At 41.8% G+C, this 72,089-nt stretch overlaps 1 protein-coding gene and 1 non-coding gene across 2 annotated transcripts; one reads left to right on the top strand and one right to left on the bottom strand.

Annotated features, from left to right (window-relative positions):
• The first annotated feature begins 18,072 nt into the window (after positions 1-18,072).
• LOC130477234 (small nucleolar RNA SNORA47) lies at positions 18,073-18,205 on the top strand. Its single transcript, XR_008933321.1, has one exon. It is a non-coding gene; the product is annotated as a small nucleolar RNA SNORA47 (small nucleolar RNA).
• Positions 18,206-22,375: 4,170 nt separating this feature from the next.
• Positions 22,376-49,822, bottom strand: AGGF1 (angiogenic factor with G-patch and FHA domains 1). Its single transcript, XM_056848144.1, has 14 exons — positions 49,667-49,822; positions 48,709-48,811; positions 45,748-45,944; positions 43,834-43,980; positions 41,996-42,184; positions 32,118-32,460; positions 30,714-30,825; positions 28,798-28,849; positions 28,562-28,663; positions 28,147-28,312; positions 25,888-25,970; positions 25,312-25,439; positions 23,570-23,669; positions 22,376-22,645 (listed from the first exon to the last, which is right to left on the bottom strand). Exons 1-14 carry the CDS (start codon positions 49,820-49,822, stop codon positions 22,445-22,447), a joined length of 2,079 nt encoding a protein of 692 aa, XP_056704122.1. The 3' UTR covers positions 22,376-22,444.
• Between the last annotated feature and the right edge of the window lie 22,267 nt (positions 49,823-72,089).

Here is a 72,089-nt window from a genome sequence, read left to right as displayed (position 1 = left end):
ATTTTAACTACTGAAATTCTTCCCCACAATGATAATGGCAGTTTTTCCCAGCTTATCAAATCCTTTTTTATCTGTTGCCATTGATTCACATAATTGTCTTGAAATAAATTAAGATTATTATTTGATATCCATATGCCTAAATATTTAACTTTATTTTCAATAATAAACATTATAGATATTTAATTTTGTAATGTCATAACACTCCATCGGAAGTCCAATGGTGAAGGGCACTGTGGTGGGGGGGTGGGATTTGACATATGCTTAGCGATACGGTTAGAAGACTGCATGTGTTCATTTTTACATGGTAAGGTTGCTCAGTCTGATGCTTATACTGATTGTGTGCACTTTTTGGCTGTTACCGAACTAGGTATTCCCAGAGATGTATTAAGAGTTTGAAAACATTATAAAAAACATCGCTTTAAAAGGGTTTTTGGATACCACAGCTTATAAATGGTTGGAAGACGTCTTCACAGCTAAAGGGGCCAAACAATGTGCGAACAGTATTTTTTATAACGTTTTCAAACTCTTAATACATCGGTGGGAATACATAGAAAGTGCGAACAGTATTTTTTATAACGTTTTCAAACTCTTAATACATCGCTGGGAATACAAGTGCGGTAACCCCCTTAGTTTGTTTATTAAATTTTAATATTATTGATGCAAGTTTTCATGATGGTCAGATAGATTTGGGGAAGGAAGGAAGGAAGCTCTTCTTGCTTTCCTTATACAGCTAGTGGTATCTGTAAGATTATAGATCATGTTTGCCATTTGGAGTTTGTCCTGTAGAAAGTTTGCACAATTACACCTGACAAATGGCTATTACCTCCTTTCCTCATGCCCAAGGAATGCTTATGCCAACACATGAAAAATTTCTAGAGTGATTCATATTACGCTATTAATCTACCTTTGTTAAATCATGGCAGTTGCATCCGTCTGCTGTAACTATGCATGAATAAGAAGTTGTACCTTGCTTGAAGAAAGGCAGGAACAATCAATGAAAGCTGTATGCATAAGTAATATTTGTAAACCTCATTGAGATCTCAGGATGGGAGAGAGGCATTCAACTGCTGTTAACAAAGCTAACAACTGAAACTTTGTGGTTAAGAAAACTCAGTATATCAAAACTGCACACATTAATGGATGATGCTTTAAGTCTTATGCAGAAAGACCAGTACACAATCCCATCTCTTAGGTTGGTCAGAGTATTTGAAAAGGCTTTCTAATCAAATGCATTACTATCTGACAAGACTATACACATTTCCCCCCAAAACCAACTCACACAGTTTAAGCCACATCTTCACAGTAAGTAAAATACATATCCAACAAACAGATCATCTGTACCCATACAGAAGATGTAAACAAAAATGAAACAACAGAAGGGTAACCACTAAAAAAAGCCAACAGCTATCAGAATTATTTAGCATATCATGACAGAAAAGTGACATCAAAACATTCAAATGTCAAGGCAAACGGGAAAAAATTAACTCCTCTTTATAGAAAATTGGGTTTACAAAAAGACAGTCCAGTAATTTAATACCAAACAGTCTTTTGAACTTAAAAAGGGAAAAATCATGCCTGTATCGAATGTTTGGGGCTAACAGTTCTTGGTGTTAAAGGTGTTTTTTTTTTTAGAATAGATTGAAATATTTTTCAAAGGATCCCCCCCAACTTATTTTATTCATTCTGGTTGCTACAGTAACAACCAGCTGCCATTTTTGTGTGTGTTCATAACTGGCCTTTTCCCTAGGGTAACCCTTTTAGTCGTAAAAGGGCCAGGTTAGTGGCCACAGGAGTGTGGATGCCCCATTCAAAACCTGAAGACATTTAAACAAGTTACGTTTATTGAAAGGGGAGGGAAACAATAAGGTCAGACTGGGAGCTTTAACAATATGAATAAAAATTAAAATGGCAGTCTCAAACTTAGGGCAAGAAAAGAGAAGAAAGACTTCTCGCCACTTTCCCTCACAGTCACTGAGAAGCCAGTTTTCGTCACAGTCAGTGAGAAGCCTTGCTCTCAACATTTGATGGCTCTCTCCAGATGATGACCACTCCTCTGCTAACTGCCTTTCTTCATCTCTATCTGTTTTCCCCAGGAGCTTCCTCTTTTTAAATTTTCCACATCATTGGTCTCCTATTTGCATTTCCCTGCAACATCTACATTCTGCAACAAAACTCTCCTGCCTGAAGTTCCTGATAATGCACTCTGCCATCATAGTAGTATTTATGCCTGTCAGTATTCTTTCTAGCAGCTGCTGTTGCAAAATAGTATGTTTCCTGCAGTCTTTCACGCAGCTTATTGGCATACTGATGGTAATTCTGAGAGTCCTCTCCCTCTGCTGAAACGCCAAAACATACATCTGTTGGTAGGCATGGCTCGTGTCCAAACATCAAAGAATATGGGGTGGCTCTAGTGGCGTCATTCCGGGTTATATTGTATGCATGCACCAGATATGCAACATGTTGACTCGAATTTGTTTTCTGCTCTGGCCAAAGTGTCCCCAGCATATTCAGGAGTAACATATTAAAACACTCAGGCTGAGGATAAGGAGTAGTTCTGGATTTCTTGATGCCAGCTACTGTAAATACCTCCTTTAAAAGGTTACTTCTAAAGTCCCTTTCTTGGTCAGTATGTATTCCTGCTGGCAACCCAAAAACAGAAAAGTATTTCTCCTATAAAACTCATGCAACTGTACTGGCCTTTTGGTCCTTAGTGGGATATGCCTAAACATATTGAGTAAAATCAGTCACAACAAGTACGTTTCCTAATTTTTTAAATCTACTTAAAGTAAAAGGAAGTCCATATACACCAGTTCTAAAGGTTTGCTGGTGAAAATTGTTTCCAAATATGCAGACCTAGTAGGTAAAGTCTTTCTCTAAACACACCATGCACATGTCTCACATTTCTTGCATACATCTTCTGTCACATGGGGCCAATCTGATGAGGTCCAAAGTACGTTCCAATCCCAGATGCCCAAAATCATCATGTAAGGCTGTCATGGCAAGAGTCCGATATTTCTGAGGCAAGATCAGCTGTTTTCTTTGCTCAGATAATGGCCCTATTGAGATCCGGTGCAACACCCCATTGATTAGTTTAAGTTTGACCCAGTCTGGCAATAATAGCTTGGCTTCAGGGGTTTGTAGTTGGAGGCTGGTTATTCCATTTTGCATCCAGAATATTACATATATCTTTATCCAGTAGTTGTGCTTCCCGCCACTCAGCAGCATCTAACCTAGGTACGGGGACTCTTCCAACAAAATATAGTTAACAGAAACAGGTGGAACAGACCCAGGAAGCAAACCCAGTATTTCAGCTATGCATCCTGAAGAAGAATTTTCATGCTGTTGTATGAGACTACTTGAACTGCAAATAACCCTTACTCCATCAACTGGAATCTCTGCAGTCCCTAGATCTTGAGAATGTCTAGAAAGGGCATCAGCATCTATGTTGCTCTTTCCAGGTTGACACTTAATGCTAAATTCGTAGTCTGCCAGAGCAACCACTCATTGTTGACCAGTTGCATCTAATTTAACACTAGTTAATATATAGGTTAAGGGGATATTATCTGTCCAAACCTGGAATTTAGCACCATAGAGATAATCCCGGAATTTTAAAGCTAGAAACTCTAATTTGTGAGCAGGGTAATGAGTTTCACTTTCAGAGAGTCCTCGACTGGCAAGAGCTGCTGTTCTCAGTTTATCTTCATGTTCTTGGTATAATACTGCAGCCAGGCCCTTCAGACAAGCATCCATATGCAGAACAAATGGCTTGCTAGAATCAGCAAAATCTAGAACTGGTGCATTAGTTATAGATCAGCCGTTGAAAGGCCTCAGTACACCTTGTATTCCATCTATCTCCAAAAGGCTCCAAAGAGTTGCAAAATTTTGCCTCAGAAAACCTGGTGGACTTCTTTCTATTTCTTTTTTTTACTTTTAAGTTTAATGTTACTGGCCTAGTAACCTTGTGTAAGGTCATTCAGCGGTTTGCTATTTTAGTGTATTCTTTTACAAATTGGCAATAACAGCCACTGAACCCTTAAAAAGTTTTTAACTCTTGATAGTTATATCAAAGCCTCTGTCTTATCTGGGTCTGTGGTGATGTCCTCTTGAGATACTATATGACTCATAAATTTGATGTTCTGCAAATCTATCCATCACTTTCAAAAGTCTCTTCATGTTCTTCTAAAGATTTTCTAAATACAATCAGGTCAACCAAATAAATTGGAACTTGGAACATATCTACTTTTTCCATGAGGTGTTGAAAAGTGACTGGGGTCCCAGTTATTCCTTGAGGCATGTGCTCAAACTGGTAAAATCCTAAAGGGCAGATAAATGCAGTTTTTTCTTTATCATCTTCTCCTAAATGAATCTAGTAGTATCCACCTCTAAGATCTGAAACAAAGAGCCACTTACTTCCTTGGAGACAGTCTAATGCATCTTCTATTTGTGGTGTAGTATATTGGTCTGGCATTGTACGTTTATTGTTTTAGGAACAACAATATTGTCAAACAGCCAGTCAGATCTGGCTCTGAAACGACTACAGATACTCTGGAAGTCTGGATTTGTAAGGTTCCAAATTAATCACATTTGGAAATTGCAAGGCCATTAACCCAAAATCCTTCAAAGTGCAGGCTCAGCCTGGTACCAGTCCTTGCCAACAGTCACCTTCTTCTCTTTCACATAAATATATGTCAGATGGCTCTGGCTGTCATGGGAAGACATTGGTGCAGGGTTTCCTTAGACCAGTGGATCTGGCTTGTGAAAAAATCCCTTCTCAATCACAATTCAGTCAGCCTCTGAGCATAACCTTACACCGGATCTTCCCAAAGGACATGTTACCAGTGACTCATAGCACCTTTAATTCTCTTGAAAACTATTGTCTGTCTCACATGAAGCTGTCTTAAACTGATGTTCTGACTTAGTATATCTAGCATAGTACTGGCCATTTTGACTGGCAGTAGCTCTCCTAGGATCCAAGCAGCAGAGGTATTTTTCAGTACATGCTACCCAAGATCCTTTGTAACTGCAGATGCTGGAGGGGGAAACTGAGCCCTTTGGCAGGCAAGTCATGTGCTCTACTACTGAACTACACCCCTTCAATGAAAAAAAGTAAACAAGCTTCAGAGGCCAGAAAAGCATGCAGAGGCTAACAAACAATACTTGGACATTGAAGTAACACACAAAAACTAACATGAGGTCATTTGAGAAGTGCCAGCTGGGGACAGAATGGTCTTGTTGCTGATGAAAATATTAACAAGCAACACAAGCAACAAGCGAGTAGTACAAATGGAAGCTCGGATCTAAAGAACCATACAATTAGTTACACATGGTCAAGTGGACCTTTGTATTTCTCCGTCTCTCTTTGCCAAATGGGAAACTGCTTTTAAAACTGAGTGGAGTTTCAAAAGCAGTTTGATGTGGCATTGGAATCTACTATTTCATGCAAACACTCAAAAATACAAATGGCTGTGTACAGCTCCTCAGACCCCACCTCATATAGGGCAGAGTTAAAAGAGAGGAAAATCTGCTTTTTCTTTACTTTTTATTTATTTACATTATTTATTATCTGCCGTTCTCACTGAGGGATTTTCTGCATGATCAGCCTGTTCTGGCTTTTCTTTGGAGTCACTCCACTGGCATCAGAATCATCTTGAGCATGGAGCTTCAATTTCCCTCCCTCAGCATTTTTGCAGGTGCCATATCAGTTTATTTTCTTACAGATGTTCTGTAAAACAAATACAATTTTCTGAGCACCCCTCTTCCCTCCTTTTTTCATTCATGTGCTATCTGCCCTCCTCATAATTTGCTGATAGGACATTTGTCTTCCTGCTATGTTGATTTTGAATTTACTGGCCAGGACATTGACTAGGACAGATTGTCAAAAACTGTAAAACTGCATTCTGATTCTTTGTATTGCAGAGTTCATTGGGTAGTCATTTGTGAGATGAAGTAGAAGGAAAAAATGTGATTTTCAGTGTCATGCTAAAGGTACTTCTTGTATGTTTAAAGTTATCATCCACAATGCAAAGTAATTTGGTTGGCTCTGACAATATCCACTTCCAAGTGATTGGCTAGACTGCCATGATGGCAGTTATCTGATCAGTTGTGTCATGGAAAAATGTGCTTGTGTGAGAATCACCATTTGACCCCACCAAAATCAAAAGTAATAACAAATCCTGAGAAGTCCATAATAATAAGAATAATTTTTTTAGTGGAGATATTCTTATGAAGAGGTACAGAGGCATAACACATATTGGCCTTTTCCGTACAAATGGTTTACAATGTTTTATGCTGCCAAAAGCTACGTTTAATTTTTTCATTTCTGCACATTTTTTCCTCTGTTTGGTGTTGGAAACATTTCCGCATCATTTCCCCTTCATTGTTTTCCCGAGCACTTATACTGCGATTTCCCCCCTCTGTTTCCAAGCCAGCTGTTGCCCAGTGTGCGAAGTTCTTGAAACAGTCTTTATTTTCTCCACCAAACCCCCTTCCCTTGTTCACGCCCACTGTTTTGCTTGTCTCCCCTCCCTTCTCCTTTCTCCACTCATTTCCCTCCTTACATTTTAAAAAATTGTTTGACAAGAAGTGTAACAATCTAATGCTGGATTGAACAGACACATGAAACAAGAATATCCCCTCCTTTTGCATTCCCCTGGGCTCTAAGTCTGCTACCCTGAGCTTCTCATTACATGCTGGAAAAGCCAGTAAGTTCAGAAAGTTGCTTGGAAAAATACTCCAAGCAAAACAGAAAATGAATTTCCCCCTCTAATTAATTTTTTTGTACAAGATTAGCAATCTAACGCTGGATTGAATGTTCGCATAAACGCGAGAATAACCCCCCTTTCTGCATTCCCCCTTTCTGGACTGCGTTGTTAAGTGGAGAGTTGTGCAGATTCCTGGACAGAGAGGGAAAGCCGCAAGTCGATTCTGGGTGAAATTGACAGAAATTCTTAGATTTCAGGCACCCTGGGTGTGGGAGATCTCTGATCAATTTCACCTCCAAAGAGTTCTGCTCTCCAGCTCCATTTGGGGCATCCATTTCGAGTAGTGCAGGCTTTTCCAAATTTATATAATGTGGATGAGACACATGTGTTTTCCTGTCTAATGGTAGTGCGCTTCAGTGCAAGAGCACATGCACAAAAACAAAAAAAATTAGGGGGAAGTGAGGGAAACTTCCAGCACGATCATCCACTATGTTATGAATAACATGATGCCCCCCCACCAAAAAACCTCGCTTTTGGGAAAAACCAGTGTGGACAGGACTTTGCAAAAGGAGGTGTGCAGACAAAAATCGTGGAATGCGATTGTGGATCGCCCACGTGGAAAATCTGGGGTAAGCGACGCATCCGGAAAAGGCCATTGACATGTGTGTATAAAAAACAATTCTTATGCCTAGCCAAAATATAAAATCCTTCTGTCTGTGGCAAGAGGGGAGGGGGTTGTGGCATATGGAGACAGACCTGGAAGAACAATGATCTTATAACAATATATCAATATAGCGATATATCTGTATAGGGTGAGTTTTAAAAAAAAGAAACTTGCAAGAAAATTAAACCAAAATTTCAGAGGGGGGATTTCCAGTGGGGGGGGGACACAGGGAGGGGTTGTCTCACAGTCACGACAGTCCAGTCAGCAAAAGTAGGCTGGAAGTGGGTAGAAAAGCAAACATTACACATGCTGTAGTGCAGGCAACATTACACGAGACCAAACACAGTCCAGCATTGGTTTCAGGAAAAATTTGGAGTAAAAGTGGTCCTGAAAGAACCAGCTCCCCCCCCCCCACGAAAAAATGAGAGGCAAAAATGAATGGCTGAAGAGGATAAACCTAAGCAGTTTGGGGCCAGAACCAACTCAATAACACTGTGTGGAAATGCCCGGAGACTCTGGATTTCACACAGTAAAACAAAACAATCCACAGGTTAGGGGGCTAAGTCTTCCGGGCTAAACTGAGCTGGAAGAAAGATTTTTTTTTTTTTGCAGCTGCACTAACTTGCTTCTCCAACAATAACGTTGGATCCAGTATAACCCCTGGGCTCTTAACCAAGTCAACAAGGGTCAGCTGAACTCTACTAAAGGTGGGAAGCACAGTGTACTTTGAAACCTCAGTATTCCCAACTAGCATAACTTGCCTCAGTTTTCTCTCTCGGCTATTTAACCACAGGAGACAGGCAATGATTCAGGACCTCTACTGAATTACCAGGAGATTTGGATAAGGAGATATAGAACTGGGTGTCATCAGCTTATTTTATTAGATGCCTTCGGTCCTCTGAAATTAAATATTCTATGTTGTTGCAGGGAATTCTGCCCACTATCCTCTTTCAATTCTTTAGCTCTCACCCAGCTTCAATGACTGAAAAGGAGGCATAATATGAAAAAGAAGCAAAGTAAAGAAGTACTGCTCAGAATGAGTGGCAATTTGTTCATATAACAAAACAAGGATTACTTTTGCACATAAATAACCATCATATGGCTCAAGCAATAGGATGCATGATACACAAAACAGAGAGATTCAAAGGAAGAGAAAGGAACAAGTAACCTGGTGCAATTCCATTTGTTACACCAGGTGAAGGATTCTTAACAGAATTCTGCTAGCATTGCTGCATTGGTCCCCTCTAGTGGTAAAGATGCAGCATTGGTCCCCTCTAGTGGTCAATTTTAAGACATTTTCGAAGCCATATATCTTAAACATCAGTCCCCTGGGAAAGCTTATATTTATACAAACAAGCAGATCCAAAGAGATATGTAGAAATTATGAGGATTAAAAGAGAAAGAAATTAGTAGAATTGTCACCTGGCCAACAATGTAATATTTTAAAACCCCACATTATATTTGTTCCTTGCTATACATTTTTTTTCTTGGTCTGTGTGCAGGAATGGAGAAAAAACCCAAAGAAAACACCAATCCCTTAGAGCTGTTAACAGCTGGTCTCTTAATGAAAATGAGAACACTAAATGAGAAACAATGGGAACAAAGGGGAAATGATGGATGTGCAGCTGTGCCTATTTTCCCCTAAGTATTTTGCAAATCAATGATATGTTGAGCAGGCACATCTAGCTCATGAAGACAATACATCCCATTTTGGAGAAGAGCCACTGACTGCTTGCTGGAATGCCTGGGGTACACACGAACTTTCATAAGTATCTCCAGACTCCTGGGTTAAGGGATCTTTGCTGGAAAGAGCACAAATGTGGGTAATAACTAAGGCAGGGATTTGGAATAGCAGACAGTGAAGGAGTCAGCACTTGAATTTTAATCTTTATTCGACATAAAAAATAACCACAGGAAAATCAGGTAGGTTGAAGGAGAATTCTAAAATATAAAATTATAAAAGTCCAGGATTGCTATGTGGAGGCAGGCAATGACAAACCACCTCTAAACATCTCTTGCCATAAATCGCTTGTGACTTGATGGCACTTTATATACACACACACAGCTAGAAGAAGAAGGTTGGTTTGTATATGCCGACTTTCTCTGTCACTTAAGGGAGAATCAAACCATCTTACCATCACCTTCCCTTTCCCTCCCCACAACAGACACCCTGTGAGGTAGGTGGGGCTGAGAGAGTGTGACTTGCCCAAGGTCACCCAGCTGGCTTCATGTGGACGAGCGGGGAAACCAACCCAGTTCACCAGATTAGCCTCCACCGCTCATGTGGAGGAGTCGGGAATCAAACCCGGTTCTCCAGATCAGACTCCAACACTCCAAACCACCACTCTTAACCACTACACCTTAACCACTACACTACATCCGCATAACCAAGCCTTAAGTACTGGATCCTGGGGAGAGCCAAGTTGGGGTGATTGAGAGCAATTCTGTCCTGTTTCCTATTCTTGTGCTGACAGAGAAACTTTATAAAATGGATGTGGGGGTTTTGTAGCCCCCAAAAGGAATGCATTTCTCCGCATAACCCTTTAACTTCCTGCTATGCTTTTGATGTACCATTTCAATTCTACATACCACCCACAAAAGTATTATCCAAAATAGCCACATTTCACACCAACCAACAGAGCAAATGAGTATGATGCTGAGATATATACAAGCATAAGATTCTGATACTGGTTCTATGTTAAAAAGGGCAAGAGTCCAGTAGCACCTTAAAGACTAACAAAAATATTTTCTGGTAGGGTATGAGCTTTCGTGAGCCACAGCTCACTTCTTCAGATACAGCTAGAATGTGAATCCATCGGTCTTTAAGTAGAGGAACAGTATGTAAATGTGAATAGCAGGCTTGATGGGATTAGGTGTGATATGCAGAAGAGTCTGTGATGTCCAGGGGAGAGATGGGTGTGGAGAAATCAGCATTGGTAATGGGCCATGAATGCAAGGTCTTTATTCAGCCCAGGTAAATGCATTGACTTTAGTTTGAACATAAACTGTAATTCAGCAGTTTCTCTTTCCAATCTCCCTTTAAAATTCCTTTGTAAGAGAACTGCTACTCTTAAATCTGCAACAGAATGTCCTGGAAGGTTGAAATGTTCACCCACTGGTTTTTGAATATTGTGGTTTCTGATGTCAGACTTATGTCCATTTAATCTTTGTCTAAGAGACTGACCTGTTTGTCCAATGTAGATTGTGGAAGGGCATTGCTGGCATGTGATGGCATAAATGACATTAGAAGATGAGCAGGAATATGAACCTGAGATAGATTGTTCTATGTTGTGATGGCATTAATACTGCTATAGTATAAGGCTCCAACTCTTGTGGGCTGCAGTCCAAGGCAAGTGCGCCCTCCGAAGTCCTTTCTTTAGCAGGCCCAAGGGTTGGGCCTCAGTACAGGAAGAGGCGTGTGTGTCATCACATCACAGCTGACTTATGGTGGCCCCATAGGGTTTTCAAGGCAAGAGGCTTTCAGAAGTGGTTTGCCATTGCCTGTCTCTGCATGGGCTAAGAGAGTTCTGAGAGAACTGTGACTGGCCCAAAGTCACTCAGCAGGCTTCATATGGAGGTGTGGGCAATCGAACCCGGTTCTCTAGATTACAGTCGACTGCTCTTAACTACTACACCACACTGTCTCTCTCAGGGAGAGAAGGGAGGTTCAACTGCAACCTGAGCCCTCTCCAGCCTTCTGCCAGTCCATTGGCTCCAAAGGCATAGCCTGAACCTTCCTCCTTAGCTTTCTGTGGGCTTGCCTAATAAAGGGCTTTCTGCAGGTGGGCTAACCCTAATGCCCTGTCCTGAGGGGTGGGTTCACAGTGATTCAAGGGAATCTGGGCCAATGGCCTCCCTGGCTGGGACCTCCCTTCTCCTGCTCTGCCCTCCCCTGAGGTTTTACGGGCCTGTGCAGGCCTCAGGAGGCCAAAACCACTGTTGGCTTCCTCCAGTTTGTTCCCAGGTGCAGGCTGCTGCCTGAGCGCTGGCTCCCTTCTGAGGCAAGGGCCCGATATGCCAGGCTCTGAGGCTGTTGCTGGCACATTTCCAGGCATGGCCTCACCCTTGTTCCTTTCTCCACAGCCCCTGGTTGGGCTGCTTGATTCAGTGGTGCCTGGGCAAGGCTGTCCTCCGCCAGAGTCCCCCCAAAGCAGCTGAGTATGGGTGCAGGGCCGCCCCCCACCCTGGACATATAGGAACCTGGTCCCTTCCCCTCTTTCTCTGCTTTGAAAGAAAATGTGGGTTTTGTTTGTAGGCAGCTATTTCCAGTCTCATGCTAACCTAAGCAATGGCAACTTCCACCAAATTCCATGAACTGCTCCACTGATAACTGCTTGTGATTACCTCCCCTCCACGAGTGAAAGGAATGTGGGAGATGCTGTTTTGGAAGATAAATAATTATGTTGAATTTTGCAGTGGCATACCCAGTTCCTTTGATGTTTGATGATTCTCTGAGGATGCTCAGAATTCCTTCTGGATCTCATTTAAGGGCCCACTATTGCTGAATGGCATGAGATCCACAGAGGAGAAAGTACATACATACAGTGCTGGTTTCATTGGAGGCAAAATATAAGCATAGATATGATCCTCGTAATGTATTTCCATGGTACATCTTAAGTTCACGATATCCTTTACAAACCTTAGAATCATAGAGATAGAAGGGACCACCAGGGTCATCTAGTCAAACCCCCTGCACAATGCAGGAAATTGACAACTACCTCCCCCCACACCCCAGTGACCCCCCTACTCTATGCCCAGAAGATGGGCCAAGATGCCCTCCCTATCATGATCTGCCTAAGGTAATAGCATCGGCATTGCTGACAGATGGCCATCTAGCCTCTGCTTAAAAAACTCCAGGGAAGGAGAGCTCACCACCTCCCGAGGAAGCCTGTTCCACTCAGGAACCGCTGTTAGAAAGTTCTTCTTACCCAATTCATCCTGACACAAACCTCATGAGAAAGATAATTTATATTTGTATTTTACAACTGAAGGAACTGAGGCTTAGGCAGAACAGCCAATGAATTTATGACTAAACCAAGACTGAAACACTTTATTGTTGCAAAAAGAGCTGCTTCGCTCTTTATGCAACAATTGTGTTTGTTGAAATCACATGGATGTTTCCAGCAGCAAGCATATAGGACAGGCCTGCATCCCTATACACTTGGAGACACACGTTGGGCAGTTCTACTTGGCTACAGCAATCCCATATGTATCTCCTACCTGTTTAAGGACATGCAGTTGCCCTTCACACCTAACATGTTCAATGCTGTAAATACCAGTATGACACTTGTATTACCATGACATTGGCATATACAATTGTCACGCGAAGTGTGAAATGTCTCTAAATCCAGTGTGTTAGTGATTTAGGTGCACTGACACTCATATGGTATTACTATTATCATCAAGATGTGAGTCAGGCTGCCCTCCATGAAAGGAATTGCCAGGCACCTTTCATTCCTGCTTAGTCTGCACAAAGCTTGTTTAATAATGTAGATCCAGGCAACAACAGAAACGTTTACTGCTCTTGCTGTTTTTCAGGGTGAAAGATACCAACATGCAGCAGTAAGGCAGCACTCAGTGGGGGAAGAAGGGAAAAAAATCAAGAGCATGGAGAGATGTGAAATTGGAAAGGAATTGAAAAACATGATCAGAAAAGCTAAATTAGGAAAAAAAATCACTTTAAAAAAAATTCAATTTCATAGCAAGTTGTCTTTAGTTTTGCGGAATGCATCAGAGTGTGGTAGAAAATAGGGAGCCTGAATCAATCTAGACACAAGTACTACACACTATGGAAGTCACTGAAGTTGGACTAATGTATTTAATTACAAAACGCTGTGGAAACTGCATGAGTTCTCAAAAGAGCAGAAGTTACATTCCAGAACAATAGCAACAATACAGGAAAATAGAATTCATTTATGCATCCTGTTTGAGACTACCCAGCCATATGCACCAAGAAGGGAATGATGGTGTGCAAAATGTTATGAATTAGCTTCAGAAAATAGAAACCTCTGCTCCTTGTTTACTACAGGGATGAAGTACCAACCCTCCATACAAAATGTGCTCATTTTATGCAGGATGTAATGATGCAAAACTTCTTTCTTCAGCATATGAAGAAAATGGAAATTGGCAATAGTCTTATTATTTGAAACCCGTGGTCCTATTTTTCACCCTGATATGAAGCTTTTTTGAGCTAGCAAATAAATACTTAGGATAAAACATACACAGCATCATGCCAAAAGCACCATCACAAATATATTACACCAGCGCTAAAAGTCCAGCAGTGTACGGAGGTCAGTCTGATAGCAGCAGCTGTTCTTACATTATTTTATTAATTATCCATTTTTGACTTCTTTATTAAAACTGAGTTACGGTGGAATAGCTATTATTTAAATGTCACAATGCAAATTCAAAAACGATACCCAAGGTCTGTTGTAGGGACAGACTGGTGCCTTAGAGAGTTGAATATCTGTTGCATCTCCCAGCTTTTTGGCCACACTGGTTACACAGTTTTCTGAACATGTGTGTATGGAAACATGAACTAGGCTTACATCCTCAGCATCCTTTATGCATCTGATTTGCAACATATGCATAAAGGATGATAAAGATGTTATTTATTTATAGGCCATCTTTCTCACTGTGACTCAAGGCAGATCACAAAATATAAAAAAAAAATTCAGACAAGCAGTAGAAGACATCTAGTAATGCAATAGGACTAGGATTACAGAACTAGAAAACAATGGTACCAGAAAACTCTCTAAGGTACGACACACCATAAACAATGCAGAAAGTGGATTACAAAGGTAGAAGATAGTACAATAAAGATGATGCATACATTAAACATTGTAATAGACTACAATCCTCTTCCCTTATAGAAGCACCGTCCTGAACTGTTCCAATCCCTTTATAATCCCTAAACCTTTATAAATCCCTTTATTAAAATCGCCTTACCCTAAATTGGCAGTTCACTCACGTGCATGTGGTTAGGGTAATCTCCAGGTAGTAGCTGGAGATCTCCTGCTATTACAACTGATCGCCAGCCGATAGAGATCAGTTCCCCCGGAGAAAAAGCCCGCTTTGGCAATTGGACTCTGCGGCATTGAAGTCCCTCCCCTCCCCAAACCCCACCCTCTTCAGGCTCCGCCCCAAAAACCTCCCGCTGATGGCAACTCTACATGTGGTTCAGAAAAAATGTCAACAGTAAGGCCAAAGAGCCATGTGTGACGTTTCTATTCAAAACTAAAATGCATCAACAGCAATTGGCAATTCACAATTTAACATCTGAAGGAGAGAAGAAATCTTGGTCACCATTGAGTCCTAAATTAATCAAATCTGGTGATTCCATTCATTTGATTCTGTTCATGTAGGACTCTGTTTGGACCAAGCTTTCCTTGCCAACAGCAAGTAATGTTAGTGCCAGTTACTGTTGTTATGAATGGTCACTGTACTAGTATAGTATGTATACATTTGAACTTTGCATAGCAATATCTCAATCAGTGTCTCCAGCATTTCATAGATGTTTGAGTTCACTGTTTAGAATTCTCTTCATCTGTTGAATGGGTTCTAGTCCACAAGACGATTTTAAAATAAATCTGCTAGTCCTCATAGTACCATAGGACTCTTTGCAAGCTATATTGACTCAGTGGAAATACTTTGCCATGTATCTAAACTACTGAAACATTTTGTGTATTTTAGGGCCATTTTATCTTCTAATTAAGAAACTGCACTGCATTTAAGAATCTATTTAACATAAATTAAAATGTATCATGCAGTTAGGGCTTTGCACTAGTTTATGTAACTGAGCAAGGCTGAAGCACTGAGAACACTGTGAGTACCAGTTTGGTAACCAAAATTATACGCTGGGGAGCTGGTGAAAAAAATTATAGAACTGAGCACAACGAAACAATATCCCCCAAACACACCTAGTGGGAGATTACTTGCAGAAATTCTGGCTAGATTCCTATAATTGTTCTCAGTAGGTCTCAGAGAGAAACCAGATGTGTGCATTTCACAGCCCTTAAGGTTTGCAAACACAGGGGTCCAATTCAGATCAAGACCATAGAGCAAAGAGGGGGATTTAAGCCTTTCTCCCACACTTTTTTTCTTGATCTGAAGTAGCCCCAGAGAGCCACTATTTTCTCACTTGGAGGGATACATGCAGCCAGCAAAAGACAAAGCCAACTGAGAGGGACAGTCTTCATCTATTCTAATCCAGAATTAAGGATTAATTTTCCAGAGGCTATCTTCTGTTATACAATAAGGGGAATTTATGAAGATACTCAACACAGAAGCATTGCAATCAAAGCCATATTAGCAGGTATTGCTATTGAGAAGTCTGCCTATAGATATTCCTTCAGTTCTCATAGTCCAACAAGGGAAGAGAAGGTTAATGGTCCATATATTGCACATCTTCAATCAGCAACAATGTTTGGTTGGACAGCCAGGAATTATCACTAGAATCATAGGGATCACCAGAGTCATCTAGTCCAACCCCCTGCACAATGCTGGGAATTCCAAACTACCTCCCCAGCCACACCCCCAGTGACCCCTACTCCATGCCCAGAAGATGACCAAGATGCCCTCCCTCTCATGATCTGCCTAAGGTCATAGAATCAGCATTGCTGACAGATGGCCATCTCACCTCTTCTTAAAAACCTCCAGGGAGGGACAGCTCACCACCTCCCAAGGAAGTGATGTGTTCCCCTGTTCCGCTAGTCATGTTACAACATTCTCAGCACTTACCACTATATCCCATCACCCTCTCTAGAAAGAATCATATAGGTTGGTTGAACATCGGAGCACTTTTGATCTGTAGAACTGCATTACCCTTTGCTACTCTACAGCAAAATTTCTAATAATGTTTATGTATCATGCAAGTACTCTGAGAAATGTGAACAATACTGAATAGCAAAAAATGGCTGGGATTCAAACACACGCGCACACAAAATGTATACCCCGCCTTCCTGCCCTCAAATAGCTACTTGATGTTCACCAAAGGAGACCATTCTTTGCTGGTCAGCATAATTAGGACTAAGTCCTTGGAGATAGCTGTTAAACCACACATGGAACATACTCTGTAAATTTTAACGCCATTTTAAAAGGTTCCAACCCCCCCCCCCTCAACTGCTAAGTTAAAAAAATGGACTGGGGAGATTTAAAAAAGTTCACCTATGTTTGCTCAAGCATGCGCGACGTCGATGTTTTGGCTTGAAATAAAAGGCGAGGGTGTTCGAAACCTTTGGCGAAAACGCATGGGAGGTTTTGCCTGGGATTTGCTGCTCTCTAAATGCACATTTCCCCCAGCCAAAAACTCAAAAATAAGCCCCCGTGCCGAGTTTTGAGGATTCAGATGGGGGGAAATGCGCATCTAGAGAGCGGCAAATCCCAGGCAAAAACCTCCCGTGCGTTTTCGCCCCTCCCCCCGTGGGGAGCCGAACAGAGAAAACTGCCTTGCCCCTTTAAGGAAAACACGTGGCAGGCTTCCCTCTTCCCCTCCCCAGCAGAGAAAGATGGCTGCCTTGTGGTGTAGTCTGAGGATGTGCCGTACTTTATCACTGATATTTCCCACGTGCTTGTAAAAACCTGCTGCTTTATATTCAGTTCATACATTTGGAAGATAGTCCGAACTTGCGGAGTTATTGGAAGAAAACTGAGCTCGGTGGAGACGGCGCCCCATATCCGCCTCCTCCGCCTTGGAAAACTTGCCCCGAGAAGCGTTAGGGAAAATGACACTGGGTCAAGCTGGGAGCTCATACCGAGGGAGAGAGAACAGGATTCTTTGTGGTAAGTGCCTGGCCGTCTGATCTTCGGCTGCATCGTTTCTTTGCAGTAGCTGTTACACTCTCCGATTAAAAAAAATAAAAAAAAATCTAAAGGCGGTTTCCAATGAATGCAATGTAAAAATCCACGTAGAGGTTCATGCAGAAGAAAATGCTCCACTGAGGCTTGTGTGTGTTAAGTGCCGTCAAGTCGCTTCCGACTCATGGCGACCCTATGAATGAATGAAAGTCCTCCAAAAGGTCCTAACTTTGACAGCCTTGCTCAGATCTTGCAAATTGAAGGCCGTGGCTTCCTTTATTGAGTCAATCCACCTCTTGTTGGGTCTTCCTCTTTTCCTGCTGCCCTCAACTTTTCCTAGCATGAGGCTTATCCTTAAGTAAATATGCAGCCTGACGTTGTAAACGGTAGGGTTTCCTCCTTGTGGCCTCTCCCGAACTATTTATCTCAGTAGTAGAAAAGGGCAAGAGTCCAGTAGCACCTTAAAGACTAACAAAAATATTTTCTGGTAGGGTATGAACTGTGGCCTGCCAGAAAATATTTTTGTTAGTCTTTAAGGTGCTACTGGACTCTTGCCCTTTACTACTACTGCAGACAGACTAACACGGCTACCCACTGTGAATTATTTATCTCAGGATCTCGACGGTTGATGCAGCCACTTTGTGGACTTCTGGTTTTACTGAGCAATACGGAAATACTTGTCTCTAAGGTGACACACAACTTTTATTATACCTGGGCAACATTTAAAAACAAGATGCCATTTCATTGGGGGGGGGAGCAGAATTGAACACACATTTTTGCTGCATCAGGTTTATTCTGGTGGTTATAGCCACAGTACGTCATAGAACACTTTTGAATAAATGCTTAATCTTTGAAAAAAGTCTTGTTCAGAGGTATTTAATCTTGTGCATAATTACAAATTGCAACTATTTCTGGAGGATTGAGAAGGTAAGGCAGTCAAATATATTGCTTTTTATTGGTTATAGCCTCCAAAATCAAAATGGTGCAAAGCAAAACGTGTTCCTCTGATCAGTGAGGAAACAAAGCTGCTGTTTGCACACACATCATATAATTGATGTAACAATGCCTGTTTAAAGGGGCAGGTCCTGTGCCTAAGAACTCTGTTTAGCAGATTTAAGATTTCTGCTGGGTTCAGGCTTATGAGTAAAGAACACACATTATTTTTTACATCTATAGGCTTGGATCCTACATGGCTTTTCTGCTTTTAGGTACTTCCAGTAGTGGAAGAGGGCAATTTTTAAAAACTGATTCACCCCTCCTGTTGCAGTCCCCAACTCCTATCCTTATGTTTCTGAGGGTTCACTGACCCATGAAGGTAACAGAAGACTGTGGCAGCAAAGCCCAGCTTTACTTGCCAAGTATAGGATCAACGCTATAGACCTGAGATAGTTTAAGAGCCAAGTTTCATACTTATTTTTGTTTTTCAATAGGAATTTATGAAGGCTTGGAAGGAATCAAGACAGCCACAGCACAAGATAAGTCTTCAATGTGTAACATTACTTGCATAGACACTCAAAGGTGTGGATGTATCAAATAGGGATCTTTGCCACCATCCATATTTAAAATGGAACTTGAGTCTTTATTTCTGAACCACAATAACCATATTAAATAAATCTGGGTCTACTTTTTGTAACTATTAAGTGGGGCCTAATGAGACCTATAGCTATTTTAGTGCTATTAATTGGAATACAAGAAATTCTTTCAATTCTCTATCCCCACCATTTTCTATGCTTTCATTCGGTTTTTATCAGTGCCTATAAAAGCAGTTGAGAAGGTCTGCACTATACTTTGAAAATTCTTCCCAAATTTCACTAACTGCAGGTTAAAGCCCTGTGCTTAAATTGCTTACCTTATAAATTGTTTATGAGGATTTTGCTTCTGTAAAATTGCACTTGCTGGAGGCTTGAAATCCACTGGTAATAAGAATCACAACTGCTGTAGAAACATTACACTATAATGAAATGAAGGAATAGTCGCTACCCACTATTCCCTTATGAAATACATTTGACTTCATAAAGTTGCATGCTCCTGCATACCTCTCCAATTGTCTGTCAAGCTTTGACACACAGTATCCCCCGAGGAGTTAATACTAATATTTAATTAATTTTAATGAAATAGGAGTTGCACTTGGTATTTTGTAATATGCAGGGCCTGACTAACACTTGTGGTGAATCCAGCCCTTGTAATAAATGAATTCAGCACCCCTAACCTAGGCTGTTACTGTCTCAATTTCCCGAAGCATGAGATGAGGTAGGGTACAAATATTTAAGTCACTGGTGACATATTGGGAGTCTAAGGCAGTGGTTCTCAACCTTCCTAATGCCGTGACCCTTTAATACAGTTCCTCATGTTGTGGTGACCCCCAACCATAAAATTATTTTCGTTGCTACTTCATACCTGTAATTTTGCTACTGTTATGAATCGTAATGTAAATATCTGATATGCAGGATGTATTTTCATCACATAGGGAGACATTTTAGATGTTACGTTAGGTTTGTGTAAGGCAGCTAATTGTGTTCATGAACATAAAGCAATTCAGGGGAACCATATGCTCCGCCTGGGATCATTGGAGACGCCAACACAGTAAATAAAAATAAAATACACCAGTAGGAAAGAAACACCCAACCCCAATTCGTTCACAATCAAAATCTCCCTGCCCTTGGAAGGAGTGAGCCGTGAAGGTGAGCTGTGACTCACGAAAGCCCATATACCCTGGCAGAAATGTTGTTAGTCTTTAAGGTGCTAGATTCTTGCTCTTTTCTACTGCTACAGACAGACTAAGACCCATGCCGATCTATCTCCTTGGAAGTTTTGCAAACGCACAAAGCTGCCTTCTATTGAATCAGATCCTCAGTATTGTCCACTCAGACTGGAAGCAGCTCTCCAGGGTCTTAGGTCAAGGCCTTTCACATCACCGAAATTCTGATCCTTTAACTCAGCTGTTTCCTAACTGTGCTCCATGGAGCACTTGGTGCTCCACGAAACATCTCCTAGTGCTCTGTGAAGAGACTGGAAAGAAAAACGCTACTGTCATTGCTAGGTGAAAATTAATGACTAATTTCTCTCCTGAAAAGTGCTCCATGATGCAAAAGGTTTGGGAACCACTGCTTTAACTGAAGATGCCGGGGATTGAACCTGGGACCTTCTGCATGCCAAGCAGATGCTCTTCCACTGAGCCATGTTTTGCTCTTCCTTCCTGAAGTACCGAAATTTTGAACAGAATGTCCTGAGGGGTTGCAATGTTTCCTTTTGTGAATGCTGCCATCGCCCCCCACCCCCAAAGGCAGTTTTCAATGCAGAAACTGCGGCAGGGAAGAGAAGGCAGAAACCAAGCACAAAAGCTGAGCCCGACCTAAGCCTCTCACGGAGCCTGCAACGGCTCCCCCTCAGACAAGAGACCCTGGGGAGGGGGAGGAAACGCCAGAGGGCTCCAATTTGCCCATCTGAACCGCCTCAGGGGGCAAAACTCATCCCCGGTGTCCCCAGCGCAGAGCAGCCTCCCGTCCCCCACGCTGCGTGAGGAAGAAGCCACCGCGGCTCCCGCCAACTGCGCAGGAGGGGACGAGGGAGGGAAGGGGGGGAAAGGAACGTTGGCCTCACGTGACGCGGCGTGGCCAATGGCGAGGTGGGTTTTGGGCCTGGTGGGGCGGGAGGGGGAAAGAGTGAGAGCGCGAGTTGCTGACTGAGGCGGCTTCCTCCCTTTCCTCGTCTGGGGAGCCTGAGAAGGGGGGGTGGGAGGGGGAAGAGCCCTGCGTGGGGTCTGAGGGAGTTTTCCGATGGTCTTAGGCAACCCCTGTGAAAGGGTCGTTCGACCCCCAGGTTGAGAACCGCTGGTCTAAGGTATCAGCCAAAATCTTCCAAGTAGCTGAAGTATGGTGTTGAGGACAAAGGCTGCAGTCCCAAAATATTGCTACCTGAAAGCAAGTTCAAAACAGTTTGACTTTGACACTCAAGGTATGGAACTATGTAGAAAAGTGGGAGGAGAAACTTCAATCAAAAGTATGTTTTTATCAATGGCCTTATTTTTTAAATGAGATTCTAGCAAGGTAAATATGTGTTTAGCGACAGGCTCATAGAACTTGTAGGTAGCTAAATAGGACAAAAAGTTTATGCAATGATTCTTCCACGTGCCCAGCATAAAGACTCACACCACATCAGTTCCAAAGTATTGTGTTTATTAACATTTCAATAAATATTATGTGTTTGGCCTCTGCTCTAAAGCAGAAAAAGAACCATCAAGATTCTTTTGTTACATCCCATTGCCAGCAATGGATACAGAACGGTCCCAAGAGGTTGATAAATTATTCTAATTTAACAAAATCTTTAAACCATTGAATAGTACTGCAGATATCAAGAAGGCCTTGAAAGTGACTTGAAGTGCCTTAAAGATGGAGATGGTAAATGGCAGTTCACATCCTAAGGTTGCTACACCTTAAGAATCAGCATGTGGTACAGATCTGGAGTATAACACTTCAGAATAACAGGAGTCCCATGACTGAATGCTGCTTTCCCCAAGCATACAGAACATTAGCACTCATGGCAAAGATTCTCCTAGAATTCTTCTTACACATCAGCTTACCACACATAAAAAATTTGAGGTTAAGTACCATAAAGTCATAGGATTCTGAAGTGGGAGGGCAGCGTCACATCATTCTTAGCGTGCCCAACGGCTCTGAATATCACAGCAGTTTCTGAACATGCTAGTTCTATGTGCGATACAAGCTTCCTATACAACACTAAAGTTCTTCATGGAAGAAAGTAATCCCTTACTGCCAATTGATCGTCACCAAAAATAAATGGGTACTCAGTTTAAAATAGGATGTTGTCTAACGAATAGTTAGAAAATATTGGCAATTATTAATTGGAATTAGATGAGGCATAGCAATATTACATCCAGTGATGCTTCTCTTGCTAAAAGTGTTCACACACATACACAGCAAATTTTTTTTTTTGCATCAGTTCATGAGTCTAAGACACAAGACATCAATATTTCAACTCACTGACCTGCTGGATAAAGAAAAGTCACAGAGCAAATAAACTGACTTAAATTATCCACATTTCAAAATCCCCCCAGTCAAGACCTGGGCCATTTTAATTCATGCATGCCTTCTGTTTAAAAGTGTACTTTCAAAAGATAAAATAAAAGCATGTAAACCAATCAATGAATTTCAACCAGTCAGCCTGTTCAGCAGACCTTGAAATATACTGCGTATAACTCAACCCCAATTTTACCATAAAATAAACTCTAGCTATTTAAACATGTTAGTAATTTCAACTGACCATCTCATTCTGCTGTTTCTCTAACCCAAGGCAGATTTTTTGATACATTTTTCTGTGTTTTAGGGTCCTGGAAATTTTCAGCAAATCTCTCTCTTGCTTTGTCCCAGTTCCTCTTGTTCTTTGTGTTGACAATCTGAACATTTTCTGTTGAGATGGGAATACTTGCACCCAGGCCTGCATGTTTTCTGTGCAGCTGTAGTGTGATCTATCAGACATAGGATTTTTTAAAATAAGTATGCAATTTTATAACTTTAAAGCATTTCTATTTTTAAATACCTTGCCAGCCTGTTGATAACTGCATCATGAGACAATCTGAAAACTATGCTCTCATTACTGTGCTAACATAGCATTAAAAGCATATCTCACTCAGGCAAGCCACAAGTGGATCATCATCCAGTTCAAATATCTGCATCAAAGAGAGGGTGTGTTATCTAAATTATAGAAACCCCTGTCCAACTTTTTCTGGGAAAGCTCCAAGTAATAGGACTCCAGAGTTTTCCTAAGCAGCTCAGTTAATTGCTGAACTGCACTTCTGGTATGAAAATGCTCCCCAAGAATTTAGCCAATAGATCTCTCTCCTGAGAGCTGAACTACAACAAATCTAATCCTTTCTCTCAAATCTATTTAACTACTAGAACTCTTACTCATAATAGCATGATGTGGAATTTAAGCTATAAAAGTCTAAGCTATGAAAAGTTCACTGTCTCGGTTTTACCAAACTCAGTACTATAGAAAAGCTGGGCATTTGATTTCTAGTACCAGCGGACTTTTAAGATCAATATCACATTCCCGCAGAAACAACAAAATATCACTTTTTAATTCTTGATCATTATCTCATTCTTGACATACTTAAATTGGCACTGTGGTCAATATCCACCACAGTTAATTGTATAGAGTGTTTCTTTCTCCAGCCACTGTTTCCTCTACGTTTGCTTTGACTACTACCCATCTTTCTATGGGATGATGTTCAAATATGCATGAATCGAACAAGTTCATTAGCATAATCCTCCACACATAGTATATTCAAATCCATGAAGACAGTATTAAGAGTAACCGAAAGCACCCTTCTAGTGTGGTTGCACAGAATTACACTAAAGTTAGTGCAATCTGTACAATGAAGTAGACCTACCGGATCTTTCATTCCACCACCACTCTTTCCAAGTCCTTCACCTTTCTTCCATCCCATTTTCTCCAACATTTTATGACCTCTGTTGCTATCACTAATTTCACTTTAAAAACAAAAGTAGACACAATTACATACAGGGAAAAAGAACACCATTTTACTTTTTCATTTGTAACATTTCTGGGAAATTGTCAAGTGCACAAATAATTATTTCTCCTACAGCCTAATAATCTTATGTTGGGAAATAAAGTTTCTAGTATTTTATTAGTGACTATAAAAATGTTATTTGAATGGCATTGGGGTAGTCCTAACCCTGTTTTTCATGGGTAGAAGGCAGCGTGGTATAGTGGTTAAGAGCAGTAGTTTGGAGCGGTGGACTCTAATCTGGAGAACCGGGTTTGATTCCCCACTCCTCCACATGAGTGGCGGATGCCAATCTAGTGAACCAGACTGGTTTTCCCACTCCTACACATGAAACCAGCTGGGTGACCTTGGGCTAGTCACAGCTCTTAGAGCTCTCTCAGCCCCACTTACCTCACAGGGTGTCTGTTATGGGGAAGGGGAGGTGATTGTAAGCCGGTTGGCTTCTTCATTAAGTGGTAGAGAAAAAACCAACTCTTCTTCTACCAGTGGAAAAGGTAAGCAGGATTTTTACAGACCCCTTTACTCCAATGTGTAGGGTTTTTTTTGGGGGGGGGGGTGTCTACTGCCTGTCCTGGGTACAATGCAGTGGGCAGCAGCAGGAGATTGCATGCAGCAACATTAACGTATGCAAGCACTACTCTATTTACGCTAGACAGATCCCAAACGCTAGTCTATTTCAAGTCTTGCCTTATCACAGTATAGACAGATTTTCAAACAAAAAATGAAGGCAGTATTACTATTATTCTCCAGGTACAAAAGCCTGGAAATGTTACGTATTAAATTTTTTTTACCCCAAGCAAGATACTTAAGAGAACTGGATATTTCTGGATAGCTGTGTGCTCAGTGGGGCAATAAACAACTCAGTTTAACACAGTATTTAAACTGCAAAAATAACTAACCAATATTAATGGAATCTTGTAAATCTGATTTTATAGGGTGTCCTACCAGCAAACAAGTGTGAATTATAAACAAACTGCTGCATCACGATAGCATCATGACTAGCTGAGGCATGCTGGGGTCATAAATTATGACAATGCTGAAATTGGTGCTACTTTACTGACAACAGCCAGCAAGAGAATGCTAATCACACTGTCACATTAGCTTAATGCTCAGCAGGGCCATCATACAAGCAAGCCTGTCTGGTGGTACAGATGCTGCAGCTGGCCTGGTAGACATTCCTACACACACACCCCGCCCCCCAAAAAGAAAAAGAACCTTTTTGACCACTTCAGAGACAGCTCTACAACTACCCATTGCAACAAGCAGGTAATGTGAAGCACTTCTACCTGAGATCCTGGAGAGCTGCTGCCAGTCAGTGTAGTGTACTGACTTTGATAGTCCAATGATCTGACTCAGTATAAGGCAGCTTCACGTGAGTCCTATTCAATGACACTGGCTATTCAGTTTTTAAGATTTTATTTAGATCACTGCCTAAAAAATATTCTGTGTTCTAGGGTATTTGGCAAATGAAGTAATAGCATTTGCGGTTTGATGAAATAGATGTATCCACGGTGAATAGCTGTGCCTTGTATTTGTGTTAGGGTAACACATAACTATGGTATCTGATTTGTAATGATAGATAAGCACAGAAACAACCCACTTACACATGTACAGAGGCTGGAGCATCATCCCTATGAAAGGTTCCTTCACTTCCAACCATCTCACGGCGCTTTCCTGCTCTGTCCTTGTACTTTGGATTTTTCACCACATTATCATTTTCATATTCTGCATTCTTTTCAAACACAAATCAAGACAATATTTGTGTAAGTTTTTCCTTTCTGAACAAAACATTTTCAATACACAACATTTTTTAAAAATAATGTAGATCTATCATTTTTTAACAATTCACAGGACATTGGCTTGTCAAACTGACTTTGAAAAGCAGCATGCATACGGGGGTGGCAGGGGCAAATAGTACTTCAGCTTCAAAGACTGGGTTGACATTTCTATGCCAGTGAATTGTCATTCACTACTGCTGTAAGGAAGCACTGACTGCAAGAGCTCAATGAGATCCAGCATGTTCTATTAAATACTTTATTCCCATTTTATCCACCCAACTATGGTGTAGAATGCAGTACAAATATTCAAAAGCCATAAATCCCAAGATCTGCTCTCTTATCAGACCAACAGCAATACAATTCACTTTAATCAGCAGACACTTTAAAAAAATAAAAACTTACCTGTAAACCATATTTTACACGTATTTGTTTTAATGCTTTTCTTCTATTTAACTCTTTCTCTTCTTTTGTCAGTGCAGGGCCAACTGTAGGAAACAGTTAAAAAGCAACAACATAGATGGAAATCATGTTTGAAAAATATTCAGTTCACGTTATAGCAACGGTATACATTAATTTATCTATATACTCGGGCACTAAATATCTGTGTCTAATCAAAGTTGAGCCAATATGCTATAATGGCTAGACTGCTGTTGCGTTTGGATGTGAGAAGCTTAGGTTAAAGTCTCCATGCAACTGTAATGCCCATGTATGCAAATCATGAACTCTTAGATTAACTGACTTTAACAGAATTATTGTGAGATTAAAATACTACTTTGATAATCTGTGGAAGAAGAGCAAAACATGAATGTGATCTGCAGATTGCTCATAATTATATTGGTAGATAATCAGCTGTGGGGAATTATACTTAATGTAGTATTTTACTTGACAGCTCAAAAACCTTCCCTTCAACAATCTGGTTAGAGATCCCAGTGTTATCCCCTTGTTACAGAAAGCTTATTATGCAAGCAAAGGGAAAAAAGAACGTAACTAACCAACATGGTGAAATTTGTAGACTGGCTAACCACACGAATTAACAATCGCTGACATCACTATACAAGCCTATCCTAGTGACAAGCTCTCTGCTAGTTCAAATTAATAGTCTCTTGTTATTGCAGCACAATTTCAGACTGAAATTTAATTAACTTTGTTTCCTATATCTGCACCCTATGCTAGCAGTCATTTTCATTTTTAGTTCTAACAGCCATACAGTGGGATAAGCAAGTCCACCTTTGCTAATGTTAAAATACTTTGTTGAGTTTTAGCGTTTATTGATGGAGTTCAGACACAACATATAAGAGAAAGAATTGAGAAAGTTCCTTTTGGTAATTCAACTGCCCACTATATTAACCTGTTTTCATATTATTTAAAGTAGGAGTGGCCAACTTGGGGGTAGGGTGGGGCTCTGTCCTAAGCTGTTTGGAGGTCAGACCCTTCCAGCAGTGCCATCACTGTATCTCTTCCCATCTCTCCCCCACCCCAATTCACATTAGCCAGGCTGGATCTGGCACAAGTACACTTCTTGGTACATTACTGAAGTCTCGGGGGTTTCTCATTGAGCACTGAGAGTCATATAGACTTGCTTGGGGGGAAACTTGGGAGTAGGGATCTTGGCATTCCCTCCCAAGTTTGCCTTTTCAGTATTCCTCATGGGGTCTCCCACCACCCTCCTTCCCTTAAAACAATGATGGGGAGGCTCAGCAAGGTACCACTTCTCATGTGTCAAAAATCTTCTGATAGCTTAGGGCATCCAGGGTGCACCAAATCACTAGGTCAAAAATGGCATCTCGTGTACCAGCATGTCTGATTCCTGCTATTACTTGTCCTGCACAAAATGTAATATCACACAAGCCTTGGGATCTCCTCTCATTGTACTAGGGAGGAGAGTACTGGGAGAAGCAACATTCCCAGACCAAAGCCTGGGCCACTCTCAGGCTTCTTGTGAAATGGTGTGCCTGTGGTGTCTGGAAGGCTGTTCTACAGAATGTGCAAAGGTCAATTGTTGAGGAGGGCACTTTCATAAATGGAAGAGGGTTGTAGTTTATTGCACTGTTTATTATATTGTTTTCTAAATTTTGTAATCCAGATTTGCATTGTTTATGGTATATCATACTGTTTTTCATGCACTTTCTGAAATATGGACTATAAAGTAAATAAACAAATCCCTCCCTTCTGGCTTGTTTGAACTCTCTTAAGTGAAGGGATGGGGTAACAGAAAACTAGGGCAGGTCTTGTGGGGGAGAGTGGGGTAGTAAGTGGAAATAATATAAATTGTAAGCTGTGCCTTTACCAATTAGCCATCTCTAACCTAAATATGTGTTCATAACAGATATCTAATTGCAAATGGAGCAAATAGTAATTTAATTCTAGGAAAATGACACTATGAAGTCTGAAAGCTCTAATGCCTTACGTTTAGCTTGTTTGAGATAGCTAACAAAGAAGCACACAACTTTAGACAAAAGGTTTTTCATTTTTATTTTGTTAAAAGCACCCCCAAACTTCAGTACTGCAAACCAACTTTCAAAATGCTAAACATTCTTCAGAAACTTTGCATATTTGCTTTAAGGTACCCTAAATGTAGGTTTACTACAGCATTCCCTAACATCAATCTACTTTTCTTGCAAAGTGCCAATGTTTTCATAATCAACAATTTTTATTACTTACTGGAAGATTCACTTTTCTTATCAAGGCGAAGATGGGCTCTGACTTGCCCTGGTTCACATCCATCACAGGTTTCACTGCCAGGGTGTATATGAAAGGACAGTACAGTTTCTCCAATCTTGACTTCATCACCATGTTCCAGAATGTAAGGATCACTTTTTGCTTTAGGCTACAGCAAACAAATACATTTTAAAAAGTTAAACTACAGGTAAATACTGATAAGATATTCCTGAACAGCTTCTTCTGAGAAAGATCAATAAATATCCAGCGCAAGAGGTTACACTGAGAGTAAAGAGAAATAAGATGCTGAAAGTGATGCTAGGAATGGGGATTTCCGGTGGTCAACAATGGGAATGGGGATTTCTGGTGGTCAACAATGGGAAGGCTAGGCAGTAGTATTTTTAATTTCTGTGCTCACCTGCAGTATTTGATTTCCATTAACCACAGTACCATTCTGACTGCCTTGATCCACAAGAACATAATTCTGCAATTCGTGATCAAAGTATACTTCTGCATGAAACTAATCAGAAAATAAAGTTAATATAAAATATATTCCTATTAACACTGCCAAAAAACAATACAGATAATTTTTAAACAGAGCGACTCAATTAATAATTCCTCAGGTCACAGCACAAATGGCAAATAATTAATTACCTTACTAACTCCAACTTCTGGAATCTGTAGTGTGTGTTCCATACCCTTCTCTCTGTAAAGGGAGGCAAGTATTAATGGTCATAGGGATAAGTACTATGAGAGGCTTCACTTAGTAATCCAAAGAATCATTGAGAGCTTGATTAGAGATGGCAAGTGAATAGTGGTTACAGAGTTGAACTAGGATCTGGGACACCCAGGTCTGAATCCCCAACTCTGCCATAGAAGCTTGCTGGATGATCTTGGGCCAGACACACACTCTCAGACTACCCTACCCCAGAGGCTTGTTGTGAGGATAGGAGAACAACGTCAGCTGCACTGAGTCCCATTGGAGAGAAAGGCAGGATATAAAGGAAGTAAATAAAAATATGAAGGCATGAATAAAAGAGTTTTTCCCATCTCCCTCCCCAACGTCTTTTTGAAATTGTTCCAATGACACGTTTTGGGGAACACAGAAACAAACCCCTATGAATAAATTTCTGCCAGAATGAAGGAAATGCTTTATTCTAAATGTACAACACAGTAGTACTAATTTGGTGGCTTGAGGAGAGCCACATTCACAGTTGCCATCATCCAGAAGAGCCATATTTACTTTCATCACTGGAATGAGGCCTGCGCTTGAGTGAACCTCACAGCTCACAAATTCCTCCAGTGGTGGCTATTTCAAGGTGCAAACCACCTGCCAACCACAAGCACCACTGGGCAAGGGCCTTGTCCACTTTACTGAAACATGGGATAGGTGCCACACTGGGCAACAGTGCTCAGAAGAGCCACTGGTGACTCCCAAGCTACTGAGAGAGTACCACTAAAGTAGCATGAATGTTTTAATGTAAGCCAATCTACAGCTTAAAATAACAATTTATATGTATATTGTGGAGACATACAACATATTTTCAAGAATACGCTTATAATTTAAATGTGAATATTTTTACAATATGATAATACAGCTTTTTCAATGTAACTTTATATCCAAACATGATGGCAGTCCTACTGTACCTGTCCAAATAATATACCTTTTGTTTACTACATCATTTGTTTTCTAATTTCAGTTTTGATTTTGAGGGAAGACCAATGGGCAGTATATTACAGTAGTCTAGTTTTGACCAGCTATTTCAAAGTAAGGGGCCATCTTACGGGCTAGGCTAAGTTGGAAGAAAGCCTTTGTTGCAGCTGCGTTAACTTGTTTCTCCAGCAACAACATTCAGTCCTGTATAACCTGTTCAGTATCTCCACCTTCCCAAACAGCACTACCTCTATCTTTTCAGGGTTTGTTTTCAATTTGTTCACTCTTAGTCAATTAACCACAGCAGCCAGGCAGTTATTCAGGACATCTACCACATTACTGGGAGATTTGGATAAGGATATGTAGTTGGTTGTCATCACATATTGATGTCAACTAACCTCAAAGCTACAAATGATTTGTCCTACAGGATTTACATAGAGATTGAAAAGCATAGGGGATAGATTTTTGCCCTGTGGAACTCCACTAAATAGGTCCCACACTTTTACAATACAGCATCAATTTTCCAATATTAGGAGGCACAAAGTATTTTACCTTAATTCAGAATCTATCCCTCACACAACATTCACTTCAAGCCACAGTAATCGTTTGGTACACATCCTTCAGTATCCTATTCTGGATAAGCTACTTCCTTCTACAGAGTTCAATATACATGAATTCTTCCCGGATTTGTCATGTAGGGGTTTTTAAAATTTTCACACACACTCCTTTAAGGCAAACAGGACTCACCAGCTAATTTGTTATAGTCAAAATGTGTATCAGGCTCACTAAAGTTATGGACCTCATGAACTAAAGCTGTTAGAAGATGCTGAAGGAAAATGAATACACTAGGTACAAGACATGAACACAAAGGCAGATAACTACCATGGTTTCACATGAGTGCACAAATTTCTGTTACCTTCCAATAGTGGCGGGCTTGACAGCTGTGATGATATACAGAGATCCCATCTGCAGAACTGGTGATCTAATCACAGTCACTCTAATACAAGGCGGCCAGATCTTGTCTCCATCTGAATTCATAAAAATAAACATTAGACAAAGCAATTTCAGCCTCTCTCTTAACTGGCAAAAACCTGTTAAAAACTATACAAACACATCCACCAGAAAAACGTTGACAAGTATATTTCCCCAGGTTTTACCATTAGGAGACCAGTGCCATAGAAACAGTACAGCACAATTGTTGTTGCTGGTAGCAAGTGAAGCCAACTGACACTCTTGTTTTGGACAGCAAAGGGAAAGCTAAATAGAGTTCCAAAAGTGATGCAACTACATCACTATCGGACATAATGAAAGAAAGAGGGCAGGTACACCCAAGAAAACAGAACTGTCATAACAGAGGAAAGACCACATCGGGGTTCATGATCTTTACTTCTTAGGCAGCATGCAGACTTACTACATGGCAACTAACTGACAGCTTAAGAACAACTGAGGCCTCATTTGGAGTACTGTGTGCAGGGTTTTTTGGTCGTACAAAAAGGATATTGCAGAGCTGCAAGAAGTACAGAAGAGGGCCACCAAGATAATTCAGAAGGCTGGAACACCTTTCCTATGAAGAAAGGCTAAAGAGTGAGACTTTTCACCTTAGAAAACTGACAACTGGGGGGGGGGATATGACAAGAGGTTTATAAACTGATGCATGGTGTGGACAAAGTGGATAGAAATAACTTTGTTTCTCCCCCAAAATAACTCAGGGTAACCCAATGAAGTTAGAGGACAACAGATTCAGAACAGAAAAGGATATAATTTTATGTACAACATATACATTGTAGAATTCATTGCCAGTAGATATAGCATGGATGACTTTAAAAGGGGATTTGGTAGCTTCATGGCAGATCAGTGGCTGCTAGCCATGGTGAAGCTTCAAGTACTGTGGCTGATACAATAAACTCTGTATGAGCTTAATGGGCTAGTCGCATCAGAGTGCATTTTTATGAGACACAGAAGAAACTAGTGCCGACCAGTAACTGTACCTATGAGTAAGAATAAACATATGGATTCAATATACATTTATCTCTTATTATATGTATAAATATTTTCTACTAACAAGTCCATCTCTTGTAGCAAAAACTATAAAACATCTTTATCCAACTGCTTCTGCAAAGATATAATCCATATGTACTTGTAATAATATTGGGAGACTAGACATGGAAACAGCATACTGGAAAAACTTTTACCATTTCACTGAAGACATTGATTTGAGAAATGAAGCATCAATGTAGATTTCCGTGTTTATTCTTGTCATTATCCTTTTTAGTTTGTTTCACAAACACTTAAGAATATTTCAAAAAAAGCCAAAATTCACCTTCGCTGTCAGTTTCTTCTGAATTCACAGTTTCTTCGCTTGTTACTTCATCTTCACTACTATAATCCTCCTGTTCAGAATCTGTAATTTCCCCTTCTTCTGTTTCACTTTCCGACTCCGTCTTATCATCATCCATAAGACCAGTGCATTGTTTGACCTTCTTGGTAAGATTTAAACTGGTGCCATTTGTGGTACTTGGTTCTTTGGATGACAGGCTGTTTCTTACATCCCTGTCCACTTTAGCCTTTTTCACATTTGGAAAATCTTCCTCTTCTGGAGAGCTTAATTCATTAGAGGTTGAAAGACAATTCAGAGTGCTGGATGATTTTTGCTCATCTGTATCCTGGGGATTTACAGAAAAATCAAACTTGAGGAATTTTAACATTTTTTGTAATGGATGGTTCCTTTTAAATAACCTGCAAGCAAGCTAGTTTATTTAAAGGTTATTTTGTGTGGAAATGTGAAACAGTGGGGTCAGTTGATATCCGTTCAAGTCAAACCATTCTAGTTTAAGACATTATAATTAAAGTCCTCTTCAGTGCTCAGAAATTACAATCAGTTTACCATAGATCTTCAGATCCCTTCATGACTTTTTGGCGATTGTTTTCATTTAAAATATTTAAAAAAGCAAATGATGTTGCTGTTTCTACATGTGCATTTGCAGACTTCTCTAGGTTGCATCTACTATTCTTTCCCTATCCCAGCAGGAATTCTTGTGTTTGTAGTATTCATTGCTTCAGTGGTCCACAACTACAATGGCCCGCAAGTTCACTTCAAAGCTGTATCAAGAAGAATATGGAAAACAGCCAAAACATACTGCCCATCCTCAGCCTTGAGATATCACATGTCAGCCTAGAACCATCTCTGAAGCTGCAGCAGGACTGGCTGGCCACATGGAAAGATATACCTGCTGAGTAATCATCTGCCACCTCATGCCTTCCTAACAGATTTAAAGGGATCCATTTAGCTCTCAGTATTAACACCATAACACTCTTCTTTATAAATCATCCAATACAAACAGCATTACTTAACAGTTCAAATAATGTCCCATGTAGAACTGTTAGCTAACAATTCCCATTTATTGCTGAAAACAGGAACGGAACCGTACAGTTACAAAATTAGTATATTGTGCAGCCTTGCAAAATTATCTTGCATAGCCAAGGAAATCTAAGGTTCACAATGCACGTCTGACTTATACAGTGCAGATGACTGTATAGTTTAAAAACACAAAAAAGGAAAGAGGAAACCTCTGAACAACAAGAACAAGGAATACAGGGTACCAAAGGTCTAAAAAATAATTGCAGAAGCATCAAAAATAGCAAAAGGTATATATATAATTCAAAAATTGCAAAATCTAATGGAAAATACAATATATTATTATTATTATTACAAAAGTACAAGGATGTACCATAACAAACTTACATTACGGCTCCTACCAAAAGGTCGATCTGTGTGAGTGTTGTTATATGCAGGAATGACATTGCAAAATGGGAATGGTCTCATTTAACTGGACTGATGTTATGTTTATCATTCTTCTTGCAGGCTTGTCTTTTGAAGTTATACTGTACTACATACTATGAATTTGCTTTTGATTTTCTGGTATATAAATATGTCTCTTATCTTGTATAACGTGTTTTAATTTAATGGTTTGCTGTATTTGGGTTATAAATTATTGTTTATGTACGACTGCTTGTAAGGCTTCCAAACTAACCAGTGCAAGTTCTTTTAAGACTTGTGAAGATTCATACATCGAAACAGGATCTTAGCCGGCATCCTGTCTTTTGTTGTGTGCTCGTCTCCAGCTCCTAAATTTTATAATAGAATTGCCATATTGAAGTTGTATATGATATCTGCATTGAAATTGTTATTTGCTGTATCTGGCTTGTAAATCTTTTGATAAGTGTTCCTATTTATTGCCATTTTTTATTTGTGGACACGTTGTGGGTACAACTTGTACTTTTGTAATTATAATGATAATCTTTTGTATTTTCCATTACATTTTGCAATTTTTGAATTATATATATACCTTTTGGTATTTTTGATGCTTCTACAATTATTTTTTAAACCTGTAGTTTAAAAACACTACAGTGTTTAACACCAAGCTATTTATCTAATACAACCAGATATTCTCCCTCAGTCCAGCAATTTGCTGATAATTCCCTCAAGTGTTGGTTTATATAACCTCAACTACTGAAGTGTTCCTATCACCCATCCCCAGCATCTAAGAAATAGAGCTTTGCATTTTTCTTTCCTAAGTGTAACAAGCTCTCATTAGGCAACAGGCATCTATTCTGGTTTTCTTTTTCTGCGCTCACTGAAATATGTATTTGTTGGATTAATATACCACCACTTCATTCACAAAGCCAAAATCATCAATGTTAAATACAGTCCAATTTTTTTCAGCAAATATTTTTCTAAGCGAACACCAAAATGTAGAAGTGCTCCTCATTCTCATTTCAGAATGCTAATCTATATGCAATGCTTCCTTTAGAACTTAATATTTATTAATATTTTAAAAAGCACAAAACGAGAAGCCTATGTCTTTGGATTTCCCCCCATGTTAACAGCAAGAAGCCCCCCCACACACACACAGTAAAGGGGAGAATACAGATGATGCCATGCCTCGTTGGTGCAGTTTGTGTGGCTCATGTTCTTCTCCAGTTTACTCCTGAGAAAATATAAATCTCATTTTCTCCAAAAGGGGAACTGCTGGACAGATGCAGGTAGAGCATCCATCTAGATGGTCCTCCATTGCTTTTGCACAGGTGCAACAGGGGGAGTGAGAGAGTGGCAGTAGCAGTGAATGGCTGGGAGGGGGACGCCATTCCCACATTGCTGTCTGCTGTGGCGGGCATGCATCTGTTATCCCTGTGTGGATGTAGCCTTTAGGGATATATTCAATTACTAGTGTTAAACTGTTAAGAAATATTAAACCCAGTGTCTCCACAGTTCCTTGTTTGGAAGTTGTTAGGAGGAGCAAGATTTCTTATAACTACAAACACATACAGTTAATTAAAATAATTACAACTTTTATTTAAGAGACAGAAATTTTAATTATAAACACTACATATTCTTTACAATTAAGCTTCATATATTTGATATCCCAATTTCACTAGCTATCTAATTATCCATCTTGCAAGAGGACCTGAATTTTCAATATGACAGAGAAGAGTTGGTTTTTATGCCCCACTTTTTCTCTAGCTTTAAGAAGTCTCAAAGTGGCTTACAATTGCCTTCCCTTCTCCTCCTCACAACAGACACCTTGTGAGGTAGGTGAGGCTGACAGAGTTCGGAGAGAGTGTGACTAGCCCAAGGTCACCCAGTAGCTTCATGTATGAAGTGGGGAAACAAGCCTGGTTCACTAGAGTCCACCGCTCACCGGAGGAGTGGGGAATCAAACCTGGTTCTCAAGATTAGAGTCCACCACTCCTAACCACCACGCTGGCTCTCAATAGGGAGAAAAATGCATCTCCTGCAGTAGGACTCTACTTGAAGACTCCTATATTAATATAAACACACAACTTTGTCCTGACTTTCAAACTTGAACCACAAAATACAGCATAAGGATAAATGGAGCTTTTTGGATTAAATATGATTTTTTGACAATGCAAGATCTGATCTTAGCTTTAGACTTTTTGTTTTGATACTGTACTGGGGGAAAAGCCTATCAAAGAAGTTCTTAGAGATGAACTTGTACAGCTATTTGCCCGTGTAATTTGCCATTTGCCCATTCCCCTCAGTAGGTAGGAAAGTGGCAAGCTTGGTGTGTGCTGTACCTTTCCTGTTAGTTTGCCTTAACAATGCTTCCTTTCTTCCACTACTGCTGTTTCTAATGAAACATTTTGCTGTGATGAGAAAGTTTCACAGACACTGTAATTCTGAGCTCCATTTGGAAACAGCAACAACATAAAGGAAGTGTGTACAGCCAGACAAAGAACACTGAGCACAACTACTTGAAGAGGAGAAGGGCAGTGACCCAACCAGGATCTTTTCAAGGTTGGGCTAAACTGTTCTTAAGTCACAGCAAATGTCTAAATTAGCAATATTTTCACCCAAACTGTTTCTTGCTATGTCAATTAATTTTAAGTTTCTCTCAGGACCAGATGTAAATATCCACTAATGATTTTTGTGCCATAACTCTACCTTCACCAGCAGTTGCCAATCCAGAAGATGAAATCTTCAGATTAGCCATGGTTTCTGTCAATTGATGTACCTAAAGATGAACAGCAGCAAACAGTAAACTATACAGTGTAAAAATGAAATTTGTATCAAGAGTACTATGGAAACATTCTGCTTCCAAATCAGCTTGTTTCCAAATTTTAAGACTGACATTTTCTCATAACTGCAAAAACAAACAAAAATCTTCTTGTATAATTCTTGCATATCAAAGTACACTGCCAAAGAGATAGTGATTTTCTATTCACCATGTTATGAATGCTGTGCAGTAGATTCTAGGGTTAGGAATCCCAGTTCCAACAAAGGGCCACAAGGGCATCCTCCTATCACAGTAAACAAGCAGTAACAGACAAAGATTGTTCCCTGCCTAAGCATTGTGTAGGCAGCACCCATGGAGGGGGCAGAGAGTTGCACCATGACTCCTTTTGTGGCATCCTATAAGATACTATCGCCTGGAAGGCAGGGTAGAGGGGGCTTGGTGTCTCCATTCTCTAGGAACTGGGTCTGTAGCTAAACATACATGGCTGAACTTAGAAACTTTACATAAAGAGATAAATTTTACCACAGTCACATATGGGGAATCTCAGGATTTCTTGGATGTCACAACAGCCATAGAACATACTGTTTCAATGGCTGTCATGTGTATGACCTGATCAGCTCACAAAACGAAAGGCTTACCTCAGCCATACACAAAGAGGCTTCCCCACATCCTGGCACAGCACCTCTCCTTCATTTACTGAAGAGCCGAGGAGCCTGAAGACCACAAGGGAGATAACTGGAACGCAAGAATGAAGCCTTTGCTATGGCAACGAAGATAGCTTCCACTTCACCCCCAATGAATCTGTGGTATTCTAGTTGGTAAATGGATCACAGCCGGATTACTGGTCTTTGGTCTATCCCTTCAAAAGACTCATCCATCTAGTCTAGATATAAATCACTTATGGGAGACAAAAGCCTATGCTAATAAGCGCCCTTGTCAAGCAGCTGCTTCTTGATATTACACAGATTGGTACTGATTGGTATCTGGCTTTTAATGTGAACAAGGTGACTGGAAAAATATATGCAACATGGGCTCTAGATCTTTACAAAATCTAACTGGGCATATTTCTTTTTTTCCTGAAGGAGGCAATAAATGTGCCCTCACAGTAGTGCAATATATCTAAAGCAACAGTAATTTGTTCCTTGCCTAACCAATCATAATTGAGTAAGGATGAACTCTCTAATCACCATCTACTTTCCACTCTGCCTTTCCTGGACAAGATGAAGGAGCACATTTTTATACCATAAATCCAGGCATTCTTGGAAGACAAACATTTACCTGATACACTGCTATATGGTTTCTTCCCTGTTCACTGGACAAGGACTGCCTCAGTAAGCCCTAGTGGATAGTGTTTTTCCTAGACCTTGGTAGTTTTTGATATAGGAAACCATGATATTCCACTGGAATACCTGTAATATCTAATGGAAACCAGAAGAACTTCTCTGGAAGCATGAAATGGACAGAGTATGTGGTATACACACACAGTTAGCTGATGGTACACTGGGGAAAACCCCCTATATCTTTTAGTTATGGAAATATCTTGTTTTTGTAGAGCAGAAGATATTTCCCGCTTTGTGTCATGGTATATATTGTTCTTTTAGAGCATCCTTTCATAAATGTAACAAGTGCAGCAGCACTTGTGATATTGCTGGGGACTAATTTCAGCTTTTCTAAGATAAGGCTAAAATATTATTAAAACCTATAGAACTAGTGACCAGGTAGCATGCACAAAACGAACATATTAACAAAGGACTGTCACACAGATACAATATTGTCTCCAAAACTTTCAAAGGTGCCTCTGCAATCAAGCGGTCTTGCATTTCCAGGCTAACATGGCTACTCTTCTGGAATCAGTTGAAGAAAAACTGCTACAGCTATGCATTATTTCTTGAATGAACTCAAAAAACATGAAGCACAGAATTCATTTAATTCCGGAAGTAACACAGTAAAACTAGGGTATGTTTCATGTACATCTATGTCTCATAGATATCTTGCTGTCGAAATCTATTTGCAATTCTGTTTACTTACATGGCCTAGTACAAATTTAAATAGCTTCTCAGACAAAGTTGTACATGGTCACCTTTTGCACCATTTAATGTCAGACAATATATTCAATGTTCATTCATAAGATGTAATATTTACTAAAATATTAAATCCTAGATTACCTGACCCTGAAAAGTCAGAGGTACTCTCTGTAGTATCTAGTTATATGTACTAGTGAACTTTAGATGTTCATCTTAATCAGTCTTACTCTTTTGGCCTGTACAGACTCAGAATTGGAATGAAAGTAATCACTAGCGCTATTCCACAAGTACAAGCATTACAGAAGAACTACCATATTGCTATTAAAGAGAAATTCTGTAACAATTTTCATGCTTCACCTGTGAACTTGAACTAGTAGAAACACATCTTCAGATTTAGTTTAACTTCTCTCACACACCATCACAAGGTACAAAACACCATTTCCATGAGTGGAAGATGCTTTCTCCACGAAGAAGAGTACCTCTGGATCTGGCTCACTGTCACACAGCACTCAAGTAAACAGCAGGTGACATGTAGCAGATTCATTATAATACCATACATTTTTCAAAAGCAACTGGCTTGGGGACTCTTATTTGGATCAGGGTCATGGCACTAGAGCAAGAACAGGGTAACACTCTCCCCCCATCCCCAGTTTCTCAACAGGAAACCAGTGCCCTCAATTGTATTAACAATAATACAAAGAATAAAGTGTAACAATGGGCTTCTTCCCCCCCCCATTCACATCTGACTTATCATGATCCCTGGGTGGGGTTTTCAAAGTAAGAGACGTTCAAAGGTAGTTTGCCATTGCCTGCCTCCACATCACAACCCTGGTATTCCCTGGACGTCTCCCATCCAAATACATGCCAGGGTCGACCCTGCTTGGCTTCTGAGATCTGACGAGATCAGGCTAGCCTGGGCTATCCACGTCAGGATAAGCTTCTAGCCATTATGAAAACAAAAAGGATTTAAAGGATTTAAGCATTTTTAGATTATTGTAGCAAGTTCAAACTACAAGTAAACTGAAGAAATCTGAACAGGCAAAATGAATTCTCCATTTATTGAAAAGTTACTTGAATGACTTCAAATTCTAAACAAAGCAGACAGAATAGGCCTGTAAATTATTCACTTTGCCTTTCAACTTCCTTTTAAAAGACTTAAGATTTTCATAGCATTTTTGAACCAGCATATAAACAAACAGGCACAAACCCTCTTTTGATGGAATCTGCGCAGATATATTTTAAAAATCTGGCATTAGTCACTCCTAATACCACCTCCCCTAAGAACTCTTTTAAAAACCATTTGGCTGATGAATGGAATGTCACAAAGGTTAGAATATTTATTCTGTGTAACTATTTTGTTTGACCCATAGACCTGCAGCTGTTCATTCATGTTCACATATCCTCAATGCCTACAACTGTTGGAATTCTCTAAAGAACCAGTGAGGATTTTAAAACTTCATGCCTTATTCTGAAACATTCACTATCAATCACAATCTTGCTTTTCCATGTATGAGGCACGTATGGTATCTCACTTTCATTCTTCCTGATGATTCTGCTGAGTACATTATAAATTAATTGAAACAAGACCATCTACATGGCCTCTCTATAACTAAAGAGTGTTCAAATCATGCTAAGACCAGAGCCTAACAACTTTTGGGTGTAAAAAGCTTTTATTCCGTGACCTGGGATGGGAATGTCCCCCTCCCCAACACAGAACTGGTGGCTACTGTGGGACAGAGGAGAGGTCATCACGCCAGCACCCATTTCTGAAGAGCTGCCACATCAGCTGGCCAGTGGCAGCTGGGAGGAGTGTGTAAGGACTGGGAAGGCTCCTGACATCTCACAAGGGGCTGTGAGAGTACAGGGCACATGCACGGCTCGCTGAGCCCACCTGAAATCTGACCGGAGGTATTACAGGAGGATGTGACTGGCTACCCACTTCAAACAACACAGGACTGGTACTGATGGAAGTAAGAGGATGACAGTGTGGACAAATCCTCTCACTCCTGGTCAGAGAGAGCTGCAATGGGAGTCATGATGCATCCACACCCTGGAAGGTGAAGCCCAGAGCTTCAACGGGGCTTCAAACATTCCCTATAAAATAAACAAATCATTGACTACACTCTGGGATACAGGAGAGCAAATATGGAGGGTGGGGGTGGTTGGGCACCATTATGTGCGAATATGTACACACAGACTAGTCTTTTCTACCACCATTCCATTTATTTTTGCTTGTCTGGAAACCACATCACTTTTGTTATTGCAGTGAGAATACTGCAAATGCACAAAATGCAAAAGTGCACTCTTGACAAAACATCAAGCACACAAGGAGAAAAGTGGGCTTTCTTAAGTATGCTAAACATACAAAACCAGCAAGGGATAAGTACTACTAACAAACATACAAACCAGTTTTGCTAATACACACTATCCGTAACGACTGAATATAGATCAAACTTGGACTGATTTTTTACACAGATGTCAGCAATCAGCATCTGTCCTGCAACTCTACCAAGTCCTTGTTGCAATGCAAAGCTCACTGATCATTAAATTCAAGCCATTAACTAATACAAGACAGAAAACTCTAACAGTCTGTATAATTTAAGTGAGAAACATGCAGAGAACATGAACAGTGGCAAAGCCCCTGCAGCAACAGATAATGAACTGAGCTACAGGCTACAAACAAAGCAGAACTGGAACCCCAAGTAAAATTCAGGCTGGCAAGAAAATTTCTCCCAACTATCAGCATAAAGCAAAACCCACATATATGTGTATAATTATTATGCATCTCACACACATTGCTAAGCCAACTAGCCCTAAGCAGTAGCAGACCTTAATGACTTAGAGAAAAAGGGAAAGAAAAATGCTTGTTGACCCCAGTTTGCCTTGAGACACCAGAATATAAGCCACACACTACTATCCTTTATAGTTTTATTGCTCTTCTCGCTGCCCGTGTACCCGGGGGAAACGGGGACAGGAGGCTGACTAATGGCAACTCTTCTCCCCAGAACGCCCCGGGAACACCTCCCGGGACGCCCCACGGAACACTGATGTGGGCCTTTACACCGGTGAGACATCGGCGGAAGGCCCTGTTGGCATCCTGGAGCAGCGCTGCCGGCAGCGCCCAGAGACCAGTGTCCGGGCCTCCATGCCGGCACTAGGGACACTAACGCCATTGTTAAGTATCCTGGGCACTGGTGCCGGGGGCCCTAACACCGGCGCAGTGCCTTCCTGGCCTCCTAAGGGCTTTCGCCCTCGAGGCTCAGAAATGCACTGATAATTTCCAACCTAACATTTATTAAGGGCTGATTTGTGACTATTTGTTCTTGCATTCACAGGATTTGCCTATCTACTAGCCTCTTCTTCCTCCTACTGCCATATCTATCTCACTCAATATATACCTGAATAGTACAGTTCTATTGCCTTATACAGGTTATTGTAAAACAGTGCAATTGAATAAATTTCAGCATTTTCACTGTCCATGTTTAAAAACCATTTAAAGTTTACAGTATGTAAACTTTTCCTTGAAGTGTGGGCTATATTCATCAGAACTTTAAAAAAAATAGGCAGATAGTAATCTTTATATAATTTGCCACAGACCCCATTATAGTTTACTAAATAGTCATTTGTTTAAAAAATACCTTGTGTTCATTTGCCTTAGGCCACTCAGCATCTCTCCTCTTCTTTTTGCTTTTTTTGTCTTTGGTCTGCTGTGCAGCTGAAGTTCCATAAGACTGTAGATCAACACGAGAATGGAACTGATAGCGGCCACTTTCAACATCACAGTAATAATAAATTCCAGTGGTTGGATCATAATAGAGTTGGGTTTCCTTTTAAAACAAAAAGAATAAAATATGTCTTAACACAAAACAAACTGTGCATGAAATACCAATTTCAAAATGAAAAGCATGTGAGATTATAGAAAGGAAATGGAGTGTTATGAAGAAGAAAGGGAACATTTACATGAGCAACAGCCACAAAAGCTTCAGTGAACTTAAGGATAGATGGACTCACATTCTAGCTGTACCTGAAGGAGTTGTGACTCACAAAAACTCATACCCTGCCAACCCTGCCAGGGGTAGTCTTTAAGGTGCTACTGGACTCTTGCTCTTTTCTACTTCTACAGTGAACTAAGTCAGAGTTTAACAATCTCACTGACAAACATATGTTTTTTAAAGGATGTTAAAGAAGATATTTGTAGGACTCAAAATGCAATACACAGGTGAACAAGGCCATAACACATACAAGTCCCCCCCCCTTCTTCTGCATGCCTACAATATAGCTGCCTTGCCACTTTTGGGAAGAAAAGCAGGCTAACAGGGTTTTGAATAAAAAAGCAAGATGCATCAGAGCAATATATGCAAACTAAGCAATGATGTAGACGTTAAAAAACACATGGTTCAGTCCCCCAGACTTTGGGACATCAAAATTGTGCATTTTAAATATGACAGTAATTCCTGGCCTTTGAATGCATACCAGAATACTCCACAATTGTATTATTAATCTATCACATCATATCTTAGTAAGCAAACTTATTTCTTCACTACACAGTACAGAGCTGCTAGAACATGTACAAGTATAACCTCACAGTATCTAGGACATCAGCGTATGATCATGACACTGTAACTCAATGAGACCTGCAAAACATACCGAACATTTTATGTTCTATGACACGTGAGGTCACATATAAAAATGTTTTTGTTCTGCATAGCAAAATAACTCTTCAAAGTTAATTTAGTTAACAGATGCTCTGTTTTATTACTGGGTTTACTTTGTTGCTCTGATTACTGTTTTATCTGTAAGCTTGTATTTTGTCTCACTAACACTGTTAAGCAGTCCCCAAGCATTTTATAATGGAGAAGTTACTAGTAAACATTTTAAATACATGAAGAAAGGAAGTAATTATCATCCTTAAAAAGGTAAATATGGCTAAAAGGTAAAGGTCCCCTGTGCAAGCACCGGGTCATTCCTGACCCATGGGGCGACGTCACATCCCGACGTTCTCTAGGCAGACTTTGTTTTGCGGGGTGGTTTGCCAGTGCCTTCCCCAGTCATCTTCCCTTTACCCCCAGCGAGCTGGGTACTCATTTTACCGACCTCGGAAGGATGGAAGGCTGAGTCAACCTTGAGCCGGCTACCTGAAACCAACTTCCGCTGGGATCGAACTCAGGTCGTGAGCAGAGCTTCGACTGCAGTACTGCAGCTTTACCACTCTGCCCCACGGGGCTCCTAAATATGGCTGGGTGTGCATAATTTTCAGAATTTCAGAGGGTCCAATTAATCAAATATTTGTACAGCATATGTGCAATAAATAATCAAATTCTACATCTAGTCAACTGACCACCTAAATTTCCTATTATTGTAACAAAAGCAATTCATAAGTAGACAGGTTAACAGACCTGCCATAAATTACCATCAGTATATTACATTTCGTATGTAGAAAACAATGCATTTATAGAGAACAAAATACAATACTTACCGAGTTATAATAAAATCCAGTGCTGTGGTCATAATATAATCCAGTGCCTTCATCATATATAAATCCTGTTTGTGAAACAGCAGCTTCTGCCGCAGCCCTTAAACTTTCTGCTAACGTACCTTCTGCTAATGAAGTATCTTCTGGTTCCTAATATTAGAACACAATGTAAATGAGAATATTTATACATTTATTCAGCATGTGCATTTTACAATCTTAATTTTGTTCCTGCTCACTGCAGTCCAATGAGGTATCCCTGATATCATCTCATGGGGTGTAACAGCTCAGAAATAGTGATTTGTCAAGCTAGTAAGTTTCTGGCTGATCTGGGATCTGATTCCAGGCCAGGTGGTGTGGGGAGAGGCAGACCAAAGAACCTTGTTTGTGGGTTTCCTTGAGGCACCTGGTTGGCCACTGTGTGAACAGACTGCTGGACTTGATGGGCCTTGGTCTGATCCAGCATAGCTTTTCTTACATTCTTTGCTACAAGTCACTCATGAAGTGACCAATAATTTGCCTGATGGAGTATAGCAAATGTTGGGCAAGATAATTTTGTCAGGCAAGATAATCTAGAATGCTTCAGTAACAAAGCAGAATTACTCTGCTTAGCATCTATGGAGGTTTGCTTCTGCTTTTACCGGTAATCTGATTTCAGGTCCAAACTTTCAAGACCATTCAAAACACTGGCTTAAAAAGCAGCCAATGCAATCTAAAAAAGACTTCCCTCCAAAAACCCCTGTAAATTGTACCTTTAGTACAGAATAAATCAACCAAATGTGAATATACTTCCATTTCTTTTGTTAAATTATAGACACTGTTTCATACTACTTTAATTTGTTAGCATTTTCAAAAGAGCTGGGCCCTTTAAAAAAGACAGACTTCTGAAACTTATGTAATTTTCTTCATTCAAATACACGAACACATTACAGAACTAAACAATAAGGGTTTTAAATTGTACTTTGCATGTTTTAAATTTGGATTTGTAAGCCACCAAGGAAAGGTGGGCACCTGGCTAGGTCAGGGTAGTCTGATCTCATCAGATCTCGGAAGCTAAACAGGGTTGGCCCTGGTTAGTATTTGGATGGTAGGCCACAAAGGAAGTATAGAGTCGCTATGCAGGGGCAGGCAATGGCAAGCTACCTCTGAATGTCTTTTGCCTTGAAAATCCTAAGGGGTCACCCTAATTCAGCTGTGACTTGACAGCAAAAAAAAAAAGGATATGAATATTTTAATAGATAAATATAACTTTAGAGGTAGGAAGTTATGTTTCCCACTAGCACAGGCACAAAATTATGCCACTACGAAGGCAACAAGAACAGTAGAAAGGATTTTGATATAAGTGGGGTACAGTATCACTTTTGTGTTGCACATGAACATGCTAGGCCCATCAAGTCCAGCAGTCTGTTCACACAGTGGCCAACCAGGTGCCTCTAGGAAGCCCACAAACAAGACAACTGCAGCAGCATCCTACCTGTGTTCCACACCATCTAACATAATAGGCACGCTCCTCTGATACTGGAGAGAATAGGTATGCATCATGACTAGTATCCATTTTGACTAGTAGCCTTGGCAGCCATCACCACATCCTGGGGCAGGGAGTTACATAATTTAACTATGCGTTGTGTAAAGAAATACTTTTTTTTCTTACATCCTCAGCATCACAAGAGAGGATCAGGCTATAAAGCATAAAAACAAATTATTTTAAAGTATCAATAATCCATGTGAATCAACACAGCTGTTTGTAGAACAGGGAAGCAATTTCACCCCGTTCCCCCCTCCCTACTGCAGCCCCCCAAACCCACACAGCTGTTTGTCCACATGGGTCCCCTGACCCCAGCAAACAGCTGCACTGCTGAGAAATCAGTTGGATGCCTCTGTCTCCTTGGAAAAAGGAAAGGATATCAAAACTCAACTCACCTGCACATCATGAATTACATTATCCTGCATCTCACGTTCATTGTGGCTTGTACCATTAACAGCTGAATGATCACTTAATGGTAACTGCTCTGTACCATTAGAATTTGAGCCTTCATGATCACTATTTGGCTGTACCGGCTCTCCAGATAAATCAGGCTGAGGCTCAGTACTGTTATAATAGCTATAATAGTAATAATCTGTTATAAAGCAAAAAGTTAAATTGTCAAAGCAGTTTAAAGTCAAATTCCAGGTGCATATTAGCATTAAACATACATTACTCTAAATATATCTACATCTTTTCAAGCATATGAAAAGTTTAATAACTTTTGCACTCTTCTTTACATAAGCACTTAGCTGTTTGGAAAGAATTCAATGATTGCTTTCTTCACAGTAACAACTAAACTCCAACAGACAATTAAGTACTTCTGCATAATGATTTGTATAACTAAGAAACAAAACAGATGACTGTCTGTCTTGTGGCACAGAGTGGTAAGCTGCAGTACTACAGTCTAAGCTCTGCTCATGACCTGAGTTCGATCCCGATGGAAGGCAGTTTCAGGTAGTCGCCTTGAGGTTGACTCAGCCTCCCATCCTTCCATGGTTGGTAAAATGAGTACCTAGCTTGCTGGGGTAAAGTATAGACAACTGGGGAAGACAATGGCAAACCATCCCATAAACATACTCTGACGAGTAAATGTCATGATGTGATGTCACCCCATGGGTCAGTAATGACCTGGTGCTTGCACAGGTCATTACTTTTTAATGTCTGCCTCAAAGATCATGTAGTTTAAAAGTCAAACCATCCCAAAAGTGAAGGAAATTACAACTGGCAAAACAAGATAAACTCAATGTTAGAAGCAGAAAAGAATGCAGACATTCAGCATAACCTTATATGTCCAGCAGCCAATACAGACCAAAACATCCACAAGGGGTAAAAGAGGTACTAAAGTTTAAGTCCCTGTAAACCTGGGAAAACCCCAGGGTTGCAAAAAATACCAACAGTTTTTTTTAATTATTGCTAAAAAAAATCCCGAAACAGGAAAAGCAATCTGAATGCACAGATCCCAGGAGATGGAATCTTTGGGTTACATTATGGGTTATTAGAGCAACCCAAACTGGGACCTGTAAACATGGTGCAGAAAATGTGGCAAGTGTGAGGAAGAAGAATTGGTTTTTATATGCTGACTTTCTCTACCACTTAAGGAAGACTCAAACCGGCTTACAATCACCTTCCCTTCCCCACAACAGACACCCTGTGAGGTAGGTGGGGCTGAGAGTGTGTGACTAGCCCAAGGTCACCTAGCTGGCTTTATGCGTAGGAGTGGGGAAACAAATCCAGTTCACCAGATTAGAGTCAGGAGTGATGGGAAGACAAGGCGAGGAAAGGGCTGCAAGTTGGGGAGTAAATAACACATTGCTTAGGGTAGCAAAGATATGCAAGAACACAGCAGAAGTATTACAAATTTGGACTGACACTTCCCCCATACGTTTGGTAGCATATAATAATGCAAAGAAAGCACACAGCATGAAACAGCCAAAGTTGCTGTAACTGGCATAATCAATGCAATAATTTACAATTTAAAAAGGAACATGTACCAGTTTCTTCCCTATCCCCTAAAATAATCTATATTGATTGATTTGAGGGAGCTATCTTATGTCATATAGCAGTGGTTCCCAACCTTTTCAAGATGGTGACCCACAAGTCCAAATTTATTTGGTATGGTGACCCAGCCAGGGCTGGCTCAAGATTATTTTGGCATCCTAGGCAAATTATAACCTTGGCACCCATTGACTTCAGCATTCCATTTCCTACTGTGGCTAACCAGATGTTTTTGAGAAACAAACATCACAAAATAGGCACAGCTGCTCTCACGATGAACCCCAAAACAAGCAGAATTTTTTACACAGCCTTTGCCTATGGAGGTTTTGTTTACCTATGGAAGTTTTGTTTGTCTATGGAGTCTTTACCTATGGAGGTTTGACCACCCTCTCCTTCTCCATTACTCCCTCTAATTCCCCCATAAAATTCTAAGAAACTCACTCTAGTAACAATCAGTACATGTTTTACTTGATCAACTTGTATATGCAGTTGGGGGGAAAAAACCAAGTAATGTTATGACATGGAAGATACAGTTTCCAGAGTAGGAACTTGGTTTCCAAACTACAATAGAGAGCACAGAAAGGGCAGAGGCAGCCATTAGGGAGGGCTGGCCTGTGGCCCACTTTCAGAGGCTTTGTGACACACTTCTGGTTCCCAAACCACAGGTTGGGAAACACTGCCATATAGCAATATCAAGGGCACACAGAGATGCATTCTAATTTGATTTCACATTGAGCACTGTGTTTTCTTGGGAGACCTGCAGAAACCTTAACCTGAATATATTTTGGAAATGGATGAGGCAAAGTCTTTCCATTTCTGCCAGCACATGGTAGCTAGTAGGAACAATAATAATTTACTAAGTTTTCCTTTCTAATCACTTTGTTACCCTGAACAAAGGCAAAAAGCAAGCTCAGATAAATAAAATTTTAGCAATTATATGCTTGACAGATAAGCAAAGGAGAATTAGTAAAAAAAATTACTTAATTAACTAAGTAATTTATATTTGATAGCAATATTAAAGGAGTTTAAATAGTGCAGTGTCAGTGACGTCTAGTGGCTAAGGAGCTGGAGCAAGACCAGGGCGACTGGGGTTCAATCCCCACTTTGCCATAAAGCCCACTGGGTGACCCTGGGCTACTCACTCTCTCTCAGCCTAAGTTACCTCACAAGTTTGTTGTGAGGACAAAATGAAGGAAGAGAAAGTAACTCTGTGCTCCCTGGATGAAAGACAGAATAAAATGTTAAGAGAGCAGCCTCTAGAATTTTTCTGCATCTTAGTACAGAAGTTACTTATTGGGAAAACAAATGCTATCAACAGGGTTTTTATATTAGTAAATTATAATGATGGATCTATTAGCTACCTGCATGTGACCATGCATCATAGTCTTCAGTTTGCACTTCTATACTGGATGTTGCCTTCTCGCTTCTTTTTCTATCATTGCTCTCCTTACTGAGTACTTCAACCTACAAAACAAAACAATAGTATCTATTACAGCATACTAAAATCCATGAATACCATTACAGCTGGTTATCTTACTTAAAATATTGGTCATTAGGAAAGCAGCCATTAGGAAAGGTGGTAGAAGATATGACAAGTGACAGGGTGAAAGATGGAGAGGATGATGCTAAGGGTACACTTGGACGTAAGATCTCAGGAACAGTTCAGAATGACTAGCCAGGTGTGGGATGAAGCAAAATGAACGCTTACAGCGTACTCCTATGCAGTGCCAGCCCAATCTGAGCCAACCAAAAACCAATTAGTTTTGACTGGAATTACTCCACATAGGATTGCACTCTTAATATGCACTAAACCTTACCAAATTTTTCCTAAAATAAATAGATCTAATTGCTGGTTTGATGACGAGTGTGGGACATTAAAGACAAAAATCCATCGTAAACACTGTGAATGTAAAAGGAGTAATGTACCAAATGCCCTTAGGGACCTATTAAATTTAAAAAATAATTATAAAAATATACTAAACAGGAAAAGAAGGGAGGGAACATATAAGATTGCACTCTTAAGCTGCCCAAAACCAAAGTAGTAGAAAAGGGCAAGAGTCCAGCAGCACCTTAAAGACTAACAAGAATATTTTCTGGTAGGGTAAGAGCTCAGCTCACTTCTTCAGATACCAAAGTGTGAAACACATGCTCAGCCTGACACATTGGTGCCAGACAAGGAATACACAGAAAGCACGTATTTTTAATCGCTAAGCAGCAACCAGAAAAACCAACAGGACAGCATTTCCAGGGCAGGTGACGAAGTGACTGACAAAAGCGGCGATCCTTGCCTGTCAATATACTCCCCCCCCCCCCCCGTACCTCTCTCCGTAATTTGGCCGCGCTGGCCTGGGCTTTGAGGCGCAGCTTCTTCTCTCGCTCCAGCCGGCTCCGACAGGCCTCCAACTCCGCCTCCAGGGCCGCTACCTTTTCCCGCAGGGCCCCCGACTCGGCGTCCGGCTCCGGGGACTCCGCCATCCTTGCGCTGCCCCCTTCTTCCTTCCGAAAGTGGGTGTGTTTGTGTGTATCCCCCTCAGAGACGGGCGCTCAACCGCCGGACGGCGCGAGACGGAGCCCAGCAACGGCCGCTCTCGCGGCCATGGCAGCGCCTGCGCGGACACGGCAGGAAAGCCCCCCCCCCGCGCGCGCGCTCGGCCTCCCCTTTCTTTTGCGGGTCTCTCTGAAAGGATTCGAAAACAGCGAAAAGTTTCTCGGGGCGTGGAACGACCAGGACGTAATCCTTGCGGAAATGACGCCAAAACCCGGAAGCTCACAGAGCAAGACTAAGCATAGGCCGGCACTTCCGGTAACAGATGGGGGAAAGTGCGCTTTGAGCGGAAAGGCTGTTTTCGGCCGTTTAGCAGGTGACCTGCCTCAGATTGAAGGAAAATAGTCGTCCGTTTAGGTAGCTTAATCCTTTTTGCTTTGTTTTGTTAAGACCAACAAAACTTGTCCTGCATCTTTAACTTGCTAAAGCAAGTGTGGTTTTTGTTATATGAGGATGGGCAAATTGACGGAATTCCTTCATGGAAAAGATATGGAAGAATTTAAAAAAAAACATGGTCTAAGGCCGCCTCATATTGGGATAATTTGGCAAAAATGGATTTTACAGTATTAATTAACGAGTTATAGAAACTAGTTTTTAGTAATATTATATGTTTGTGTTGCTAAGCATAATAAATACTGTTTAGACACTTCTTCGGAAGTCGGGTGAAGGGTCACTTTTTTAGGTTGGAGGGGGAAGGGGTATCTTTTTTGAATTTTATAATCAAGCAATCATGAATGTAATAATTAAGATATATAGATACCCTTCTGTATTTTGTTTTTTGTTTTTGTATTTTTTATGTTAATTTCATTGTGTTTGTTTTTTATGTTTTGTTATAAAAATTAATAAAAATTTATATATATAAAAAAGCAAGAGTGGTTTTTTTTGCCATTTGCATGCAGGAAACATTGCTTTTTGAATTTTTAATCATCACACAGCCGTTAAAGGCACAGGTGCATCATCGTCCTTTTAAAAAATTGAAAGATAGTACAGCCAAGAAAAAGAACTAACATTTTTTCTAAAATATGAACTGGTAGCATTCATTTGCTACTGAAAGTTTAGGCCAAGGTAAAGAATAACAATAGTGAATACATATATGTTAACAAGTAGCTAATCTGTTTTAAGGGTTCCTGGGCTGGATCCTAATTACTGGCAGGGGAAACATAGATCTTCCCTTCATTCCCCCTCTTCCTCAGCAGACCCTTTCACTCCTGAGAAAATACATTCCAAGGGATGTGGGATACATATGGATTAATAGCCACAGAGGTTGAGGGCAGCAGAGGGAATGAGGAAGGGAGCAAATTTGCCCTCCTTTCATCAGCTCAGCTTCAGTGATGGAAGAGGTAAGTTGCCCTCCAACCTTCATGGAATTCACATGAATTCCGTGAGCCCAGGAATTTCCAGGGTCAGAAAGGAATGCAGGAGCAGAGAGGAACACAGCAAGCATCTAGGTTCCTTTCAGTAGTTGGCAGTAGTTAGGATCCAAGCTAAAGATTTTGTTTACCTAATTGTGACTTAGATGTCTTCATAATAGTCCAGCAGCCTTCCACTATGCATCTGGATGGAGGCCTGTATCTCTGATAGTTTACCACTGCCCTATAGGTCTAATCTGGCAGAGATATAATGTATAATCCTTTGATTACGCAAGTGTACACAATATGTGATGCTTGTGATTTTCTACTAGCAATGCTTGCCTGCTGATTAAAAAGCTATGTGTAAACCATATTGAACACAGTTATTTAGTGTTACTTTTTTTCTGACAGTGTAAACAACCTTTTATCTTCACAATCAACACTGTTAAGAAACTTATTTTCCACTGACCTGTTCAATGTATTTTAATAGGTAGAACTGTTGTTCTAATGCATTTGAATAGTTTATTATAAATTAGAAGTTGGTCATTGTCCTAGTTTAATTAATCTGAATTAAAGTGGATTGTGTGCCCCAATAAAGAATGATGATATTGCTGCACTTTATTAAATCAAAAATTAATAGGGATCTTGTCACATTTGCTCACTTTTGCTGCAACACAACTACCTTTCTAGATTTCTTGATTTAGTTATTATTTCATTCATTAATTTCTTTTGGGTATGTGTTTGTGCTAGCCTTATCTCATCAGATCTCAGAAGCTAAGCAGGGTCAGTCTTGGCTAGTACTTAGGAGATCACCAAGGAATGCTATGCAAAGGAAGGCAATGGCAAACCACCTCTTTTGCCTTGAAAACCCTACAGGGTTGCCCTAAGTCAGCTGCAACTTGATGACACTTTACACACGCACATGTGAACACATGCCCACACAGGATCATAAAAGGTATTTTGTATACATACCATGGAAAATACCCCATTATTTAATGTGCTTTGAAGGGAAAATTACCTTTCTGTCCTATTAGATTGCTGAATATTCTGGGATTTGTTTCTACCTTCAACTTCTACTTGTGTTTCCATTACTGTCCAGTAGATGGTAATGATGTACTACATTGGGTGTTGTTGACTTCTTGAAAGCAGAATCAATTTCAGACCAGCAACAATTGTTTTTTCCAGTTATAAAATATATCATTATATTATCTTTTTATCATTACTATTATTATCCTTTGCTTGTTTTCCTCTTCCTTTTCTGTCCCCTTTTGCTTTTGTGTTGGCAGTATCTGTATTTATCAAACTAACATTATTCTATAACAGTGTTTTAGTGAAATAAATAAAAGATAGATGTAGCCCAGGAAACCTGTTTGCCTTTTCATGCACCTATCAGATGAGAAGCTGCAGCTTCTCCCTTCTGTTGCTCTCCGCAATAGGGTTGCCAACCTCCGGGTAATAGCTGGAGATCTCCTGCTATTACAACTGATCTCCAGCCTATAGAGATCAGTTCACTTGGAGAAAATGGCTGCTTTGGCAATTGGACACTATGGCATTGAAGTCCCTTCCCTTCCCTCCCCAAACCCCACCCTCCTTAGGTTCCGCCCCCAAAACCATATGCAGTCATCTTATTGTTAGAAAAGAACTCTGTAGCGTTCGAAACCATGCATTTATTACTAATGGAAAATCTATTTTACAGGAATTTTATTTCTGGCTTATGTTAATACATTTATCACCAATGCTGTATTTTGTCTGCCAAATAATCTAGAAATGGTACCACTTACTTTAGCTGTAACATCCAATATGCTATACAATATTTTTATGTTTCTTAACATTCCCATCACAGTTGTAATGCATTTGCTTGATCTTGCCATTTTATTAACAAGAGTTTTAATGCATTTTATGTAATGGAGAGCATCAAATGCAATTAACATTTTATTAAAAATCCAAGACCTCCCTTCCAATTTTTTTTATCTCCATGATTTTAAAATGGTTTTCATTTATGTTTGTCTCAGTTTAATGTTTCTATTGGGTTAATATTGAATTGGAACCTACAAGTGGTGGTATCATTGTTAAGGGTGTTGGACTAAGATCTGGGAGACCCAGGTTCAAATCTCCGCTTGTGTCATGGAAGCTCGCTGGGTGACCTTGAGCCAGTCACACTCTCTCAGCCTAACCTACCTCACAGAATTGTGAGGATAAAATAGAGAGGAGAATGATGTAAACCACTTTGGGGAGAAAGGCAGGGTATACATGAATTAAAACTCCCTTCCGCTAAGTGAGAAGAGCTTCCTCTGTCAGATCTAAACTTCCTCACAGTGGAAGGGAGTCCAACCCCAAATTTTTAAAGTACTCTCATTATCTCAAGGCCACAGGTTAACAGGGTGGCTGATGACCTGGGAGAACGCCCTCCCCCGGGGGCCACTCCAGCCTAAAGAAAGGGATGGGTGTGAGACAGAGGTAAGGCAAAGGAGGGCTCACTGCAGCTAGAGACACATTCTCCTGGCCTTGGTGTGGTGAGGGGCGGAAAGCGCCCAGCCCAGCCCCACCTTGCCTGGCAAGTGACAGGATATGCCCGCCTGGCCACACCCTGCCCAGTTGCCCAGCTTGGCTGAGCAGGCACTCCCTTCCTACTTTGGAGGTGGGTGGGACCAGGACAGGCTGGGGGTGGAGCCTTTTCCAAGGCCATTTCTCCCCCCTAATCTGCCCTGCATGTTAAGTTACCATTGTGACATCACACCATATTCATTTGATGTGCTAATTTAATACAGAAAATGAGCAACTGGAAGCTGCTGGGAATAAACCTGAAACTCAGTTGCCAACCTAAAGTATTGCCCTCAACTGATGACATCCAAGTTAGACACCTAAGTTCCACGAGACAGGTTTTCACCATATCAGTTTCTTCGCTTTTAAATTGACCCAGTGGCTCCGATCTTGATGGGTTAAAGTCTTCTGACAAGCTTCACAGTTCCTGAGGCCTGCTGTCAAGTTTGAGACATAAGAATGAATAGCTAGACAAGAACAGTGTGGCTCCCCTCCTGCAAGTCTTGGAGGATTTCTACATGTCCAGTCGTATCATCTCTTGTCTCCAACAATTATACAGATATTTCTGGACAGGGTGTTTTGTTAACAAAGGAAGGACCACTCTGCAGCTTCCTAACAACAAGCTGTTGCCACTTTGAAGTAAGGCAAGTTTGTATTCACGCACACACAGTTAGCACTTGCTCCCAGTTAGACCTCTCAGCATCACAGACATCCAGGCAGCTGCTTAGTTTATTGGGATGCTAGCGTCAGTCCTCAATTCTTCACTCTTACAATCTAGCCTTCCCTACCTCCAAATACAGATTATCTGGTCTAGGTGGGAATATGCCAGGTATATCTCTGGTGCTATTTTGAGTCCTGTTACCAGATGCTACTAGTGAGAATGAATAAGTTTGAAAGTAAGCTATGGCTATAGCTTTTCTCCATTGCTAGTAGATGCTGCATTGATAAGAGGTAAATGGTTTTGAATTCAAGCTGGTTAGAGAGGGAATGCCAAAGATAAGTCTTCACCTGCTGGCAGAAGGCAATGATAAAGGGGAAGATAAAATCTCCCTGAAATGCTGCTCCTAGGGGAGTTTCAGGAATATCTGGGGGGATGGGAGTGGAGCTCTGCCACAGGACAGAGGAATCACCAAAAATACCCCCCTCCATCTGTGGAAACGTTATGCAGGATCCAACCTGTGGTAGCACAAGGAAAGCAGAAAGAGAAAATTGAAACACTGATGTAAAACAGTAGCATCAGAGACTACACAGCTACCTTGCATAAAGAGACAAACTTTAGTTTGCTCTGGATTATATTTTGTCTACACTTTTCCCTGTGATGAATGAACTGTGTGAAGATTCCCTCATGTACTTCAGACTGCAGTTGAGCATGCCACCACAAATCTTCCAGAAGATGGTTGTATTCAATAACAATTTGAGCTTGCGGCAACATGCATAGCTATTATAAATGCAGTCAAAATATAATCTGAGATGACAACAACAGCAGCAGCAGCAATGATAATAAACCTACTATGACCAAAGCAATTGTATGAATTGCCCTCTGCTGCCAAGACTGGAGTACAGAAGGAGAGATCCAGTGGCTACATTTATTAGTGTAGTCTCACATAGACTTAACATAATTGGTGATCATTTTATTCTGAATCTGCTGATATTTCTTCTTGATGCCACTGATAATTCATTATTAAAATATTTACATCCTGCCTTTCCCCATGGCTGCTTACAATATATGATAGGCTTGTGCATAGGCTCTCAGCAGGAGCCTGTGTTTAGAAAACTGACATACTGCAGGATGGGCAACAAATGGTTAATTTTTAAATATTCTAGGAATACATTTACTGCTTATCTAATGAAAGTATGTCATAAATACACAATAGTATTAAAAATGCACAGCGTCACTCACTGTCATGTCTATTTCCAACGTGTTCCTTAATCAATGAATCATTCAGGCATTGTGATTTGCAACAAACATATCTTCCCCTGCCTGAATAAGAAGAGGCTTCAACTGCCCTTCTTCATCAGCCTTGGACTTGGTCCTCCCCAAATTTGAAGGGAGTTCAGAGATTATCTCCAAGCATCAATCATAAGACTGTCTGCTAGTTCTACGCTTGCTTTCCTTCAAGGGGCAGATATACTATGGTCCAGAAAACCTCCTTCCTTGCTTACTCTCTTGGACATGCCTCAGCTTCTTCCAAATCCTGATTTCTCTGTGTGAATGTTGTTTGCTGGTTAAAGATGTCCCATACTAATATCCTTGTGATTAGTCTGAACAAATGCAACATCCCTCATTCCAGCCAGTATCCAGATCCCATCTGCTTTATTACTGGAGGGTTTTTATAATTAAAAAAAATATCATACACTTATTTTGTGCAGAGATGCGCAGGAAGCAATCCTAAATGAGTCTATTCATAAGTAAGTTTGATATTATTCGGTGGGCCTTACTCCTAGGAAAATGCCTTTAAGATTGCACATTCATACATTCAAACACTTACCTAATTTCAACCCTGGATGCTTTTTGATTCCACGGGAACTGTTCAAATGCACACACTCGTAAGGTTGCCAACCTCCAGGTATTACCAGAAGATCTCCTGCTATTACAACTGATCTCCAGCCGACAGAGATCAGCTCACCTGGAGAAAATGGCTGCTTTGGCAATTGGACTCTATGGCATTGAAGTCCCTCCCCTCCCCAAACCCCGCCCTCCTCAGACTCCATCCCAAAACCTCCCGCCTATGGCAAAGAGGGACCTGGCAACCCTACACACTCTATTTTTCCCTCCACGGTTTTATTCAGGTGTACAGGGATGCAAGGATCCAGAGTTGTATTTACACAGAATCACAGTGCAACCCTGTACAGAGTTTATTCTAATCTAAGATCTTAGACTAGAGGAATTCTGCATAGGAATTTCATTTCACAGGGTAGCCATGTTGGTCTGCAGTAGAACAGCTAGAGTCCAGAAGCACATTAGATACCAACAAGATTTTTGGGCTTTGACTCTCAAAAGCTCATACCCCACAAATCTTGTTAGACTCTAAGGTGCTACTGAACTCAAATCTAGCTGTTCTGCATAGGAATTGTACATGTTTTAGGGTCAGCCCGTGGTATCTGTGGAAACTTTGAAGATTAGTATTGGGACAACAGAGGACAAAATGAAATGAAAGGGCCTCTCATATAGTCATGCCACCTTTTAGATCCGAGATCCTCCCAAAAGGTTTCACCATGCTTGTTTTTCACAGTATCATTTACAGTATTACAGTTCTCTTTCTTACCCAGGAATGTACAAAATGGACAGCTTCCACAGTGCAGCTTCCTCATTTAGGCCTTGCCTGTTAATGTAGCAGCGGAAGGAACTTGGTTATGGTTGGTAGTATTTATACATGGAAATTACTGGAACTAAGTACCATGTACAAGAGGAGATGACTATAAAGAGCTTAGAGAACACTTTGGTTTAGAAAAGAGAGGCCTTTTATGTATGGATTGTTTCCATTGCATTCACACATACACCCCATCTACTTCGGGGCTTCGTTTTCATTATGCACATTTTCTCCAACCTTCAGAAGTCACTTTGCTCTCTCCCCGAGTTTTCCCCGTGTTTTCTGGATGCTATTTTACCCCGAGGTTAATGTCTGCATTGAGCCCAAATTGATTGCAACTCTTGTGCATAGTTTTAATTTGGGTTTGTCTCCCCATGCCCGCATTCTCACTTCTCCCTCCGACTTGCCTTTCCCCTTCCTCCAACCCCTCCCCTCGAAGCCATTTTGTGTGTGTGAGGCTGCTTCTTCCTCCATTCTCTATTGAACTTGTCCTCTTCATGCGCCCCCTGCCCAATTTTCCTTTTTTTGTTTGCGAACACAAGATTGGTGATAGAATGCTGAAGTACTACAAATGACCACACGAGTGTTCTTGGAGATGCTCTTACAACCTTCGGTGGGGGCTTTTGGTAAAGTGAGCGCAGAATGGAACTGATGAAGGGAAGAAAGAGAGCAGAAAGGGAGACAGTTAGGGACGAACACACACACACAACCAGTTGGGGGATGCAGGGGATTCTCCGCCCAAGCTTGCAAGGAGACAGGTGCACTGATCCTTGCCTGAGTCAAGGACATGTTCGCAAGCACTTGGGCAGGCAGAGCACAGCCAGCCAAGCCTCGCAGCTTGGTTGGGTGGGGAGAGAACAGAGGGTCGGCCTGGAAAGGGAAGGAGGCAGGCAAGGCCGAAGGGGAAGGTGCCTCTCTTTGAGAGGGAGAGGCTCCACCTCCCCTCACTTGGAGCAGCACCCCAGCTGCACTCAACCCAACTGCAGCATTCCATTCACCGCTGCCTCGAGTCGGAACAGAGGGGAGAAAGTGGCTATTTATTACAATATTTGTTTGGTATTATTCAAGGCCACACAAAAGCAGTTCATTATGTTCCGTAGTTGGGGGTGGAAGAGGGAAATAAACACTGCATGAGTGCCTTTTTTCACCAGTGATCTATCACTAGAGAGCATGCGTAAAAAAAAGAGTTGGCAAGCCATGACTACAACAGTGATCACTCTTCCATTACTTCAGATACTCCACATTTTTTCTGGTGATGCAGAAATTTCATCCCAATTATTCTGGGAATTTATTTGCGGAGGAAAGCTCCTGTGCAGAGTGATTTGAGAATTTAATTGTAAATACTGTGTATCAAGAGAGCAGCATGTCCAGCGGAAACAACCCATGCATAAAAGGCCAGAGTCAGGGTGCCCTGTCATCAACACAGAGACGTATGCTGATGGTGTCAGTTCTTCCCCAGGTTCCTTTTAGCAGGTGACAATGATCACTTTTATGTTAGGAGGGCACAATTTGCATATGAGGAGGCTGACTGTGGTGCGTCATGCAAGTTTGGTGGGAGTTAAATGCTGCCATTGTGGGAAAGCTGCAATTTACACCCCTTCAGACATTTAACCCAAGTGAATTTGGGCACAAAAGGCTTGACGCAACATATTGTTTAATGCTTCCTCCAGACCCTGAGTAGCAGGAAGTTCCAGACTAGCCTAGTTTGCTTTTGAGGAGTCAGCACTGGAGAATCAGTTTATATACCAATACAGAGGCCGCTTATACCAAAATCAATTAAAACACACATCCATAAGAAAGTTAAAAAGAATCATGGTGTTAAAAAAATATAAAACAATTTAAGCAGCTGCAAATTTGAAGAAATTCATTCATGTCATAAAAACTGAGCAAAAGGATCTAAAAAAAACCTGTGTGTTAAGTGCCGTCAAGTCGCCTCCAACTCATGGCAACCCTATGAATCAACGTCCTCCAAAATATCCTATCTTTGACAGCCTTGCTCAGGTCTTGCAAATCGAGGGCTGTGGCTTCCTTTATTGAGTCAATTAAAAACAACAACCTACAGGTGCATTAAAATCTTTAGAACAACACTAGGATCAAGAAAGTGTGATCATATACCAACAAATTGTGGTGGTGGTGAAATTAGTAAAGGTTTCTTAACCTGGTACCTGAAGCCTAACACGTTTTGTGTGAGGCGAGCAGCTCCATCCCCTCTACAACCCTAAATGGGTAAAGGTGACGAGGAAAGAGTTGTGAGCATTCCAGAGCCTGAGAGTGATGTGCTTCTTGCTTCTCACTGTTGCTTCTCTTGCTTCTCACTCTTGCACAAGGCAGCCCCAACCCATTGAGACAATGGAAAGAGTACCCAACTCATTGGGTTCTGTTACTGTTTTTTGTGGTATTTGCCATTCCATCAGGCTGTTTTGTATTTATTTGACGGAGTCAGCTTTTTAATGTTTTGGCTTACCTTTTGAAGCCACTAGGTGGTGCTTCTCTAATGCCTTTTCTATTCAGTTTTCTTTTTCTGCACTTCACTGAATTTTCTGCTGCTTTGTTTGTTCAGCTGATGATAAAGTTACTGTGTTACATGTCATTTCTTTCACCATGTATTTGTTTTTTCCCTCTGACTGAGGCTTGCTCATCTGACTCTGTTATCCTGTGAGGGTTGCCAACCTCCATTAGTGGAATTTTGTGATAATTAAATAACCTCCAGGTGGTAGCTGGGGATCTCCTGCTATTACAACTGATCTCCAGCTGATAGAGATCAGTTCACCTGGAGAAAATGGCCACTTTGGTAATTGGACTTTATGGCATTGAAGTCCCTTCCCTCTCCGAACCCCGCCCTCCTCAGGCTCCGCTCCCAAAATCTCCAGGTATTTCCCAACCCGGAGCTGGCAACCCTCTATCCTGCACACTTGCCTATGGCTCTATTTCTGTTTTATTGATTTTGCTGGATGTGTTGAGGGGGGGAATAGATGTTCTCCACATTTGCCATTGCTGTTTTTCCTCTCTTATATTATTTCTTGTTTTTGAGTGGGTATATTCTACTATTCCTTTCTTTTGGTAAAGGTAAAGGTCCTCTGTGCAAGCACCGGGTCATTCCTGACCCATGGGGTGACGTCACGTCCCGACGTTTACTAGGCAGACTTTGTTTGCGGGGTAGTTTGTCAGTGCCTTCCCCAGTCATTTTCCCTTTACCCCCAGCAAACTGAATTTTGAAGCCACTGCCTGAATCAAATAAAAATATATTCTTTAATCCTCAAAAACAGGACCTCAAAACTGAGATCTTAGTTAGCAATATTTCCCAACAAATATTAAATTATACATAAGTTTTCATGAGTGGAGTCATGAAAGATAGACTTTACTTGTGCACCCCATTTGTACATCTGTTTGAGGCCATATTACTGAAGGGCAGAGGCTCATAGTATGAGATAGGGGGTCCTTGCAAAAAGGCACATTCATTCTACCCATGCAATAAACAAGGGTGACAACACATTATTTATAGATAGGAAATGCTAGACCTCAGTCAATTCAGTCAAATTATTAGTGTTCCAATAGCAGAAGGAAATCTCTTGGAGATAGACTGGAGAAAAGAGCAATTCCTGATAGAGCAATATGAGAAATCCCAGATGATTCCTGTACAATCTCACTGAGCACTGAGTTCTGCAAGATATTTTTCACCTAAGTGAAAGAGCTCAGTATTTCACTATTTTAAGCCCCAAAACAGTCAATTTAGGGATTTTGTCGGATGTATGTTATCTGGGAAAATCATATAATCTGTATTGATTGATGAAGCTATTTAAACTATTTTGTGAAAATGAAATAATCAGGCAGTGCATACTGATTATGATGCTAAACTGAAAAAACCATTTGCTAGAACAAGATATTTCCAGGTCCTAATTAAGAATTGCCACTTGGTACCTGTTGCATAGTCATGGCAACAATCTTTAAAAAGCTCTTCCCAGTGGACAGCTGTACCACTAACGTATCTCCGGTTCACAAGTTGCGGCTTGTTGAGTTACTGGACTGGAACTATGTCAGAAAATTGAAGACATATTTCAGAGCAATCCTAAGCAGAATTACAGCTTTTAAAGTCCACTGAGGTCAAAGGGCTTAGAAGGCTACAACCCTGCTGAGGATTGCACTGTTTTTCTCTTTCATGCTTCAGAAAAAAAGACACATAATCATTGTCAAATCTTGTGAACTAAATTTCTATGAGCCAGCGTGGTGCAGTGGTTAAAAGCAGTGGTTTGGAGCGGTGGACTCTGATCTGGAGAACCGGGTTTGATTCCCCACTCCTCCACATGAGCGGCTGAGGCTAATCTGGAACTGGATTTGTTTCCCCACTCCTACACATGAAGCCAGCTGGGTGACCTTGGGCTAGTCACAGCTCTCTTAGAGCTCTCTCAGCAGCACCTACCTCACAGGGTGTCTGTTGTGGGGAGGGGAAGGGAAGATGATTGTAAGCTGGTTTGATTCTTCCTTAAGTGGTAGAGAAAGTCGGCATATAAAAACCAACTCTTCTCACAATCACAAGGATAAAAAAAAAACGGAGCGAAAATATCATCCGAACATATGAATAGCACATACATTTTCTGGTCTTCAATACAAAATAATGCTTACAATAATCTAGCAAGCATTTATTTAACCAAGGTTAATTTGCTTTGTAGAAAATTTCACTAGATGTAATTAAACTGTTCATTCTCCTAATATTTTACATCTCAAAGGGATGCTGTTCTTAATGGTGTTGTGAGAAATGTGGACGAGGGAGACCGTTGGTTCAAGAATATAGTCCTTTTAACTATAAAATAAGCCTGGAGAGAACAGACTAAATATACTTTCAAAAGTGAAAACAAATATTTTTTCTGTGTCTTATGTAACAGCTATTCTATGGAGGCCCTGAAATGGATGGCCCAGGCTAGCCTGATCTTATCGGATCTCGGAACCTAAGCAGGATTGTCCCTAGTTAGTACTTAGATAGGAGACCTTCCAGAAAGTCCAGGGTTGCAATGCAGAGGCAGGCAATGGCAAACCATGCCTGCTGATCTCTTGCCTTGAAAATTCTTCGGGTTGACAGAAGTCAGCTGTGACTTGCCAGCACTTTCCACTGCAAACAAGTCGATTAAGGTGCAATCCTAATCATAATCACACAGTGTAACTGTTTAGGAATGCATGTTTAATCAAAGAGAAGAAAAAGCAGATTTAGAAAAAGGGCCCAGCGACAAATCAGACTGTGTATTCAAGTCTTTCTTTCAGAGACCTGAGAATAATGCTTTTATCAGTGTCAAGAGCAACTACAGACACCAGTGACCACAGGAAGAGCTATTGTTCATTCTGCATTGGGGAGTGCTTTCCAATTAAAAAAGTACATCTCATAAAGAGACTCAGAAATGGACTTCATTGAAGAAGAGTTGAATGAAGCTACCCGAGATTTAACAACAATAGCCACGGTGATTTGTAATCATGAAGGGTGAGAGATAACACGTCATTTGCATTAGTAAAAATAGAACAGGGAGCAGAATTTACGCTATCTATATGCAACATCCTTTCTCTAAATCCTTCTTACTTAAAGAAGTCACAGCAGCCTCCACTCCCAGAAGTAAGACTGCAGTCTAAGGTTTGTCAGCACTGCCATGTGAAAACTTCCTTTATGTTGCTCCTTAGCGGCATAAGCTAATTAGAAAGCAACTTTGCAACAGAAGTCTCAACTGGACAGATGTTCCTTTCCTTACAATATATGAAATGCTGTATGGCCCCTATTCTAAGCATGGTTGCATTTAGACATGTAGAAGAAGCCTGTCCACAGCTATATACCACCAGATTAGCTCTTTCAAAGGTATAAAAATCAAATGTAGGGATTGAATCCAACGATCTTTAGTAGAAGGTGCTGGCAGATCTTTGCTGAAACCCTCCTCTGCTAGCAGTCCCTTTCCAATCCCAGGAAAGTATTTTTCTGGGGCCATGGGATCAATGTGCTAATAGCCACATGGGTAAGGGCTACACTTTCAAGATTTTACCCATTTTTTCCTATGGAGATTTGTGTATTTTTAATTATAATTAAAGATTATAATTCCTTAATTATAGGAATGTGTCAGCCCTTGGCCCACAGAACCAGAAATCACCACAAAGTCATATAGAGTCCAAACAGATGGCTTTTACTGGTCAATTAGGCATACAGTGCAAACGAATAAAATGACAGCTATGAGAGGCTCACTAGCTGGGAGATATTATAAGGCAGGGAAGGCGGGAGATTACACGTACAGGCTGAATACAGTTTCTCAGGAGCTGGGTTCCCAGGCCTAGGTATGCGACCTTGGGGGGCAGACAATACAACGCAGAGACAGAGGCAATAACGAAACCGAGATAGCAGCCTGACATTCTGCTCCCCTCAAGGCCCCCTCCCAGTTCGCAAGGGGGCTGGCCGATCTGGGTAAGCAATGTGAAAGGCGTCGACGAGGTCGGGGGCGGAGACATCCCGTGCACGTACCCATTCGTCATAGGCAGGGGGGAAATGTTTCCAACGGACCAAATATTGCAGGTTGCCATGGTGAACACGGGAGTCAAGGATCTTGGAGACTTCGAAGTGTTCCTCCCCCCCCACCATGATGGGTTGCGCAGGAGGTGGGTCCGGATGCCATCGTGGAGAAGCAACATGGGGTTTGAGGAGGCTAATGTGGAAAACAGGATGCACACGCCTCAAGGACTTGGGGAGAGCCAGTTCCACCGTGACAGGGTTTATGACCCGGGTGATGGGGAAAGGGCCAATGTATTTGGCACTGAGCTTATGGCACGGTTGGGTGGAACGGAGATTCTTGGTGGAAAGGTAAACCAAAGTACCCACTTGCAGATCACCCCCGGGGGAGCGATGTTTGTCAGCTTGTGCTTTGTATTTACGTTTGGCTCGGTCGAGGTTGCTAACGAGCCAGGGCCAAGTGGTACGGAGGGCGTGTGCCCAGGAGGCAATGTCGGGGTTCCCCTCCCCCTCTATATCATCAGTAGGAGCGATGGGACTGAAATCTTGTCCATACACAGCAAAAAATGGGCTAAAACCTGTGGATTGATGCATGGCATTATTGTAGGCATATTCTGCTAAAGGTAACAGTTCTACCCAGTTATCCTGGTGGTAGTTAACATAACAGCGTAAATAACATTCAAGTACAGCATTGACACGTTCAGTTTGACCATCAGTTTGAGGATGGTATGCACTAGACAACCCTTGTTCCACTCCCACCAACTTGAGGAAAGCTTTCCAAAACTTAGAAACGAAACCACTGCCGCGGTCACAAATTATCTTACGCGGAAACGAATGTAAACGAAAGATATGCGTCACGAAGAGGCGGGCCAGTTTCTGAGCAGAGGGGATTCCTGCGCATGGAATCAAATGTATTTGCTTAGAAAACAAATCAGTAACAACCCACAATACAGTTTTACCCCCACTGAGAGGGAGATCAGTCATGAAGTCCATAGCAATCACTTCCCAAGGTTTGCTGGGCGTTTCAAGAGGTTGTAGCAGTCCCGGGGGTTTGCCCTGCGATCGTTTCGCAGCGGCACAAACGGGACAGCTGCGGATGAAGGAGTCAATGTCGGAACGCATTCCCCCCCACCAGAACTGTCTGCGCAATAAGTGAAGGGTTTTCAGGAACCCAAAGTGCCCAGCTGTTTTGGCTCCATGGGCTAAATGTAAAACGTCCTTTCGGAGAGCCTTGGGGACATATAATTTCGAGTCCTTGTACCAGGATCCTCCTTGTTCCAAAACACCAGGAGGTAGGGTATGAGCGGAACGTTCTAAAAGGCACTGATCCCGAAGGACAGTTAAAAAGGACTCGGAAATGGGGATTTTGGAGGGGGCCCCCCCGTCGGCCATGGAGATCTTAGAAACAGTTATGGGGCTAGTGCTTACGTGCGGCGGCGCGCAGACTGCAGGCGGCTGGGCGGTCGGAGGGGTAGGAAGGGCGGGAACTCCGGTTTGTTGTGGTGGCGGCTGGGCAGCCGGTTGAGCTGGCGGAGCTTGTACGTTGGGTAAGGTGTGTTGATGCTGGGATCGAGTTTGTACAGCCAGCATAGGTAGAGCCCCACGTTGCATAGGGGTGAACAGAGAGTTGGTGGGTCTTTCGAGTTTTACCGGATATTGTGGTAAACGGGAGAGGGCATCCGCAAGAACGTTCTGTTTCCCAGGGACGTGCTTCAGGGTGAAACGGAACTGCGCAAAGAACTCCGCCCACCGTTGTTGTTTCGCCGATAGCTTATGGGACCCCGTGAGGGCAGCTAGATTTTTGTGATCGGTCCAAACCTCAAAGGGGACTTTAGACCCCTCCAAGAATTGTCGCCATAGAGTCAGTGCATGATGAACTGCTGAGGCCTCTTTCTCCCAGATGGGCCAGTTTAATTGAGCGTGCGCAAATTTTTTTGAAAAGTAAGCGCAAGGGTGAAGAAGACCATCCGGTCCTTGCTGGAGGAGAGCCCCTCCCATGGCTACATCGGAAGCATCGACTTGCACAATGAACATTTGATTTGGGTCTGGGTGCTGTAGCACCGGCTCCGAAGTGAAGAGGCGTTTGAGGGCTAGAAAGGCGGCTTGGCATTGCTCAGTCCATAGGATTTTCGCGGAGGGCAAGGCAGCCGAGCTTATTTTTCCCTTAGTTTTCAGTAGGTCCGTAATGGGTAGAGCCACCTGGGCGAAGTTAGGGATGAATCCTCGATAGAAGTTTGCAAATCCCAGAAACTGCTGGACTTGCTTCCGGTTGGTGGGGGGAGTCCAATCGAGGACGGCTTGGACTTTGGCGGGGTCCATGCGAAGACCTTGGTGGGAGATGATGTATCCCAAAAACGTGAGTTTGCTTTGGTGAAATTCGCACTTAGCTAGTTTTGCGAAAAGTTGATGGTTACGCAGGCGTTGCAGAACTTCCCTGACCAGAGCCACATGCTCGTCCATAGTTTTCGAATAAATGAGAATATCATCTAAGTAGACCACCACCCCACGATATAGAAGGTCATGTAGGATTTCATTGATGAGTTGCATGAAGACCCCCGGAGCCCCTTTTAATCCGAACGGCATCACAAGGAATTCATACATTCCGAAACAGCTAGAGAAGGCAGTGAGGTGCTCATCCCCTTCGCGGATACGGACTCGGTAGTAAGCTTCCACCAAGTCTAATTTAGAGAACACACGGCCTTCCTGTAATTGTCCCAAAATATCGGATATTAATGGGATAGGATAGGCATTGGTCTGGGTAACCGCATTGAGCTTTCTGAAGTCAATGCACAGGCGAAGGTCGCCCTCTTTTTTCCGGACGAAAAACGCGGGGGCCGAGTTTGGGGCATTCGAAGGGCGAATGAACCCTCTGGCGAGGTTTTTGTCCAAAAAGTCCCGGAGGACAGTGCGCTCGGAAGCGCTCATAGGGTAAATCTTACTCTTGGTTAATGTGCAGTCCTTTACCACTTCAATCGCACAGTCTGAGGCCCGGTGGGGGGGTAAGGCATCACATTCCTTAAGGTCGAAGACATCTTCAAAGTCTCGGTATACAGCGGGTAGAGCCGGTGGTGCTGGGGCAGTAGAGGTTAATGCTGGAACGGGCGGATATGGCAGAGCAAAGTTTTGCCGATGCTGGTCGCAGGTGGGACTAGCGAAGGAGATAGTGTTTGTATCCCAATCAATACTGGGACTATGTCCTTTAATCCAGTTAATTCCCAAGACCACTTCAAATCGGATAGGGGCTATAGTGAAGTCTATTTGTTCCCAGTGGGAACCAATTCCCATTGCCACCCCTATGGTGCGGTGATCAACTGGACCCCCCTGGAAATGGCTTCCGTCCATTTGGGCAAATTGGACGGGGGCGGGTAAAGGCTCAGAGTCGGCTCTGAGTGCAGCAAAAGTGGTTTCGCTTATGAGAGTGCGACAGCAACCGGAGTCAATTAGTGCTTTGACGGGGATTTGTGGGCCACCGTTAAGTTGCTGTAAAACTGCATCCACGTAGACGGTGGAGTCCACGTCTTTAATTTTGGTAGGAGCATTCGGTTTGATAGGAAGATCCTGAGAGGTCTGTGGAGACGCTCCATTCACCACAGACCGGAGCCGTTTTTTGACAAGTCGAGGGGAGATTCCAGGTTTAAGGCTGGAGAAATCCAAGGATTTTCCTCATGCGAAGAGGGAAAATCGTCCCCCAATGGGGCACTTGTAATCCGAGACCCGGCGGGGTCGTTGGTAGTAGGCAGGGAGGCTGGGTCCCCGGCATGGAGTGCAGAGGGTGTGGGTCTTCCCGGAGCTGCGCTGCGGGTGGCCGCGGTGCCTCTGCGTGGTGGACGACCTCGGGCGCGGGTTGTTGTGCTGGGACGAAATATTTCCTGGCGGCGTGGGCAAAGTGGCCCATTTCTCCGCAAGTAAGACAGGCACCCCTCTGAAATCGGGCTTCACGTTCCTGGGGCGGACGTGGGGGATTTCGTGGGACGAGCAGTGGTGCCTTGGGTTGAGGCTTTTGGGTGCCTTTTTCCTTGTGCTTTTGACGGACGAGAGAAATGAAGCGTCGGCGGCTTTCCACTTCCTCGGCTAATAGGATCCAGTCTTCGAGGGTATCGGGATCGCCTCGCATGTAAGACCAGTTCAAAATGTCAGGATGCAAGGCTTCCCTGAAATGATGGATCAGGGTGGTCTCGGGCCAACCTACAATTTTACTTGCCAGTCGTTGAAATTCATCGGCAAATTCTCGAACTGTAGCAGAGCCTTGTTTTAATTGTAAGAGTTCCGTTTTGGCTCTTTCCCCCAGGAAGGGGTCCTCAAACCTCCTTCTCAGGGCAGTCATGAAGTTGTTGAGGGAACGAATAGCACGAGAGCGGGTGTCAAACTGGAGGACCATCCAGTCAGCCGCTTTACCTGTCAGAAGGGAAGCTACGTAACGCACCCGGCTGTCTTCCGTGGGGAAAAGTTGTCCCTGTTCTCGCATATAACTGTCCACTTGATGCAAGAAACAAGGCAAAGTCTCGAGAGATCCGTCATACGTAGTTCTCAATTTGAGTTGCTTCCAAGGGCCGGGCGCAGGTTGACCCGGTTGCATGGGTGGTCCGGGCGGAGGGACAACAGGAGCTCCAGGAGGCAAGGGTGGAGCAGGCACATTAGCGGGTGGTTGCACGGGTGGTCCGGGCGGAGGAGCAACAGGAGCTCCAGGAGGCAAGGGTGGAGCAGGCACATTAGCGGGTGGCTGTACGGGTACCCCCTGACCCGGTATCGGAACGGGCTGTCTCAAAGCTATCAGGGTTTGTTGTAATTGCCTGTTCTCCTGAAGCATACGTTCCATTACTTCCTGGAGTTGATCAACACGGTCGGAGAGCTCCCGATTCTGGGCTCTTAAGAGATGAGCCTCCTCACTTGGGCCACCAGTAAGATGAGGCTTACTGGTCCGGAAGCTTGTGGCCCATTGAGAGCTATCCCCATATAAATCCTCGTCTTCAGACTCTTCTGAGTCTCGACGTCGGTCAGCCAAACGGCGTGCGCGTTGGGTCGCGCGCGACGGGACAAACGCCGAGGAAAAGGACAGACCTGATAGCCCTAGTACATTGCCTTTAGGGCGCGTGTCCACGTCCGCCTGATTCCTAATCCTTGCTGCCGCCGCCCTGGCTGCTTCCGCAGCCTCTCTCTCTCTTGCGACCTTAGCCGCTTCGGCGGCTTGCTGATCCGCAAGAACTTTGGCGTTCTCAAGTCTCAGGGCAGCCTCTGCCGTAATGCGCGGCAAAAGTTCTGTCTCCAGGAGTGAGAGTATGGGGTCGGGTTCCCCGCCCAGCAGAGGTTGTACTCGAACCGCCAGTGCGGGTGCCTCGGCTCCGAAGGTCGAGGTCAAAACTTGAGCCAAGGTGGCTACCGGGGTGTCCTTTGTACATTCCACAAGGAGAAGAGCGGTGCTAATAGCGACTCGTTTGGCCTCAGCCTGACAGCTGGCTGCATCCGGGATCAGGGAAAAACCCTCCGGCGGGGCTCCCGCCATGGTAGAAAGAGTTTCTCGAGAAATAAGATTATCCAAAAGTCCAGTTAATATTTGTAAATCCTCAGTCGCCAATCGGGCATCGTCCAGTAATTGATCCAAGTCCTGAAGATCTAGACGAGCATCAGTATCCTCCGACGTTAACATCCAGAGACGTCCTTTAAGAGATTGCCACTGTTCCTGTACCAGTCCCCTCAAGCGGCAAACCTCTCGGGTCGTCCGGAAAAGTTCAGCGATTAAGTCTTGTAACAGAGTAGGATCCTCAGAGAAGGGCTCCAGGGTGTAGATCACCTGGAGAGCTGCACAGCTCCCATCCAAATGGCAGGCGAACCCCCCTGGGCTCCAGCCTGGCTAGTAGAATGGTGAAGAGAAGGATATAGCTGTCATAATGTCAGCCCTTGGCCCACAGAACCAGAAATCACCACAAAGTCATATAGAGTCCAAACAGATGGCTTTTACTGGTCAATTAGGCATACAGTGCAAACGAATAAAATGACAGCTATGAGAGGCTCACTAGCTGGGAGATATTATAAGGCAGGGAAGGCGGGAGATTACACGTACAGGCTGAATACAGTTTCTCAGGAGCTGGGTTCCCAGGCCTAGGTATGCGACCTTGGGGGGCAGACAATACAACGCAGAGACAGAGGCAATAACGAAACCGAGATAGCAGCCTGACAGAATGGAACCCCCAAGTTCTTCCAAGTCCCCAACTTTCTTGTACAAATATTTGATGCATAGGGCAAGCTGTCTTCATTTCTGTGTTAGAAGAAAGTTGAGTATGGGTATGTTTAGGTAAGGATCAAAAAGAAGGGAGGGGGAACCTTAACCTGAAAACAAATCAAATAGCCAAAAGGGTTAATTAAAGAAACCTCAAAATAAATATAATTTAAAAGCTTAAAATGAGTTTCAATTATCCATACACATACGCCATAAAAATTGCTCTACTAGGCATTTTCAGTTGGTCAAAGAATATGATACAACAAATTGTAGGCATCCTCTGGCTTTTTCTGCATTATATTATACCTTGTAACCCCACATTCTAAATTCCTCAAGCAATATCTTGCCTTAGGCAGTTTGCTGTTCTCATTGTTGCTCTTATTGTCTATGAAATTTTGAATTCCTGGTCCTCTTGCATTATTCATTGGATGTCTTCTCTTGTATGATTCCATGTTTTTCTCTTTCTTTCCTTTGTAATCTGCCTTGAGTTTCAGTAAGAAAGGAGGACCATAAACAAGCCAAACAAACATACAAATATTTGCTTCATCCTATGTATAGCTGCCATTTGAGAAGACTCACTGGAAAAGACAATAATGCTGGGAAAAGTTGAAGGCAGCAAGAAAAGAGGAAGATCCAACATGAGATGGACTTACTCAATAAAGGAAGCCATGGCCATCAGTTAGCAAGATCTGAGTAAGGCTGTCAACAATAGGACATTTTGGAGGTCATTAATTCATAGGGTTGGAAGTGACTTGATGGCACATAACACTCACACATAGCTGCCATTCAGACATTCTTTCTAGCACATGGGAGCTAGAGATCCTTTAGCAGGTATAACCTGTGCCTGTGTGAGTTCTGTAGGGCTAAATCAGAACAGAACTTGCAAGACAAATGAATTTCAAACAGAATTTATTTAATGCAAACCTATTTACCATAAAGAATAATGTGACACGAACCCAGAAAATCTTATCCAGCTCACCAGTGAACAGATTCTCCCTCTACTGTTAATGTCCATTCACTGACTCCAGCCACTGCTGGGCTAAGCCAACTAGTTCTGGGGAGTTACAGAGGCTTACATGGCTGGTAGAATGTTTAAATGAACCAACTTACTTGGATAATGTTAAATTGCAAATCATTCTCATGGAATCGATAGCACTCCTATACAATTGATTCCCATCCATATAGGTGGGTCATCTAAATTTTTTCCCAGATGTGCAGACCCTGTGGAGCTGGGACAATGGGGCATCCCCAACCTATTCTCTCTAGTATCAGAAGAGCATGCCTATTATATTAGGTGCTATGGAACAGAGGCAGGATGCTGCTGCAGTCGTCTTGTTTGTGGGTTTCCTAGAGGCACCTGGTTGGCCACTGTGTGAACAGACTGCTGGCCATGATGGGCCTTGATCTGATCCAGCATGAGTTTTTTATGTTCTTATGTTCTAACTGCAGATACAATGCAGGAATCTCCACTGACAGAACAGGGAGGAGGGGCAATTTTGCCAGATCCTCCTTCTTCCTGCAGCATTCCATCTACTTTTTCTTTTTTGTCATCCATGTGGGTTCTGCAACTCCAGGGATCATCTTTCCAGGGTCAGGGGAGGATTATGGCAAGAGCCCACTAATGTGCTACAAGCAGCTGAGTTCCATGTAGATGACTTTTTGTGCTGCTCATAGGTGCCCTTCAGATTGCAATCACATATGCATTGTAAAGCAAGGAAAAATTGAAATCCAATAGTTAATTGTTCTTCCTGTTTGGCCGTTGTCAGAAGATTGATAACTGCACATTTAGAATTGTGCTTGTGTATTTCATACATGTTCCTCCAACAATGACAGAGAGGCTAAAAAGTGCTGTAAATGGCTCATGTGAATTTGGAGTCAATGAGTAAGTGAATATTGCGGGGTCCAGAGGAAGTTAGTTAAGCAAGTCTGATTGAAATCAATGAGGCTTAAATATGACTCACTTGTTCTTTATAGGGCTCTGGTGCCAGATAAGAGGATTCTGGTAACATCCGGTAAGAATGATGAAGTAAGAATAGGAAGATCCTAATCAGTCTTGCAATAATTTTGTATGTTCTCTGAAAAATACAAGAGCCTTGACTTCCATTTTTCAGTCACAAATACTTCATTAGTAATTTCTGGCTCTATAGTTAAGACAAAGCATTACACTGAAACATTGTAAAAAAAGGAGGGGGGAGTGTGTTGGGGATTTGAAGCAGCACCTTGCCTTTTGTCACACTGTAAATGTCAATTTAGTTTGAAATAGCAGCAGATAATGAAAGCTGTTCATTTTGTGGTGACTCACGTGCAATATAC

This window comes from Euleptes europaea, chromosome 4, assembly GCF_029931775.1.
Source record: "Euleptes europaea isolate rEulEur1 chromosome 4, rEulEur1.hap1, whole genome shotgun sequence".
NCBI lineage: Eukaryota > Metazoa > Chordata > Lepidosauria > Squamata > Sphaerodactylidae > Euleptes > Euleptes europaea.
This window is presented reverse-complemented; position numbering and strand designations above follow the sequence as displayed.

Coding starts and splice junctions, on each gene's coding strand:
- AGGF1 (XM_056848144.1), bottom strand. CDS start 49,822: ATGGCGGAGTCCCCGGAGCCGGACGCCGAGTCGGGGGCCCTGCGGGAA. Junction 45,945..48,708: donor TGATGCATGGTCACATGCAG/GTAGCTAATAGA, acceptor GCTTTATAACAG/ATTATTACTATTATAGCTAT. Junction 30,826..32,117: donor AGAAGAAACTGACAGCGAAG/GTGAATTTTGGC, acceptor TTATGAATTCAG/ATGGAGACAAGATCTGGCCG.